Source organism: Megalops cyprinoides, chromosome 13 (assembly GCF_013368585.1).
Source record: "Megalops cyprinoides isolate fMegCyp1 chromosome 13, fMegCyp1.pri, whole genome shotgun sequence".
NCBI classification, from domain to species: domain Eukaryota; kingdom Metazoa; phylum Chordata; class Actinopteri; order Elopiformes; family Megalopidae; genus Megalops; species Megalops cyprinoides.
This window is the reverse complement of record NC_050595.1, coordinates 25,408,110-25,469,057: the sequence shown is the minus strand read 5'-3', so window position 1 is coordinate 25,469,057 and position 60,948 is coordinate 25,408,110. Positions and strand designations below refer to the sequence as shown.

Below are 60,948 nucleotides of genomic sequence, written 5' to 3'. Positions count from 1 at the left end.
CCCTGTTCTGTAGGAGGTGCCCACAATGTAGGTGGTGGCATTCATCTTTGGAGTCACTTCCAAATACAAGTCTAAAACACAAGCTCCACTGAGAAACATTTTTCTCAGAACAAAGTTTGCCTCCCCATTCTCATTCTTTCCTATGATTCAGGCTTTTACTTCTATTCATGCAGGATGTAAATGAAAATCAAATGAATGGATAGAATCAAAAGGATGATTTAAGATGAACTATTTACTGACAAAGTACTCTTGGGAATGAAATTTGCACACTTGCTGTTAAACCCCAAGACAATATAGTTTCTTTAGGCTAATGTATTTTGGTGTCAATATGTTAATGGTGAGACTTGTCATATGGTCCAATAAATCAGATTTTAAAAGCAGTCTACCAGTAAGTGTGTCAGGTTTACTCCTATTAGTATAGATACACATGTTGTAAGACAGCACTTTATGACAAGATTTTCTGTTATGTGTATGTGTATTGTCATTTGATGCCAGCTTGTTTTAGCGGACAACTTTGATTTTTTTTTTTTTTTTTTTACCTTGAAGCCTTTTGAAGTTTAAATCCCAACAGGGTAAACCGTTATGTAAAATGGGTCCTGTGTTTGTTTTTTTCTTGTTCCATTAAAATGATTAATTTAGTCAACGTCCACAGAACCGTCACTTTGCAGCTATTTAAATGTTTGCAAATTTTGTGATGTTCCAGTGTTATATGATATAGCTTTGTGTTGCTGCTTTTTGTTTGGCAATTTTGAAATATTGATGCGCTATGCTGAGATGATAATCCTCCACACAAACTACTCTTTTGAAATCCCAAAAACACACAGTATCATATCACTAAATGAATTCCTCCTTTCTGACTGCAGATATATAGTGGGAGTATCACTTTAATTTATATGTAATTGTAAAGAAATACTACATTTTAAACAATGCCTGACAAAACTCAGAAACTGTTTATTAATGTGTAAATGTGAAGATCCAAACCGTACCTTCTGTTATTCCTGGTAGTTGTAAGTAGTAACTGTGTTGACCATTGGAAAATATGCAATAAAGTACTAAACTTGTCAAAACTGTATAAATAAAGGATTCAGCACCATAAGTTTTTGTTGTGGTTTTTTTTCCCTTTGTTTCCCTAGATTATTCAATGAACATACCTTTGTATTATTCAGCTACAAAGAAGCCAACTATTATGATCACATGACTTGTGGGAATGTCTAAATCTGGAAGTGTAACTTAGGTTGGCGCTCCACGTTTTACATGAATGATATTTGCGCATGAAATGAATTAACTAGTCAACTACTTGAGGAAACAATATTAGTGTTTATTTAAAAAAAAAAAAAAAGAATGTAACAACGTAATTTTCAAGAATCGGCAGCATGGCCGTGCTCGGCAGCTTAACCTGACAGTAGCCTATCTCATGCATCCTGTTTGACGTGTCCTCAAGCACTGTGTAAATGAAACACACCCGGTCTGTAAAGCTCTTGTCACAAGACGGAATGGGCGGGAGGAGGGAGGGACAAAGTCCGCTGAACAGGTGAAGGAGTGGAGTTTGCGCGTCTGTTCAGCTTCCCAAATGAAGCACTGACACGATTCCAAAGGAAAAAAAAAAAAGTTCCGGTGCGATGCTTGTGAATCTGACATTCACTTAAAACGGTCACAAGGTGTTGCTGCTGGACGTAAACATTTTCCCCAGCAAGGGGTTTCGAAGTCTTCTGGTAATGCTTTTGTTGCCATTTTTCAAGAGACCGTTGCCATGGCTCTTTGTGAGTTGTACACCAAGGTAGGATTACTTTGGACCAAATAGAAAGTGAATAAAAGTTGTCGGATAGTGACGTGTGTCAAGCGGAAGTATATATCCGTGGTTGTGACTGTGTTCACTCCCTGTAACATGTTGGGAACGTTTATAAACTGAATTCTTAATGTTTGGAGTCCCGACGCTGCCCCTATGGAATGTTGTAACATACGGAGAACTTCAGGATGTGAACACAGCTGGCATTGAGCGACATCCACTGCAGTATAAACGTCAGTTGTTATTTGAGTCTCCTGGTAACGCTAACTCACTTTGTTATTCATTTGCATCGCAAATGAACGTATTCCATGCGGTTTTAGTAATCCGGGTACAAACTAAATGTACAATTACGGAACTATTTTAAGAACTTGCATCGTTATTATGTGTCCTATTAATATGGCCTGATTTGTCGACAGAACGTGACTTTTTAGCATGCCATCGGTTTCTTCATCTCCCATTTAGTACAACAGAGTGTGGATACCAGATTCACAGGAAGTATGGAAGTCCGCAGAAATCTTGAAAGACTACAGATCTGGGGACAGTGAATTAGAGCTGCAGCTTGAAGACGGTACTGTAAGTAGGTTCACATCACTGACGGCGTCTTTTTCCAATAAAACGTTTTTGAAATGTCCGCTCGTCTGTCTTAATATGAAACTAAGCTATTACTTTCTGGATGAGCTATGCGGTGCATATAAACACCTGAAACAAATGTGCCAAACCAAGTCCCCAATAAAGTTTAATAGCCCACTAAAAATGGCAGATGTACGCTTAGGACTGTGCTTGACCCAGTGCTGTTTAGATCTGTCCTCATTCAGTCCAATGCTTCTTCTGTAAAGGTGCTGAAATACCCCCTGGGTTCAGGGGACACGCAGCTTCCTCACCTGCGGAACCCTGACATCCTGGTGGGAGAGAATGACCTCACAGCGCTCAGCTACCTGCACGAGCCCGCCGTGCTCCACAACCTCAAAGTGCGCTTCGTGGAGTCCAAGATCATCTACACATATTGCGGTGCGAACCGAGTTAAAGCTGCACCTCTGAACGTTGTCAACCCCAAGTTTAAAACGCTCAAATGCTTACGCGCTGCAATGTCACAGGGCTTGTTTTTTTACTTTCCACTTTCAGGCATTATCCTCGTTGCAGTTAATCCTTACAAACAGCTGCCTATTTACGGAGATGCCGTTATCCACGCGTACTCTGGTCAGAACATGGGGGACATGGACCCCCATATATTTGCAGTTTCAGAGGAGGCATATAAACAAATGGCCAGGTATGAATTCAGACCGTTAGAAAACATCAGTGTTTCAGAATTCCACAGGATTTTACATGTGGTTAGCAAAAATAAGACCTGAGTATCTCAATAACAGCACAGAGCATCTAACAAGGATTTGTAGTGCAAACAGACACCCTTACAGTGCGCAATACCACGCTGGACACCTTGCTATAGACTAAAGACAGGATGATAAGCCTAGCTAGGATGAAAGGCCTGTTCTCCTCTATAAACTAATATATTCTTAATAATAGTGCCCTAACAGAACAGTATCTCCTGTATGGTTATTGACCCTGATCCATAGTATGTCATCTCCTTTGAATGGTATTTGATGTTTTGTTAGGATACATTCAATTTAAGAGTTATTATGTTTGTTGTTAACATTTTCCTCATTTCTAGCTAAATGTAAATTGATTCAACATGACAAAGTAATATGCAAACAATTATTGAATGAAGCATAAAATAATGTGAAATGCAGTGAGCTGTAGATATGGTAGATTGATTTAAAGAATTTAGCTCACAAGTCAGGCATCTTCAGTGAAAATCATGCCATTCATTTTCTAGGAACAACAAAAACCAGTCCATTATTGTCAGTGGAGAGTCTGGAGCAGGGAAGACTGTATCTGCCAGATATACCATGAGATATTTTGCAGTGGTCAGCAAGTCCAGCAGCAAAACATGTGTTGAAGACAAAGTCCTGGCCTCAAATCCAATTACAGAGGTATTTATGCATTTAAAACACTTTGTATGCCCTATTGAACTAAAAATGCAATCTTATCATGATTATTTCAAATTGCAAGCGTATCAAAGGTGGTGATTCGGTGGCGACTCGTCAGTAATCATATGTGAAAGTATAGTGATCATGTGCACATTGCTTCAGTGGTGCATTGTCCTTGGCAGGCAATTGGCAATGCAAAGACGACCAGAAATGATAACAGCAGTCGTTTTGGGAAGTACACAGAGATCAGCTTTGACAGAAGGTATCAAATCATTGGAGCAAACATGAGGACATACCTTCTGGAGAAATCCAGAGTCGTTTTCCAGGTAAGATGTTACAGTGGTCAAGTCGATTATTACTTGATTTTTTCTCTTGCCACTTCAGCTGTGAGAGTGTTGATAGTAGCCCTGAATGCCAGAGTTACTCACTCCATTAACAAAATATATTTCATGCATTAGCACCTTGTTCAAATGCCTTTATGTGAGACCAGTGTTTAATTGCTTGCCAGGTAATCTAAAAAAGAAGGGCAGCTTGTTTCCCTGTGCAATCTGTATTTTTCTTCAGTCAGAGAACGAGAGAAATTACCACATATTCTACCAGATGTGCGCTTCTGCAGACCAGCCAGAATTCAAGCACCTGAGACTAAGTAAGTAAGTTCTATACCCGTGGGTGAATAGGACCCAGTTTTAAAGACACCTCAGGAAACACTCTAAAGATGGAACAGGGAACACCTTATAGCCAGAACAAGAAACATCTTAAACACAGAGCAGGAAACACTGTGAACAGGAGCCTGCTTAAAGCACTGAGCTGCAGAAAGCACTTCAAAATGATAATTTCATTAACAGTGTAACACATCATTTTGCTAGCAGGGCTTCTGCACACAGAATTCTTCTGTAAAGCAAAATGTCAAATAATGCATACAATGCTATCTATGTCTGTAGTCTAATAGAAGCGTTTTATCCCTTGTTGCTAGGAGTATTGCCACTGTTTCCACAGGTTATGGGCTGTGATATTACCTCTCTAATGCTAATTTTTTCACTCTTTGCTTGTATGATTCTGTCAGTGCCTCTGTGTGAAACGTCTGGCTGTATCAGCTCACCTGAGCAGAGGCCTTGTGCACACCAGTTATCAATATTGCTGTCATCAGAAACCCATGAATCACTGCACTGTTTGTTATTAGTGTGTGCAGCGCTGATATTACTCCGTTTGTTCAGCTTGGCCATTTTAGCGTGTGCGTTGCCTTGTTCTGTAGCGCTGTAGCTCTGTGTGGTGGGGTGTTCCTGAGTCACTGTTGGCTTTGCAGTGAGTGCAAGTAAGTTCAGGTACACCTGCATGGGCGGCTGGACGGAGATCGAGGGCGTGGACGACCGGGCGGACATGGCAGAGACACGCCGGACCTTCTCCCTGCTGGGTAAGAGTGTGACTCGCTGAGTCTGTCACCTTAACATGCCACCCATAAGCTGGAGACACCATGCCAGGCATAGTGCTTTCGATCCATTTGTCCACACACGTACATCTGGGTGACACTGCGGACTTGTGTCTGCAGGGCTGAAGGAGGACTTTCAGATGGACGTCTTCAAGGTTTTGGCTGGGATTCTACACCTGGGCAATGTTGAGATCAAAGCTGTCGGGGGTGACAAATCATCCATCAGTGTGAGTTTCCTTTCACTCTGTTTAGGGGTGGGGATTGGGTTAGAGAGATGATTGGATAATTAAATGTATGACTGAGTTGGTCTAATTTCCCATATTGATGTGGTCCTAGATTGTACTACACCCACTAATATTGCATGCTCTGTGACTGCTAGCTGTGATGTAGCCCACACTCGCAACGGTTATGACACACACTTCTCGCTCCTCCTACAGTCCAGTGACCAGCACCTGGCTGCGTTCTGCGGCCTGCTGGGTGTGAGCGAGGAGGGCTTGTGCCGTTGGCTGTGCCACAGAAGAATCGTTCTGGTGGCCGAGACGGTGGTCAAACCAATGCCCAGGGAGCACGCCATCAACGCCCGCGACGCCTTGGCCAAGCAAATCTACGCCCATCTGTTCGACTACGTCATCTACAACATCAACGCTGCTCTGCAGGTCCCTGGCAAGCCGCACACCTTCATCGGAGTACTGGACATTTATGGGTAAACCATGGACTTAGCGCACCGTTTCATTGTTGCAAACAGCAATCCATTTTATATGCCCCATTTCTAAATTTCAATTGCATCCCTCTGATTTGGCTGTTTTTGTTCGTGTTCGCTTCAGCTTCGAGACCTTCGAAGTCAACAGTTTCGAACAGTTTTGCATCAACTACGCCAATGAAAAGCTTCAGCAGCAGTTTAACCTGGTGAGCCATTTCCGTGTCTTTACTGAAGTGAAGCCTTGATGCTTCAGTTTTTGCATCATCCTCTGTGCGGTCTGCAGCTGAATCACGTGTGATCATATCCCAATAGCATGTGTTCAAACTGGAGCAAGAGGAGTATATGAAAGAGGACATCCCTTGGACGCTGATTGATTTCTATGACAACCAGCCTGTCATAGACCTCATTGAAGCCAAGATGGGTATCTTGGACCTGCTGGATGAAGAGTGTTTGGTAGGGCCCCTCCATCTCTTGTTGTGAGAGCATATGTCTGGTGTTATACCACCATCTTTAGACATTTAAAACAATTTTATTCATGCAAGATTACAATATTTGTTGCATGTTATGTTATCTTTTTCCTGCGTCTTTGTACTCTTATTATCCCAATTTGTGTGTGTTTGTGTGTGTGTGTGTGTGTGTGTGTGTGTTAGACCTATTGCCTGGATTAAGGAAGTTCCCTTGTATTTCAGTTTCCACAGGGCACTGACCAGAACTGGCTGCAGAAACTATACAACAATTACCTGGACAAGAACACTTTGTTTGAAAAGCCCAGGATGTCAAACCAGGCTTTTGTAATTCAACACTTTGCTGATAAGGTGGGACATTTAATCAAGTCTTAAATCAGTGGCATTTCTGTCCTGTAGGTGGCACTCTAGCTTTGGAAAAACTCATTTGTTTCCTCTTCCACAGGTAGAATATCAGTGCAAGGGCTTCCTTGAGAAGAACAGGGATACAATGTACGAAGAGCTGGTTGACATAATGAGGGACAGTAAGGTACAGTCAGATGACGTTTGCTGTGAGAAGCTCGCTTGTTTTCTCACAAAATTAATGAATGCAATGCTTTACGGTCACCCTTAAAAAGTCAACATATCTATGGTATTACTGGCTGTCAAAAATGTACTGTAAATGTAATGTTAAATGTACTCACATTTTGTACTTCACTCTGGATACAAGCATCTGCAAAGTGACTATAAATGTAAATGTAATAAAAATGTATGTGCCGTATAATGCATCTCATTAAATTATCCTTATTCCTTCTCAGTTTCTGCTGCTTGCAAACTTTTTCCAAGAGGAAGAGTTGACGCCCTCCTTAACCAAAGGCATCAAAGTTAGGCCTGCTCGACCAGGCCCGAAGCCCACCAACAAGCAGCTGAAGACCACTGTGGGCAACAAGGTGCGAAGCACTCGACGTTTGGAAGCCCTGGCGAGAGATTGGGTTTGGCTGTTCTGTTCTACCAGCCTCACTGTTCTTCTGTGTGTGTGTCTTGTGTTGCAGTTTCGCAGCTCCCTGTATCTGCTGATGGAGACTCTTAATGCTACCACACCACACTATGTGCGCTGCATTAAACCCAACGAAGAGAAGCTCCCATTCGAGTAAGTCCACGTTCGGATATCTGTATTTGCTTTGAAGAGCTTCTTTCATGACAAGCACCCAAGAAAAGAACTGACAAATCTTTAGTGGACCACTTTAGTTGACCACTTATTTTCAATGCAAAAAGAAACAATGTCTCATTCCTTTATTTGCTTACCTGACATACTTACACAGACACTTAAATGGTAAGCATTTTTATATATCATCTAATTATTCATCTGGATATTTACTGAAGAATTTCAGGTAAAGTGTAAAGTGCCCTTTTCAGAAGCGCCCCTCCCAGTATTCAGTCCTGCAACTCTCTGGTTACAAGCCTAGTAACATCACTGCCCAGTGCATGGTGTGATTTCACTGGCAGTTCAGCGTGATACTAATTTCTCCCGTTCCATCAGGTATGACTCCAAGCGAGTGGTTCAGCAGCTGCGTGCCTGTGGCGTACTGGAGACGATTCATATCAGCGCCCAGAGCTACCCATCTAGGTGACCCCCGGGGCAGCTGCTTCCTGAGGAATCGGGGCTCTGACTTGCATGGCACATGCAATTCTTTCACTCTCTTCCATGTTACATTTGCATCCCAGTAAAAGGCCCACACTGTGTCAGCTCAGCCTAAATGAATACTTGTGAACAGACTGCCTTTCTCTGCTGAATTCTCTGAGTCTTGTTGCTGCAGTCCAGGAACTGATGAAAGGATATTTGCATTTTGATTGGCAGGTGGACCTACATCGAGTTTTACAGCCGTTACAGCATACTGATGACACAGCCGGAGCTGGAGCTCAACGATAAGAAACAGACGTGTAAGACGGTGCTGCAGAGGCTAATTCAAGTGAGAGCTTCTCCCACAGATACTCCCTCCCATTCTCTCACTCAGCCAGTCTGTGGAAAAGCTGGTTTTAAAGCTGAATAAGCAGAGATGTCTTTGAGGCTCAATGGATGTTCAGGCTGCTGTGTTGCTCAGATTCAGAGGGGGATGGGTACTTGTGGTCTTATCTGTCTTATTTTGCCTACTCAACACCCAGGACTCTAACCAGTACAAGTTTGGCCGGACGAAGATCTTCTTCCGCGCGGGCCAGGTGGCCTACCTGGAGAAGCTGCGGTCTGACCGGCTAAGGGGGGCCTGCATCACCATCCAGAAGCATGTCCGGGGGTGGAGCCAGCGCAGGAAGTACCTCCGCGTGCGGCACGCGGCCATCGTCATCCAGCAGTATGTGCGTGGGAAGAGGAAGATCCGGTGAGCATGATCAACATACACTCCACACAGTCTCTGTATAAAACACACACACAGAAGATCTGGGAAGCATGACCAATATACTGAGAAATGTACTGAGCCTCAGGTCTGTATGAAAATCACACACACACACACACACACACACACACACATACACACACACACAGGCCAGGGAATGGTTTCACAGGAGCCAGCAAAGAGAATCAGGCTGCATTCACACTTTAAGTGTTTGCATAGGACAGTTTTTCAGAGCTTGGCTCCCCACCTGGCCAAAGGTCAAATGGTTTATTTCTCCATTCTCCTAGACAAGCTGTCAGTGCGGCCACACTGAAGAGGGCCTGGGCTGCCCTGGTGATCCAGAAGTACTGCCGTGGCTTCCTTGTGCGGCGGATCTACCGGCTGGTCCAGGTTGCCACGGTGACCATCCAGGCCTTCACCAGAGGGTGGCTAGCCCGAAAGCACTACAAACAGGTGGTCTTTAAAGTGATGCTGCTGGGAATGTTTTGTCTGTCTTGTTGGTGTAGTGCTGTTAAAGATCCCTCAGTGAATGAGTTCTCTGTTTATTCACAAAAGTGTGAATATAATAGAAATTGTCATATGAAATTTAAACAGAGATCGACTCAGAGAGTTGGGTTACCTGTAAGCCTTCTTCCTTCTGAGGAACAGAGCCCCCTGTGTGTGTGTGTGTGTGTGTGCGTGTGTGTGTGTGTGTGTGATGCGCTTTCAGATGGTGGCGGAGCAGAAGGCCCTGGTCCTGCAGAAATACGCCCGGGCCTGGCTGGCCAGGCGCCGCTTCCAGACCATCCGTCGCATGGTGCTGAATGTGCAGCTGTCCTACAGGGTCCAGCAGCTGAGGAAGAAGCTGGAGGAGCAGGTACAAGCTTTATACTGCAGCCAGCAGGGACCATTCAACAGGAATGACCATACGCAGCATTGCGTGGAAGAATGATGAACAGCTCTGCAGCTCTCCCCATCAAAATGCCTATCTTTAACCTGATTGGCTTTTTCCTCTTGCTGTGAGATGATGAGGAACCTTGTGCAATGATGTATAGTAGCAGGTGATTGTGTTAGCGTGTTTGAGATGGAGTCGTCTCCCTGGCAGAGCAAAGAGAACCACGGCCTGTTGGAGAGGCTGACAGGCCTGGCCAGCGCACACGCCCAGGACATGGACAAGCTGCAGAGGCTGGAGGCAGACCTTAGCAAATCAGCCAATGAGAGGACATCCCTGGAGGAGCGGGAGAAGAAGGCCAAGGAGGATGCAAACCAGGTGCAGTGTTCTCCTCTGAATGATGGAATAATTTATTAAAATCCTTCCTTATCAAATATGGACAGCGTGCAACGAGTGACAAGTTATTCCTTTCTTCATATGTGTAGGTTGGTTGCAAATGCAAGAAAAGAAAAATGCTTGTTGTGTACAAAAAACTAATTAATAACACTATTGATTATTTATGTCTTTTTAAGGTAATTGTTCAGCTTCAAGCTCAGAATGACAGTCTTCTCCAGGAGAAGCAGGACATGGAGAAGAAGCTATCTGATTCAGCTCAGGAAATGAAAGGTAAGACAAGGAATTAAATGGGCTAAGTGGGTGTTCTGGTGGGAAAAAAGACTGACCAGCCTATTAAATACTTAAAACTTTTCCAGCCAACTTCGATGAGATGAAGAAAAAATTCCAAGAAGATCTGGAAAGAGAAGAAAGACAAAGAAAGTAAGACTCATCTTTTAAGTGGCTGTGCTGTCCAAAGAACTCTTAATGTCCATGAAAGACATATTGAGTCCATTTTGGGATCAATGGTCTAATAGCATCATTCTCATTGAGGAGCAATCCATGTATTTCACTTCCATTTGATTTAGACAAAGGATGTCAGCTGTGGTTGTAACAGCTAATCAAATTCCAAAAAAGCACAGTGTTCTGTACCATTTGCCACGTTAGGATTGTGGAAAACAACTTTGACATCCAGAAAGAAGACTATGATGCACAGATTGAGGCTCTGAAAGAGGAGAACAGGCGACTGAAAGAAGAGAAGATCGTTCTCCAGCAGCAGGTTGAGGAAGGAGTCCAGACCAGCGGGGACCTGCAGGAGCAGGTCTTGCAGCTCACAAAGCATGTTAAGGTAAGGCCATGAGGGTGGGGTGTCGGTTTTCTCTTCCTGTCTGTCACTAATGAACCAATCAGTGGAGACAAATAATGAAGAGGGGACTTTGCTGTAAAATGTTTCCGTTTCATTATAACTAAATTAATAAGTAAATGGTAAAAATGCAAACCAAAGATTTGAGGTAGTTATTTCGCATGCATTTCACCCCACTACATAATTGAAATGCAGGCCTGTTTCTCCTGCTATGTCACTATTCTGAATGGTGTAACTGGACAAAAAAAAACAGAAAACAAGTTAGCATTACCTGTAGTAATGTGAAACCCTGTTGGTAAGTATCTATAGAGACTGCTTTTATGCACAAATTATGGTGTGTGCCGCATCTCCAAAGGTTATACCAGAGCTTCGGAAAGAGGTCCACTCTCTCCAGCTACAGAGAGCTGACATGGACAGAAAGATGAAGGAACAAACTCAGGAAGTTAGAGGTACACACGGACACCGATGTGCACTTCACTCCTGCCAATGTCAGTACTGTTTGGAACTGCTGCCATACGCATATCCCAGTCAAATAAATACTCCCAAGTGCTGCAAGATTTCCCTTTTTGCTGTCCTCTCATTATGTGAAAGATCAGCGACTACAAGAGCAGAGGTTATATTTCTTATTGTAGTGTATAGTTGCTGTTTCTTCTGTTATAGTGTTCCCGCTGATTTTGTAACCACTGAAATTGTGCTTCCCTGTAGTGAAAATGACTGAGATCACAAGACAGCTGCTAGGTGGGGTGATGGAGGAGGATCTCATATCCAGGTATACCTCTGTTTCAAAAGGCACTGGGGCTAGGGAGTTTGGGGCTCTATGAGAAGGTGTAATTCATGGAAAGTGACTGGTTGGAAAGGCTTAGTGTCGCTGGGGTAGATCTGCTGTAGGTTTGGAACTATGGCTATCTGCAGGGTGCAGCAGAAGGTAAAGCTTGATGTCCCCTTTATATGTGATTTCTGACGGGGTGTAGTGGGCATTCTCATGCTCACTCATGATACTGAGCTCCACTGTGCAAGCAGTTATAATTGACATTGACTCCTGTATGCATTTAGCATGTTCAGGGAAACGCTTTCCCAGAGGTTCTTTTGACAGTTCTTTGATTCTTTGACAGATGACTCTGACGTTTCAGATTAATTTTAAGTTCTTGTTAGGTATGCACGTTAGGATCATTGTGAGGTTATCCAGTGGGGCATTTAAATGGTACTAAATCGATGTGCATAAATTGTACAGACCAACATACTAACTACTAAATTTCATTCATAGTTTGCCTGCAAAGGACCCTGAGCAGACAGATGAAAATGGAGAATTGCTGTTTGCTTATGAGAGTCTGCAGAAAGCTACAAGGTCTGTACCTTCAATCTCTTTGAATTCACAGACACCAGAGACATTAAGGCATTGTGTTCAAAGTCCCCCTGATTTGTGCAGCACTGGAAGCACAGAATCCATCGCTATGTTCCCTTCCTGCAGGATGGTGGCGAGCCGCTCCCAGACGCAGAAGGAGAGCCACACGAGTGAGGTCGAAAGCTTGACCTTCAAGGTGGAGCACCTGCAGAATGAGAACAGCCAGCTGCAGAAACTCTTTCAGGAGGAGAACAACGTCAAGGACACCATCCGCCAAGAGGTGGCGAGGCTGACCTCTGAAAACATGGTAGGGCTGTGGAGACACGAACAAAAGTGTACGGAAACCCTTTCTGTAAAGCCTGTCATGTTTTCCCTGCAGGAGGAAAATTCAGTTCGTTGAAAAGGACATAGAGGCCGGAAATCGACTGTGTTGATATCCGCTGTATCCACTGATTGCTGGTATAAGATGTGTAAAGGGAAATATTGCAGCACTTAAAGTCATTACCCCATTAGGATGCTATTATAATGGTGGCAATTACTGACTGTATTGACATGAACAGGGAGAGTGGAGTCCACATTGCTGGCTGTGCGTACCATGCTTCTCAAGCTGAATTAATAGAAGTTTATATCCTAAAAGGTTTAGAAGGCTTGGGACGGTGACTGCTGAATTTTGGAGGCCCAAAATTCCCCTCTTTGCTGCAATGTGCACACAGTGATGACACCGATTTCATCGACATGACTAGGGTCTGCAGATTTGTCACTGTTCGTCAGCATTTTTTTATTTTTACCCCCTGCCATCAGCGCTGATTGTGTGTGTGCGTGTGTGTGTGTGTGCGTGCCAATGTGCAGGTGCTACCCAAGCTCAGGCAGCAGGTGTCGGAACTGCAGAGGCAGAAGGAGGAGCTGGAGGCTCGTCTGCATGAGCAAGGCACAGAGATGAGAGGTACCTTACTGATGAGCAGGGAGGCACAGTGCCTCAGGCAGTGCCTCAGACGCTCTCTCTCCTGATCCTGGAGGACCCTTCCTTTCAGCCTGGCACTCCACCCCCTGATTCAACTAATCACCATCTTGAATAATCAATTTACCTTCCTCCTCAAATTGGAGAGCATTAGTGGCTTAATGAGAGCTGGAAAGCCCCCCCCCCCAGGACAAGAGTTGAGCAGCAGGCAGTGCACCATGTCTTTCAAAATCAGGTCCTGGCCCTCCATGTCAAATTCAGAATCTGAGAACTGAAATAATCTAGAGCAGGAGGCTGCAGTAAAGACCAGTTGAACAGGTTCATCAGGAACAGTGTGTTGTTCATTTTTTGTATGATTACTTGAGCCATAGGGTCTCATGTTGCAGATGCTTCACAAAGACAGTCAGTTTAAAACGTTGCCATTTTCTCTGCTGTCATAGAAAAAATGGATGAGATTTCCACCGAGCTGCAAAGCAATCTGAACGAGGAAGTGACCCAGCGCAGGTGAGGGTCCAGTGATCCTAACACTTGGGAAGGTCCCTACACAGCATTTCTAAGCTGCTTAAAGACATTTACAGGGAAAGTGTCCTAGAGTACGGCGAAATTATCTCTAAAAGCAACAACTGGAAAAAGGAAGCTGTTAAAAAATTAGCAATAGAAAGATATATTCTTAATAGAAATGTATTTTCCTCTTATTTAAGCCCATACATTTAATAAAGTATTTAGAATTGAGACTATCACTTCCAAGCATTTTTGCACACTGCCTTCATAACTGAGGTAATAAAGTAATGTATAAAATGGAGGTGTAGATTTATTGGCAACAAATTTAATTTAAAGTGTAAGGGACGTTATTTCCAGCTCTGAAAACTCATTCAAAAGTACACGCTCGTACTGAATTGTGTACATTTCTTTAGTCCTTTTGTGTACTTGGGAAGTTGCTCTGATGATAATTTTTATTTCTGCTGCTATATTGGCTTTTTAAAAATGATTAGAGAAATCATATCAAATCTAGTTACTCGAAACCACAATCTTGCTGTTTGCAACTGGCAGGTTGTTGGAGCTTCAGAAGGCAGAGAGTGAGAGGGAGAAGGAGGAGCTGGAGAGGAGGATAGAGGAGATAGTGGAAGAGAATCTCCAGCTGAAGAAACAGCACCAGGCGGAGAGCGAGGCCAAGAACCGGCTGAGGCAGGAGGCATCACGACTGATCGCCGAGAACATGGTTTGTGTGTGTGTGTGTGTGTGTGTGTGTGCACTTCTGCGTGCATGCCAAGAATCAGTGAACTTTCCAAGCATAATTCAACGATTCTGTTGAAATCCCTGGGGGTTTGCTGCTTTTTATATTCTTGTGTTTGATTCCAGGACTTTGAAGAACAGCTTGACCTGAAGGATAGGTTGATAAGGAAACTACAAAACCAGATCAAAGGCTTGAGGGCATCAGAGAATGGTAATGAACTGATACACAGCACTTAGTACGTCTGATGAATACTTTCCAGTAGACTTCTAGTCACAATGCTGAACCTCCCTGCCTTCATTTCTGTTACCTAGCCAATCAAATACCAGTACCCGCTGTTCCCAAAGAATACCTCGGAATGCTGGAATACAAGAGAGAGGACGAAACCAGGCTCATTCAAAACATTATTCTGGGTATGAGGACAGTGCCGTCAGCTTTGTCTTTGATATCAATATTGATGCTCTGTCATGATCTGTGTGTACTAGTCGTGGTTGCATAACCGTGTGATGAAGAGTCCTTGTGCGATGAGATGCAGTCCATGCACAACATGCTCAATGTCAGATCCGTAGCGGATCGGTTTGAGTCGTGCCTCTCTTGTGCTGAAGTGGACAGTGCTGAGTGTGGGTCTCTTCTGGTTGAGTGTGTGTGCAGATGTCCTGGTGGATGGCAGTCAATTTGAGGTAGTGTGGAGGGCCTGTTGATAGAGGTGAGGTGGCCCTGCATGCCTCTGCTGGTGCATTTGAGGTCTCTCCGTGTGCTCCTAACATCACCCTGTGTGCTACATGCAGACCTGAAGCCCCGGGGAGTGGTGGTCAACATGATCCCTGGCCTGACCGCCCATATCCTCTTCATGTGCATTCGTCACGCCGACTACCTCAACGATGACAAGAAGCTCAAGTCGCTTATGAACTCCATCATCGGTGGCATTAAACAGGTCGTTAAGGTAAGGCATAGTGTGATTTAACATTTCTGTCCAGACCTCCTTGGATTTAAACTGAAAACTCTACCAGTGATGACCCTTGGTCATTCCTGTTATAACTGTGTTTTAGTTAGTTCAGGACTGACTCCATCAGATCAGTTCAGTTTCTTCACGTTCTTTTCAGGTTTTTCCAAGAAAAAAATGTGTCTTGATGCCATTGAAATCCCAAAAAATGAAACTTCTCACAGAGCAGTACACATCTATATCACTGGAGTTATGTTTAAAATACATGTTGTCAGAATTCAGAATTGAGAACTGCTGTTCACATGACCGCTCTCCTCATTGCCCTCTCTCAGGACCACCAGGATGACTTTGAGATGCTGTCCTTCTGGCTGTCCAATACGTACCACATGCTCAACTGTCTGAAGCAGTACAGTGGAGAGGAGGTACAGCACTGAGCTGGAGTCAGGCCTAGACTCAGCTCCCTCACTCATACACTCAGCATGGGTACAAAGTGCCACATATCTCACTGCAGTCCATAAAGATGGAGGAAATTTATATAATGGTACTGTATGATTTTAAGGCACTATTCCTCCTGTGAAAGAATTTGCCTGAAATGTACCCGGGGTTCATTTTCAAATACAGTTCTCTCTTTATTCCCAGAAAACATTAAACTAATCCCAGGCTCCAAACAGATGCACCTGATTAATGAGAAGTGGGATGTAAATCCTCTCAGAGAATATCCCTAAGTGCTCTCTGATGAGGATGCACACACAGTGTGTGTGGGGGGTGTCCTTAGGCTGATTGTCGGTTCGTTTCCAAACAGGAGTTCATGAAGCACAACGCCCCCCGTCAGAACAAGAACTGCCTGCAGAATTTCGACCTGTCTGAACACAGGCAGATCTTCAGCGACCTCGCCATCCGCATCTACCAGCAGTTTGTGACCGTCATGGAGAAAACCCTCATTCCCATGATAGGTGCGAGAAGTGTTTAAAATTACATATGTATCTGGGTTGATGAGTGAAAGTTAAGATCCTGCCTTGTTAAACTGAACTTGTTAACAGTGCAAATGAATTGAGGTATAAGTGTGCAGGTTACTATGTTGCCTCAGAATACAGCGCAATGCAGTTATTTCTCTGGTTTCAGGGACTCCCTCCTGTGGTTGCAGCAGTAATCCTGATTTGTGGTTCCATAAATCTTTATACTTTTTATGCTTTTTTGTGTTTTCCAAATAAATTGCCTTGTAATGTTTAAGTATTATGGATGATATTGTTGTAATGGTTGAGAAATATTTGACAGACAGCAATTCATCAGCCCTTCCAGTCCTGCCTGATAAGATGATTCAGGGCACAGTCAGAAGTGTCCTTAGACACACATCATGGTCAAATGTCACATCTACTTTTCCACATACTCTAGTGTTAATAACGCCTTGATTTTTTTCCCTCCTCTGTTTACTTCTGGACACACACACACACACACACACACACACACACACACACACACACACACACACACACACACTCACTCACTCTTTTACTGTGCATGCAGTGCCGGGGATGCTGGAGCATGAGAGCCTCCAGGGCATCTCCAGCATGAAGCCCACAGGCCTGCGTAAGCGCTCGACTAGCTTCCTGGACGACGCAGAGACCTACACCATCTCCTCCATTCTGCAGCAGCTAAGCAGCTTCCACTCCACCATGAGCCAGCACGGCACGGACCCTGAGCTCATCAAGCAGGCCGTCAAGCAGCAGTTCTTCCTGGTGGGCGCGGCCACCCTCAACAACATCCTGCTCCGCAAAGACATGTGCTCCTGCAGGAAGGGCATGCAGATCAGGTACCCTATCATAACCCACCATGCTAGTGACACACTCACAATGGCCGCCCTTTCTGACCAGCAGCGGTTCATATATACTATCCCAGAATGCATTGCAGCACGCTACATTGCTTTACTGTATCATCTGAGGAACGGGTGGGAGTATGCTGCGATGATCCTCTGATGTGAATATTGATTCTAATACACTGCAAGAGATATGATACAAATGTGACTAGTCATTTTTAGGTATTGTTATTTATATATTGTATATAACAGTAAATATAGATTTGTATGGGAGTTTAGACTGATCTATAGCACCAGAAATGACACCATTCATTGCCATTTTCATTTGTAGTAATGTGGTAAACCAGGTTTGTGTGTGTGTGTGTGTGTGTGTGTGTGTGTATGTCCGTATGTGCGTGTATGCATGTGGCAGGTGTAACATCAGTTACCTGGAGGAGTGGCTGAAAGATAAGAACATGCAGCACTCCAATGCCATCGACACCATGGAGCCTCTGTCCCAGGCAGCCTGGCTTCTCCAGGTCAACAAGTCCACCGACGAGGACGCCAAGGAAATCGCTGAGAAATGCACCGAGCTCAGCACCGTGCAGGTATGGCCTGCCTCTCCATCTCAGGCAGTTTGGCTCATTAATCCTCTCATTATCCTCTCTTTTAGTAATGGGTAATTCTCTGTTCCAGATTGTCAAGATTCTTAACTCTTACACACCCATAGATGATTTTGAGAAAAGAGTTGCACCATCTTTTGTTCGGAAGGTTCAGGTGAGACATTCTACTTCACATGTAGGCAAAGTTTCATTCTTATACTTTGTAATACATTTGGGTACATTGGATACCACTACTGCACATATAATATGGAAAGAGGACAATGCTTTTCCATAAGATACTTTTTGGGAGGTTGTACGAATACTGTAAGTGATCTAGTAATCTTACATTATTGTTCATTGATCAATTTTTATTCATATATGCATTATGTGTTTTTGTTGCAGTCATTGTTACAGGATCGAGGAGGATCCACTCAACTAATGCTGGACACTCAGTATCGCTTCCAGGTCACGTTTCCTTTTAGCCCCTCCCCTCAAGCCCTGGAACTTATCCAGGTTCCCAGCAGCCTCAAACTGAGCTTCCTCACCAGGATATGACATCACTACCCTCCAAACGCAGTCACCAGTCCATCGTGTTCGATCCACAGAGTTATTTTAATGCTCAAAGTAGGCTTTTAAATGAAAGATTTGGCATTACATTTGTGAAGGAATGCAAGGAGCCGGGTACTTAGTATGTAGGATGTGTATTTAAATGGTAATTAAAATCGAGTATAAATCTTTTATAAATAATGTATTGGAGGATGGAACAAATATACTTAGCACTACTAAAGGAATTCAGTGTTAATTTCTTTAAATGATTTTATCCTTAAAAGGGATTAATATAAAATGGAACTTCATAGAGCAAGATCTTAACATCACTGTCATTCAATGTGACAAATGGACACATTTAGATTTCCAGGATTCTGATCTCTGATTCAGATTTTTTGAAAGTACTGTGCAAACTAACTGCGCAAACTAACTGCATTTTCTCATGTCTTCTCTAACTTCAAAAATGTTACCAGTCACTTTTATGAATAGTACTTTAAATCAAGTAAACCTCACTTGCGTGTTACAATATTGTCAAAACCGTCCATGTTACAGAACACACACACACACACGCACTTCACAAATACACGATCAAGCCTCATACGTTCCACAAAATTAAATGTTTTGTTAAACACACATTCAGAAGTGTGTGAATGTGTCTGAGGTGAACACATTTGCACAAAAACCATTTGGCTGACTAGGTTACATATCTTATTTTTTTCCAAATTTTTCCAAGGTAACACCCACCATACAGTAAAGCACATTGATGTAAATATTAGATGTACAGACTTATTAAAAAGTGATTAACATTTTTAATGTGATGTTTAAATAATCATTAATTATAACTTATAATTATAACTAAGTATTTCACACTACTAAATCATTCCAGTATGTCTCTATACCAAAGAATTAATTTATCTTTAAATGTATACAATTATTACATTTTGATTTTTTAAGAACTACCATTTGATGTACCAACAATTTTCTTGTGTGCCTTACACTGTATTTTATTTTCTGTAGCAATTAATAAAATAAAATTCCTGATTGATACTGTGTTGCCATAAATCTACTGTACTTCCAACATTAAATTCTGTAAGTTCACTGCAGCTGAATAAACTGTAATGGACAGTCTCTGTGGTAATACAATGGCTGTCATGGTATTTCAGCTGAAGTATTTGAAGGTGAATACGTAAGCAGCAGTACACCTGACATGCTTTCGCTCGTATGACAAGATGCTATTTCAGTGACCCTATTACCAGCAGGTAGAACCAAGTGGATGCAGAAACTTTAATGCCACTGTAAGAAGCTTACTGTTCAGTCCCAAAGGTTCAATCTTCTTTCCCTTAAGACACAACACAGTCTTCTGTGAGTGTAGACACACAAAAGCATCTCTTGTAAGGTATGGGATTCATTTTATTATTTATCTTTGAGTGTGTAGCTCTGTCTGATTTGAATTGGAGTACTGTTACTGAAGTTTTGGTTAATTTAACCCATATTGAATGTTTGACACTTGATAAGACTAGGGCTTTTAATCTGGCATGTTGAAATATATTATTGGGTCTTTCATACTGAATATTATTGAAAAATGTATGAGCAGTTTAGTGCATTTCCGTTCAATTTCAGATTGTTTTAGTTAAACGAAATGGTCTGTATTCACTGCATAGAGCTGTAGAAAGAAGATAACTGAACCTAGCATCTATTTTTAGATCGTTTTGATGTAGCGCCTAAAGTACAAAGGGCAACAAATGAAATGCCTGAAGAAAACAGTGGATCAAATTTAATACCTCCTTGTGTCAGTATGCTTGTACTCATTGCCCTTCATGAAGGAATTGTTTCATTTTTAGAGTTTCGATGACATTTGCCTCAGTCATCACATGCATCTAAGTATACCAGAAGAAAGGTGATGTCACTCATACAGAAGTGATTAAATAGTAGATGGCAGTAAAATATTGAATCATATTCTGGTGATCTGACATATGAACTGAGGGGTAAGAATTCATGATGTAAGTGGGATTCCCCAAAATAGGAGCTTGACTCTTTTGCTTGTGTTGTGAGGGCGTGATCCCAACCAGGCTGTGTGGGGAGATTACACACCACTTATCCTGTATGCAGCTGTCAGCTAACGGGCCACAGGGTGCTGACAGCGAAGTGGGTGGAGAGGGGGTAGCATACTGTAGTTGTTTGTGGGATGAGTGGGGTTTGTGCACAAATCTGTATTACAAACAGCACAAAATGACATTGAAATACCTTTCAAATACAATGGTTAGTGTCTGTTGATTGGTTCAAAACATTTGAATCGAAGTCACTGTTTGAAGGCCTTGAAGCCTTATGCTTTATATTTGCAGATCATATGCATTATATCTGCACCATTCTGGGTTCTACAAATGTTTTTGAACGCTGGAGTGGAGAGAGTGTCTATTCCACTGGGTTGGGGCTTTTGGTCTGCTTTATTCAGGGGGTCTTCTTCCCATTTCAGAACAAGGCGTGACCACCCCCCAAGATGTGTGACCAAACTTTCTTAGCCGTAACTTTCGGCTCATGTGACAACTGCTCCATAACCAAGCCTCTGATGAACATTTACCTGAAGAATGAACCTATCAACTATTGCTCCTTGTGTGTGGAGATGGTAAGTGCCTGCCTTGTCACCCCCTCCACAACACAGCATCACAACACTGAATAGCCTACTGTACTGTGAAAGGTCATGAAATGTTAAACAGCTAGCACTTCAAAATCAACTTTTCTCACAAGTGTTGTTATATATCAGTATCAACGGATAAATATACAATCAATATACAACAAGTTATCAATTGTTTATATTTCGCTAAAATACAAAACAATTCATCTATTTTTTTACAGGTAGCCAACTCATATATACAGTAAAGATCGTTTCAATCACTAGTTGCATTAGTATAGTTACAGTAACGTTCAACCATTTGTTAACGAAGATGCTGATTGGTAGCTAATTGCAACCATTTGGTCGCTACATCAATGTTAACGTCTTTATTACCAGGAAATTCGAGAGGATGTTGCACGATGGTAGGTACTATTGCCGCTGGCTAGCTCATGAAATAAACTGACTTGCAAACAGGTTGCTGGCTGGCTAGGCTATGTGTTCTGACAAGAAAGAAGTCTGCTCTAACTGGGTTGCTGAAAACATAGCTAGCTATTTACAAAGTGATAAAGGAGACAGGGTAGGCAAACATCCATATTTTGCATTAACTCCCATCATTGACACCATAACTCCCATCGAGTTACATTTTAACTCACTTTCACTTTATGCTGAGAGTGCGGGCCAGTGGCGCAATGGATAACGCGTCTGACTACGGATCAGAAGATTCTAGGTTCGACTCCTGGCTGGCTCGTAACTTTTACATCATCGTTTTCCCTTGCGTTCTCTAAGGACCATAGACTGCAATGGATAACACGCAAAAGTAATGTTACTGAGAAAAGCGCCCTTAAATAATGTGTATAAAGCTACAATCTATAGCAAGCCATTTAATATGTAATCGCCAGATGTCACTGATTAAGTAAACCAGGAACGAGGTACCTGCCATTTCAGTAGTGGTAATTATGTCCTCACTAGTGACGGTAGTGTTCTTCTTACGCATTATATTCAAACTTATTTCATCTATTTTCATACTAATAACGATTTTTCTTACACCTGCTGTTCATTTTCTTGCTAGTAACAGATGGTTTTCTTCTTAACGGTGTACATAATAGTGATACATATTTTCTTATATGTTAAAACAATAACTTTGTTTGAATATGGGGGGCTAAAATCAAGAAAACATATTAATATTATATTAACACCCATCCCATAATCCAAAGCAGGATGTACACGATGTTTTGCCTACCTTTGACTGAAGGTCTGTTTCCATTTTTGTCTGACTTGGTTGACGTTCAGTCAGACATTATCATTTTCTGTTAACGTTGTTAGTTAGCTAAGTAGCTTTGTGTAGATACGATCTAGCCACATGACATAATTTATTCTGTGCCCTGGAAACGTTAACGTGGTAGTTAACGACGTAACAAATGACGTTTGACGACTTGCTGTAACAGTGGCTCAAGTTAGCTAGTTAACTAATGACCACTGGGGCTAAATTGTTAAAACAACCTTGCTACAGAAATCTGTCAAACATCACGAAGCAATTGTTTCCATAGTTATATTCTCCATAAAACAGCACGAACTATTAATATTAATTAAAGACGTTTCCTGTAGTTAATATACGCCGTCAAGTTTTCTGATTGCTTATTTTGTTTTATGAGGCTATTGTGAAACCCTCGTATGTCGTTTTCCCACCGTGAACTAATTTTTATATAATGTTATTATGAACTAGGGCAGTGATAAACGCTGAAGTGCTTGACTGCTTTCAGGCTAACAACAGAATACAACCAGCTCTAATCTGACACGCCAGCAGTGCATTAGATGGCCCAGAAAGCTACTTCTTATCACACGCCTTTAGGAAGAGGTCCAGAGTGCTAGCGTTCTGACAGCCGACACATGCCTTCCCTAGCCGAATATACCCCTACACCAATAAGAGCTCTGGGTCAGGGGATGTTATTTTATGAATGCCATCACAGTACCACACAGCTCTCCCATTTATTTGCCTTCATATTTTCAAGAAGTTTCTCCAAACATCACTACGTCATATGGCAAATGCCGAATGCCCAGGGGAGGTGCATCTTCAGAATGTATACCAAGGATGCCTTCGCGAGCATGGAAGAATCTTCAACCAAGAAAACTATAGTCACTAGTAGATTTTCAATATAAACAACAAATTCATTTTGATTAGACCTGAATTTAATGCCCGACTACGCGGGGAATCAGGAAAGCATCATTTTAATTGCATTTTAAATACCTAATTCCCGAGCAGTACTCAGGCACTTGCCTTGAATGTTATTGAAAAGGAGCATCTTCTGTGTGACGTCACTGCAGCTGCATCAGCTGCGAGCTCAAGGCAGAGCCGTTTCACAGGCAGGCTAGAACTGACCGCGACAAAACGCCACATTCCTCTCGCCTCCCTTTTCTCCAAAAGATGGCTTGTCAGGCGCTAGCGCCAAACGAGACCCTGGCCACGCTGAAGACGGAGTCGGAGCTTCTGAAGACGAGGCTGGAGGAGGAGAGGGCCAAATTGCACGATGTGGAACGTGAGTACTGGGGATGGAAGGGGCCTCGCAAATCACATCCCTGCGAGCTGCTGGCGACTGTAATCATGGAGGCAGCAGGGATGAAAACATTAACCGACCTCGGTAATAGTGCATTCGACGATGTGTGTATGTGGCAGCTTTGACACGAACAAATGGTGTCGGATCATAACAATGCTGTGATTCACGAAGACCGGCAACTCGTCTTTTATTTTCAAAACGGGATGAACGCTTGTATTAGTGCCAAGAAAGCTGGTTGGATATATCGCTAGCTATATCGCTGCGATTAATTCGTGCATATTAAATTTAATCTGACTACTTCAAAGGGTAGAAAAGTGGGCAACAGTGACGGTTAAACCGGGTGAGTGGTATGGTTACCGAAAGGATTGTGTTTTTAGAATTCTTCGAATCTGTACTCTCTGTGGATAGTAAACACAAGAGGGATGGGCATTTAACCATTATTCAAATGAGCACACAGGGATCGTGTCCTTACGTGTCCTTACAGGAGACTCACCAGGGTGGGTGTACAGATAGCTTTTTAAATCTGTTACAACCTCAGTAAGAAATATATTGTACTGAAATGACCCTTCGATTTTATTTAAACTTCAGTAATACCAATATAAGTATAATAATGCAAACACTATAGGCCGAATGTGCTGTCTTTGAAACCGCATACAAACAGAATGAACATCTGTGTTGGTGCAGAGGTTCAGGTTGTCCTAATGTTGAACCATGTCCATACCCCTTACAGTGCATCAGGTGGCAGAGAAGGTGGAGGCGCTGGGGCAGTTTGTCATGAAGACAAGGCGAACGCTGAAAGGCCATGGAAATAAAGTTTTGTGCATGGACTGGTGCAAAGACAAGAGAAGGATCGTCAGCTCCTCTCAGGTAAGAGGAGGGGAATGGTTGCAGGGCTTACTGAGAGCGAGCAGTCCCGTCCCTCACGTGCTCACCAAAAATGGTCCATCAACAAGAACTGAGGCCCTTTTTAATTCAGTGGGACATCCTGTTTTATCTCACTTTAATCTCCTGGAGAACCTGTCCACATTGATTTAAGGTAAAAGTGTTGCCTTTGGACGGGCCAGTGGCGCAATGGATAACGCGTCTGACTACGGATCAGAAGATTCTAGGTTCGACTCCTGGCTGGCTCGTTGGTCGTTTTACTGACATCGGCATAATGGAATACAGAATTACACCTCTAAATTATAGTAAATTTAGCGTAGCTACCTATCACCTGAACGCATAGTTAGTCGGATGAAACATGCTATGTGAATCAAATACACCGTCAGGAAAACAGTATGATGTCATATCCATCCTTATATAGCTAGATATGACGTTAATTTAAGCATCGCTGTGAAATCATAAGTGTGCTTAGCTGTGTCTGGCGTTTGTTTCGCGTTTATTGTATACGCTTGTTACATTTAGGACCCTGAATGTGATCAATTTCAAATACGCTGTCCTTTGAAACGACCGAATTAAGTACTGGTGTGGATGGGTGTAAGGCGCAATGGCTGACGCGTATGACCAGGAAGCATAACCTTCCAGCTTCGCCTCGTGGCTGGTTCATTGCTTTTTCTGTTTTCATGACACTGAAATCAGCGTCAAGGAAACATCATTTGACTTCAACATGTCCCGATCATGAACTCAGCTAAACTGAAAATTAGGTTAATAGTTAAAAACCGAACTAGCCAGTTACAACGTCAATCTCGAATTTGAATCATTTTCATCCTCTCTTTCATAACATATTCACTGTGATATGCACAGTTAGATATACTTTAAAAATCCAAAGTCGACCATTAATGTGCTGTGACGCTATCTCAGTCTCGCGTTGCGTTTTACATTCATTCTTTAGGTAGGATACATCGTCTCTGTCCACGGTTCTGATTTCTGAATATATTTACGTAATCCCGTTTACGAAACGATTAACCTCGGTGTTGGTTTTCCCAGAGGGCCAGTGGCGCAATGGATAACGCGTCTGACTACGGATCAGAAGATTCTAGGTTCGACTCCTGGCTGGCTCGATGGTCGTTTTGTTGTTTTTTTTTTTAATCATAAAACATGAATATGATCTCACCTGTCCGCTGTCAGTAAATTTAGCCCAAAACATAATGAGTTAGAAAAAACATTACTTGGTAATTACAATCATTTTCACTTTCTCTTTCTCTTTTAATGATGTCAGAAAAATAAAAGCTTATCTCAGATAATTTGTGTACTTAATATAATACCCTGTATAAATAATGATCAGTGAAAAATTTTGATCTTACCTGCATTCCAATGTTGCTAGATATACTGATATACTCCAAAGTCCAAACTAAAACCAGAAACAGGTTTGATTTCTGTCTTCAGTACTGGTTATCAGAGAAGCTTGAGAGATTGTGAAATAAAAATGTCGCTATACTTGCTGTATGCACTTTTGTAAGTCGCTTTGGATAAAAGCGTCTGCTAAATAAATAAATGTAAATGTAAAACGTTAGCTCATGTAAAGATGTACGTTGAGGAAAAGCATACTCCATAGTATTTGATTTTCAGTCTTTCATTATTCAAATGTGTTGTGGTTTATTATGGAGAAAAAGGACCACAAGGCTTAAGTTCATTCTCACAGAGATAATGACCATCTAACATCTGGATCTTGTCTCTCTCCATTAGAAATTCAATTTTCCCAATAACAATATTTTTTCTTGCAGGATGGAAAAGTGATTGTGTGGGATGCATTCACAACTAATAAGGTAAACTGGTCAAACTAGTCAATGTCTATGAGTGGGAAATTATAATTTAACACTACAGCTATAAGCAGTTGTGTGTTGTTATTTTTCAGTATTCTTGATATTCAGCATTGACATTCATCATTTTAGCTAGATCTGCATAGTGTAACATCAGCATTGCCCTCGCAAACAAGTACAGAAATTATTAAAGTAAAAAAAATGTTCTTGTTGCTAATAAGTGTGGTTTTCAGTATTAAACCTGTCCATTGCATTTGCACAGAACTGTCTCTCACATGAGAAAATGCAGACCTAACCCACTGTGTGTATGTGTATGTGTGTGTGTGTATGATTTTGTGTTTTCCAGGAGCATGCGGTGACCATGCCCTGCACATGGGTGATGGCGTGCGCCTATGCCCCCTCTGGCTGTGCAGTGGCCTGTGGGTGAGTCCCCAACCAACCCCACACCAACCCCCCTGCCCCACCCAGTGCAGGGCCCCGCCAGCACAGGCCAGATTACCACCAGCTTTGCATAAAGAAGCCTCTCTAATGGCTAAACCTACTCAGCCCTCCCTCTGGACTCCTGATTTCAGGGAAAGCCTTGTTCCATTAGCAGGCTCTTAACAGACCGCCCTGTGCAGCTTTGATCAGGATCAAATGAATGCGGTACAAAAGAGGTTACTATTAAGTCACAGATTTTTGTATTTTAAACCCTTCTGACACCAACTGAAGTGTAAGGACTAGATATAAAGAGGAGAGAAATAATGAACCCCACTTTGTTGTCATCGGTCCTTTGCTCTCTCAGGGGTTTGGACAACAAGTGCTCAGTGTACCCCCTGTCCCTGGACAAGAATGAGAACCTGGCGGCCAAGAAGAAGTCTGTTGCCATGCACACCAACTACTTGTCTGCTTGCAGCTTCACCAACTCCGACATGCAGGTGAGGCTTGACGGAGACTGCCGAGCGGAACCACCCACCTTCCCCAAAGCACCTATTCAATGACTGTCTGTATTAAATAAAAGAAGAGGTGTTTTCCCAATGGTCATCAACAGTTCCAGGCGCTAGCTTGTATTTCTAATTTGTGATCCTGAATGTAGGTGTAGTGGCAGTACCTTGACATCTGATCGTGCTTTGTTTGAGACCTATTAAACAAATAAAAATCCCTCCAAGAAGGCAGTGATATTGAGTCTTCCCACAGAAAGCCCACATAAGCCTCCTAAAAGAAAGCAAACACTAATTTAAAAATGCCGGAGGAAGAGATCTCTGTGCTTTTAAATAATTCACAATCATCAAGCTGTCCCCATTTGAAGCTGCAGTGGAGTCGTGTGTGATGGCCTACCAGCGCGTGCCTATTTATAGACTCCAAGCAGCCGTTATCTGAAGGATGGCTGAAGTCTCTGTCATGACTGCGTGTGCAGATTGTAGCAGGAATTTTTGTCATCTCTTTGGCTTGGATTGTGAACCTCAACATTAAAAAACATCTCTTGTATTGTAAGTCAGGTCATGCATTGCATTGTTTTGAATGCAATTCATTAATTCAAGCATTACAAACAATATGTGGTTATAGTCCTGTTTGACTGTAATGTCAGCTTGTAGAAAGTACTGTGCATTTAAAGCCACAAACCAATTTTTGTGCCTTTTGAACACTTCCTTTTTCATCTTCCCATGTCACTAACTGTGTAGGCGTGGATTGGTGGGAATACTCACTCCAAACTAACCTAAAAGTGAAAGTGGTGGAAAAGACAAGGATCATTGAAAATACTATAGAGACATCTGCAAGAAAGAACTGAAGGATATTAGAAGGCCAAGCATGGCCAGAAAAATGCACTAGAGCTGCCAGTGCCCTGGATTTTTCTAATCCAATTAGCTGTTGTGGGCTGTGAGATACTCCCGTGTACACGGAGCCTTCCCCAGACCTTTCCCACTCTCAGCCGTTACATCCGCCTTGTGCTGATCTCTGAAGTTGCCATGACAATTCTGTATCCACTGGGATGTATCCGCAGGCTTCTGTGATGCTGAAGTGGGGGGCGTGCGTTTGGGGGTTGGGGCTTGATTTAATTAACTGTTCACAGGAAATCAGTCCTAATTGGCTGGAAGGAAAAGGTTGGGATATGGCCACACAGCGCTGAATCATACCCATAGCACTGCATGTTTTGTACTGTTGCTTGGGTCAGGGCACTGTGCTGGATCATCACCTGGCTAAACACCCAGAGATGAATTTCCCAAGGACAGTCATTTGCACCACACAGTCTAAAGCCCACAAACACCTGTTTCCATCTGTAGGTGTGTATTACTTGTGTTTCTTTGAGCAGCGGGGGACGAGGTGGAAAATCTCAGGGTGCTGGTTATTACCTTGTTCCACAACCTGTCATAGACCTATACAGTGTTGTGCGTCATGGTTGCGATCTCGTTTCTGTTTTGAAATCAAGAATCAACCCAAGGCAGTGGTTTATGGGGGGGGTGTGTGTACCGGAAGCAGACACTTCGCAGAGAACTTTCACTTCTTACTGTATAGCATCTGCCGTGGTTTTCCAGTAAATCTATAAATATCCAAATTTAGTGTTTGCGGTAATGTAAATTCACCTGTTTGGATTTTTTGTTATGTGAATCAGAACAAAACTGTTTACTTTCAATGCACATTGTTACTCATTGTGTATGAGGCAAGGGGAACTGAAACATTCCCCTCCCACTTACAGAGTATGGAACTTCTCCAGTCAACCACAAGAGGGCAATATAAGCACCAGACATGACTTTTAAAACAGGCCTATGTGCTAATCCTCATTGGGTGTGCTACAATTAGAGATGCTTATACGGTTTCAGTGTCATCCAGGGAAGAGGCAAAATACCAATCCAAGCTGGTGTTTCCCTACACGTGTGTGTGTGTGATAAAGCCCATTTCGTGTTATGTGTGTGTTCGCGTTTCAGATCCTGACGTCCAGCGGAGATGGGACGTGCGCCCTGTGGGACGTGGAGAGTGGGCAGCTGCTGCAGAGTTTCCACGGCCATGCCGCCGACGTCCTCTGCCTTGACCTGGCCCCCTCAGAGACAGGCAACACCTTTGTCTCAGGGGTAAGGACCTTCTCTTCTTTCTGTTCCAGTGATTATTCCATAAATCATAGGCTGCATCCGAATACTCAGTATGCACTAACTTAGGTTAAGAACGTACTACCCGACCGTTACTGTAGTATGTACTATTGAGTATGCGAGCGAATAGTAAGAACACAATTCGGACGTACTCTGCCGCCATCTTACTTGTCCTTTGACCCAGATGTTTAAATGTTTACATGTTTTAAAAATCAGTCTGCTTTACTTAGCTGACTGTCAACCTGAGGTAAAACGAAAAGCTAATGTTACGTAACAAGCCAATTGATTTGTTAGCTTAACCAAGTTGACTACACCACCACCTTCTTTATCTTTTCTCCTGGGGAATTCTTCTTCTTCAGTTATTCAGCTCCAGCTGACTTATGGGATAGCGTAGTGTAGTACGTTTTGCATACTTCGGATGTAGTAGGTCATCCGGGTACCGTACGACTACTATTAAATGCCTACTAAATATTCGGACACCCTACGGATTGTAACGTACTGCTTTTTGCGTACTATATAGTATGGAAGTATGAGTATTCGGATGCAGCCATAGTGTGACGTCTCATTTTCCTGCATCCAAATGCCCATGTACCCCTGGCTTTGCTGTGCTGCGTGTTGGTCGAAGAGATCGAGCGAACTCCCTTTATGTCCTGCAGGGCTGTGACAAGAAGGCCAACGTTTGGGACATGCGCTCCGGGCAGTGCATCCAGTCATTTGAAACTCACGAGTCAGACATTAACAGTGTCAGGTGAGTTTGCTGAATAGGCGGTGGAGCTTTGCCAGCATGAGGCAGGCCATAAAGTGTAGCCCAGCATAAACCGGTAAGAAAAGCAGCAGACTTGAGAAGTGCTCAGTCCAGGCTGAGGCAGGTTTGGTGTGTGATTATCTCTGTTTCCTTATGGCACTAGGTACTATCCCAGTGGAGATGCTTTTGCATCTGGCTCGGACGATGCGACTGTGAGTTAATTTCCTTCCTTATCTTAATGTTTAATGTGTTTGTCAACTAACAGTGGGTTTCCCCTACCGGACTGAGAAAAAAGGTGACGCCACCTTTTACCTTCTGTCCTGTAATGAGTGCGCTCATCAGAGAGAGGATTGATTTATTGTGTAGCTTTTCACACGTGACACAGTTATCTTATACTAGCGTCATCCTTAAAAGATCATTAACTTTATTAAGCATTTCTTGGTTGTTTACGGTTTCTGAACAGATTAGGAGACAGATCAATTAGCCATTTAGACCCTCATAGAAAGTGCCGTTCTTCAGCATCTTCAGACTCACTCACAAATGAAACAAGGTCATTTAAAAAAAAGAAGAATTGTGCTTCTAAATATATATCCGATCAGATGATCACCGATCAGAGGACCAGTACGTCATTTTTGTCATTTTTCAGTGCCTGCATCTGTTCCCTAAAAATGAAGTTCTCTTTTTTAGTGCCGTCTCTTTGACCTGAGAGCAGACAGAGAAGTGGCAATCTACTCCAAAGAGAGCATCATATTTGGAGTTTCCAGTGTGGACTTCTCTCTCAGTGGTAAGGGTTACACTGACAAAATTTTGAATCCTGATTATCCAGCGGAGACATCAAATCCACAAGATTTTGCAGGACCAGAAAAAGATTTCTTTTCATTCATTAGATGAACATAGATGGAGCTCTTTATGATTTGTTGAGCTAAAGGTTGAGAATCATATTGTGGCCACAGGATATGTTGTTGAGGCCCTGTGGAAATACAGTCGTGCTCCCAAATACAGTGACTGACTTCATGCCTGTCTAAAATTAGAGGAGGACATTAGAGGGTCTCAGGTTGAAACGGCGGCACCGTCTGTCCACGCCCTCCATGCAAGCGTGTCAGTCATCCGTCATGAGGGCGCAAGCATGCCTGAACATGCTTCCAGACACAAAACACCAAACCGGACCGAGGATGACTCTTCCAACGTAGCACTCAAAAACACATCGCTCAAAGTCCAGGCGTCAGCTGATTGTGCACTGATCCACGTCACCTGGCCTGCTCCAAAGCTACACGTCCTCCTCACCTGCTCCTAAAATAGTGCGTGTTCACTGACAAGTATTGTCACCCCTCAAACGCTGCCTCCGTTTGTTTACTAAGTCTAATTATTCGGCTGCACTACCAACAATGCAGCGATAACTGTCACCCAGCTCAACCTATTGAAGGATTATAGTGTAGCTGTAGAAGGAAATAATTGTGCACTAAATGTCCAAACCAAATTGATCACAATTTAAAATGTAAACAGAAGGATTCAAGAAGTGGAACGAGGGATGAAAATTGTCTTAAAACAGGTTGTGCTGCAGTTTGAGATCTTGTTACTGTCCCATGCATATTACCCTTAGAAGACAAATCAACTGAACCAGTTTAGGCTGCAGTTCTGGAATGAGGTGTGTCTCACTTCCCCCTCTCCTCTTTAATGTCTCTTAGTTTGACATTCTGATCAGCAGCACAGATTCCACGGCTGTATAATGAAAAGGTCATCCTTTAATTGCTGCTGATAGTGATGATGGAATATGTCTTTATCCTGCTCTGACAGGAATCATGGCCCCATTACTTAGTTGTCTGTGTGCCAAGCGCTTTTAAATGCATGGCTCTGTGTGTGCTGTTTCAAAGCAAAGCCTTTGGCAGAAGCAGCACTTCCTCCTGACAGTTTAACTTTGACTGCGTTCCCCATTACAGGCCATCAGAGTGACCTGAAAGATTGCGCGGGAGAAGGACCCATCGGCAACAATATGGTGGTCAGGAAGAGAGAACCGATTTTAATGGCCGTCTAACTTTCATTTCCCCTCGTTAAAAAAATGAATGAGCACAATTCCAGCTGGCACTCTTGAGTTTATGCTGCACTCATTTTTTTCATTCTTGCTGTCCTTCATCTCCAAACAGAATAGGTTAACGTAAAAACCTCCAAGAGAGTAGGTGAGTAGGTAGGTGAGAGTAGGTGTTGAAATGCACCGTAACTTTCACTTACCGTGTGTGAGCTAAGATAAAGTGCTTGCTGTGCAAAGCTTTTCAAAAGAATAATGAATGTGATTGAAGCCCAGCTAGAGTGACTGAGATTTATGAGGGTGTCATATAAAACTCAAAGGCTGTGATAAGGAAGATCAAATGGAAGCTGGAAGGGGAATTCAAAACATATAATTTTGGAAATTACCAGCAGCGCCTGGAATTTTATAAAATTTTTCAATCTTCTTATGGGACCTGCTAACATAGAATTTTGTCATATATTTAGGACAGGAAAAAAGACAAAAGGGAAAATAAAATGAAAGCACTGTGATTTTGTCCATAGAATTTATGGCCTTTTTAAGTTAATAGCTGTGTATTATGCGTGTGTGGTGAAACATCTGTTCTGTCTGTTTTTTTTTTTTTTTTCACTCAGGCCGCCTTCTGTTCGGTGGGTACAACGACTACACCATCAACGTGTGGGACGTGCTGAAGGGGACCAGGGTGTCCATCCTTTTTGGCCACGAGAACCGCGTCAGCACCCTGCGCGTCTCACCGGACGGGACGGCCTTCTGCTCCGGATCCTGGGACCACACTCTGAGGGTAAGGGAACGGTAATGGGATTTGCCGGCCTCAAGGCCGCCGGCTGTGGGCGGGGGGTTTTGCCGGTGGTTCTCTCGGGAAATCCTGCACGGTGCCAGCGGCGATGATGAATGGGGGTGAACGCGTATTCATTGCAGAACCGTTGTGTTGTTGTGGTTGCAGCCATGCCCATGTAGGAACATTCAGGGGGTGGGGGGAAGCAAGACTAGAGCCCTTCCTTTCTCTGTTTTCATTTCGCTCTGAATTTGGAGCTTTTTTTATTTGGTTTTCCTTCAGAATATTTTCTCACTTAACAGTGTGCTGTTCTGTGTCCTTCCAGATCTGGGCCTGAGCAGCTTTATTGCGGACAGGGATCTGGACCGGATGGATTCCATATCAGTCATCCAGGATGTGTATCACTGTACAGGCATAGCACAGATCATTGGAGCATCACTGTACGTGCAGAAGAGTTCCACCTTATAGAAGAGACAGGCTGTCATTTAATCATACATGCACACGCACCAATCCCAGGACTGAACACACACTGGTCGACATCGTAAAAGTACACTCCTTTCTGTGTGTTAATTCTGTCGCTTCACAACAATAGTGCTCTGTGTCTCTCACCTATGTACAGGTATTTATGTCTGTGTACAGGAGCTTCTCTCTGTATTCTCACTGATTGGAGTAAGATCACATGTAATATGGCTGTATAAATCATATGTATCTATTTTTAATTCGTGCTGTTAATTTATCAACGTAGGATGGTTATTACTTTTATCGTGTTTTTAAAGGCCAGAAGCAATCATTGACTGACGATTACTGCATTTATAGGGGTCTGAAGTAAAGAGCAGTTGTAGAATACCAGTAGTTGCTGTACAAAATTGTAAATTATTATGTTTGGTTAGGGTTTTATGGCAAGAGGGAAACAACAATAACATAAAGGAAGCTTTTCTCTCTTATTGGAGATTTCAGTTATAATGAAGACAAAAAGAAAGACATGCATGTTTCTAGTATCGTTGTCAGGCACCAGGTCTGTCATGAGAAGCATTAATAACAAAGGGACCGCCAACACACTGTATGTGCAGTTAGTCATAGGAGACCCATTCTGGATCTGCTGTGTGGATAAACGTTTTGGCAGCGTGTATGCAGTGTGTAGGCATTCTGTCTAGTCATTTGGCTGAAATACCTGATGAAAAATCTTTCCAACAGGTATTACTATGGTTATTATTTATTGAGATACCGGTAGCATGTACACTAGCAGAAGGATTCCGTAATACGACCTCGTCCTGAGGTGGATGAATGTAGGAGATACACGTTCCTAAAAATGATCCAGTGCATGAGTTTAGCACTCCCCTGTTTAATTTCAACAACCATTGTGCTAGGCCCAACTGATTCTTTTCAGAATTGGACTGTTGTAGAATTCAGATTGCTTGTTTGAATGATTAGATTTGCCTAGAACAATGGAGACTTTATGCCTGTTACTCTAAATTGGTTCAATGTGCAATACTCTGTCACCACACAATAGAAACTATTGCCTGTAGCTGTCCTTCAAAACGTTTGCAGTATTGTTCAGTTATTGCAATTTGTCCTTGTTAGGGGTTTAGATATAATCAGTTATAATAGTGGAACTACTGTATTCTCACTTTACATCACCTATGTCAAATAAATGGTATTTTAAATTATTGTTTTCATGTTTTTGTTCATTGAATAACATTTTATCATCTTGTATATCATATTTTTAACAGTTTTATTTATTGTCTCCAACAGCAACTAAAATGGGTTTAAAAGTAAATGCATAAAGACAAGCTGGTCAGGTTAAAAGTGAAATCAAACAAATGGATGGTTACTGTACCTGCCTATGTATTATGCATTCTGTTTTAAAAGTTCGTTTGTTTAGCCTATATACAGTTATTTTCTGAGTGAATTTTACCACCTCGTTGCCGCAAAGGCACTGGGCAGACTTCTCCAGAAAAGCTAAAAAGCCCAGAGCTGACGGAGGGAAAACCAGGAATTAATTCATTGACCTCCGGGAGGATTGAGTACACATTTTGGATGATCACAGGAAAGGTAAATGTATTAAAGCGGCACGGCTGGAGTGGTTTTTAAATCCGGATTACCGGTTTAATATTTCGGTATTTGCTAAAATACAATTGTAAATGGGCTGCGTTTCGTTTTAAGCGTGTACCCTTTGTTATCCCACACGCTTACCAGCGTCATTTGCAGTTTATATAAAGCTTACGTTTAATATATGTTAAAACAAGTTGATGTAGCCTAAATTTTCTCCGAAAGAGGACAAGAGACGAGCCTTTCCTTGGGTTCAAGTCGGCAAATTCTGGCGGCAGTCCTCATTCTCTAGTGGCGAAGGCACGCTGTTTAAGGTACTTAACTCAGGTTTTATCCATCAGACATGAAGCTAACTTTATTTCACAAGTAAAGGGTAAAGTGTATAAATACCTTTTGTGAGTAAAGCATGACAAATAATTATTCGATTATGTAGGAGCTAGTTTTATGTCAGCCCATAACTTGGAAAAGAAAGAACTTGTGATTTTGTCTTTCACTGGCTCTGCATTCATTGTATTCAGTATGAATCTTAAATTATTCAGTTTTCCTGCAATAATAGTGGTTACAATGAAAGCCGAACAGTTGACTTCGTTTGGGCTGGGGAATGCCAAAACAGACACGGTGGACTTTTATTACCCTGCGTACATAGGCGCTCAGTTGCATTAACATAAAGGAAACTGAAGGGCAAGGGCTGGGCTACGTCAGGGAGCGCTGGGGGAAGCACCATGAACATTCTGTGACGTATTGGAGGGGCTGGGAGCAGTCCGGAAGAACACAGGAAGTGGATTTTGTTAAAAACGTCTCTTTTCCCAAATCCGTAGGAAGAGAGAGGGCTGACATCGCTGGGAGGGTAAGCGTTTCGTTTATTGCAAAAGCGTTCGTCTTTAATGTGCAGTTTAGCGGAGGAAAAATCAGTTAGCTATATCTATGCCATGTAACTTACTGCATACAGATCTATGAAGACAAATGTTATATTCAAACTACTAACGTTAGCTGGCTGGCTGGGCTACTTTGTGACAAGGTCTTTTGTGCCATGCCATGTTAGCCAAGCCAATCCGTTCTTTGTGTCTCAGTTCATTGACAGATGAAACCGTACTAGTTCCTACCTGGCTGTATCGAATATCACACGGATGTAAATTCACCGTGAACATAATTTTCCGGTGTTTTATCACACATTGGTTCACTATTTTATTTTGTATGTTCCGCTTTTCGTGATATTTCGGGACCATACCTAGCTAAGATGATAGCTGGCTGCTCCCATTGGGCTGGAAATAGGAATCCGCATGTCTTTTCAATTAGTCATTACGTTAGCCTGCATATTTGTGGTTTCTAGGGTAGCTAGCCAACCAGGTAACAAAAGTCTGCAATGGTAGCTAGACACAGAAATATTTTTGCTTTTAGCGAGTTAATGCTGATATTTAAATGGCTTCCCATTGTCTGGTATCTGAATTTTTAAGGAGAGTGTGCGTGAATTAAAAAATGCAGACATATTGTGTCTGGTTATCTAGCATCTGTGTAAATGATTCATTACCTAAATAAATATGAAGATATGTCTAATGAGCAAAATATATTGGCTCTCTAGAAAGTCATAACAATGAACTTTTCAAATGGAAATCTATAGCTAGCAAGATTGGCTGGCAGTGGGAGGGTAAAGTTTTCTTTCAGATGCGAGAAATGGTTAGGGCTGTGCATAGATTTGTGGAAAACAGCTAACCAAATAATTTAAAACTGCATCACAGACAAAATGGTAATTTAAGCATTGTTCATCGCTCTAAATTTGAGCAGATTACGTTTCTGAGTAGATTTTTGCGACAGGCTCTGTAACTAATATTGTAACCATTGACATAATTGGAGTAATTCTGAATAATTGTGTCGCATTTCTAGAAGATATAGGCACATTGGGCTAAGATCCCGCTTTGAGCGCTTTATGACATTGCGGCGTTCAACGACTGCGACTACTTTTCGTGACTATTTCCCTCTAGCGGTAAGCCGTTGTTATTGCGGGAGACATTCAGAGGGTGAGCCAGTGGATGCGGGGGCGATGTAACACGTCAGGTGAAGGGCAGTGGCATTTCTAGGACACCAGCCGCTGCCCGCAATTGAACATATTTTTTTTTCTGTTGCTTCACAGAAAATGCACTGTTGGTTGTGGCAAGAGACCTTGAGGGTGGCAGAAGATTACACGGCCTTCTGCGTTGGAAACCAACAGGCGCCTCCCAGCGAGCAGGCCGAAGCGATGCGACACCTCGGCAAGGAAATGGAGCAGCGGTATCAGTCCAGATTCGAATCTCTCATACAAATGTTCCTGACCTCCTGCGGGTCCGACCCCAGCGCGAGCTTGAAGAAGGTGATGGAGGAGATGGTAGGAGATGGAACATTAAACTGGGGAAGGGTCGTGTCCGTCTTCAGTTTCACCGGAGTGTTGGCGAGAGAACTGTATTCCCAAGGAACGGATAAGGACTGCTGCAAAAGACTAGCGGAGACTATAGCTGACTACCTTGCAGGCGAACAGCGAGAGTGGCTTGTGCAAAATGAGGGCTGGGTAGGTGTGAATGAATTCATTTAATCTTGAAGTGTGATCATTCTACAAATAGTAGTGCAATTACAAGTGTACATTGCAAGTGTTGTATCTCAGGAGGCTGAAGGTTGTGATGTGGTTGTGCTCCACTTAGTACATTAAAAATGCACACTTTATAGTACTGCACAATTCAATTAGTCACAAATTATGGGCATTTCCTCTAGATGGTAACTTATTCAATGACCTTATCTCAGAAATAAGAAAGTCTGTGTTATTTCTCTCTTCAAATCTGCCACAGTTCCACTGTGGAAGAAAGCCTTGTGTCATAAATGGAACCATTCATTTGGAGTTCTTTTTTTGTGGTAATGTTGCCTATTTTAAAATTACAGGGAGGTACAAAGTAATTTTAGGAATGTGTTTGGTGTAGTCAAACTGATGTTCAGGGAAAAGCCTTTCCACTGTGAGTCATTGTGAAAGAAAATGGTAACATAATTCTAAAGCAGTTTAACTGATATACTACATTCATTAGTTAAAAGTGTTTTCCCAGTAAATGTGCAAATTTCCCCTGTTGTTTTTTAAAGTTCGTTTCAAGAAGAATGACTAGAATATGCCTCACTGTTGAAAACTGTTCTCAGAAGTACACATCATGTTTGCACCCCTGAGGTTGGCTTGATTTAAAAAGCTTTGGAAAGTACCTCTGTTTACAAAATGATATCGTAAAAAGCAGGCCCGTAATATCCTTCCTGTCCATAGTTCCAAATACAGGGCTGCAGCCATATTCATGATAAACTGACACTAATAATACCATGCTCAGCCGGGAGTGCAAGTTGCTCATTCTCTCAGCTTGCACTATTAGTTATGGCTGAAATAAAAGGAACGGGTAAAGCAGTGCACACAAATGTCCAGATAACGTGATGAAGTGCAGTCTGGTGCTTTTTTATCTTTGCAACTTGTGCAAAATCCGTGTCCTTGCTGGTGAGTGATCACAGGAGCACCCCCCAGCAGCTGTGGGTCACAGTCTTCCACAGAGGGCATTGTGCTCAGAACAAAAGCGTCATTGCAGCCGTAGGTGCCTTTATTCTTGGCCGCGGCGGCTCAAGTGCATTACCCCTGTGACGAAGGAAGGGGCTAGGGTCCCGGAAGGGGAGGGTGAACGCTCTCCACCTGGCTCATTTCAGCCCGCACAGAACCTCTCAGCTGCGTCACACAGAAACGTGGTGGAGCATGATTTCACTTCAGCTTTCGTTTCAGTTTTGGTGTGTACACAGAAATGTCCATACAGCACAGGAGTCAAGAAAGCTGGTTTTAGTCCTGAAACAATACGGTAACCTAATGCATGAATATGGCGCAGCATACTGAGGGTCAGATTTTACATTTCATATCAACACAATTCAAAAGAAATATGCACATTCAGGCTGCTTGTGTGGCTGCAGATTCATTCTTCATATAGAAAAGTGTTACTAGTTATTAATGATGCAGTTTCCCTTGCTTTTGCTGTGGAGTCTCTTTGTCATTTAAAATGTGAGCAGCTCAAATAAGTGCACTGTTTTACTGCTGAGATCTACTGAGAACTACCCCAGCCCTTTAACATAGTCATATGAAACAACTAGACCACTGAATGCCCTGAAGAAACGCTACACAAACCACGATGATTTTATCCACTGTGTGTAATCCTGACACCACAGTCACCGCCACCCCCATCCCACCCTCCTCGTCCAAACATGTTTTCTGTTTTTTTTTTTTTTTTTCTTCCCTGGAAAATAGTTTGCATCCTTTCTCTCAGGGTTTGAATTCAGCCTGACGTCACCAAGTGGCTGATTTAAAGACTGGTGTTGAAGAGTCGGGCGAAGGAGCTTTAATTACAGTAGCTCTTAAGTATGAAGCGTTGATGGATATATTGATATCAATTTCCACAACACAAGCTGGATGGAAGGATGCACAACACAGGCATTGCTCCGAGATGTAATTGAGATGGCTGCGTGGCTTTTTATTTTTTTTTCCCCCTTTGGTCCTGTTTTAGGTTTGGATCGAGGGGGGATCTTTTTCCTCTCCCAAGCTGCTGTCTGTAATCACTGTCTCTGCTTTGTCTCCTGTGTAGGAGGGATTCTGCAAGTTTTTCCGCAGCTCGAGGGATGTGAGCCAGGAGTCGTCCATGAAGGCGGCTCTGTTTGCGGCAGCTGGAGTGGGCATCGCGGGCCTCACCTTCCTCTTCGTCCGCTAGTGCACTGCAACCTTTCTTCATGTCCTACATTATGTTCTATCCTTTTTCAAAAAAAAAACAGTTTCTGTCATGTTTCCAGACCTTTTTTTTTTATTTTGAAGTGAGGATTGCGGTTTTTAATTGCAAGCGAATGTTCCCACGATATTTGATCTGGTGCACAGGACACTGACAGACTGACCCGATTGGACGTGAGGCTTGTAGCTGCGCTGACAGATAACTGAAGAGCGAGGCAAACCTGCTATGACAAATTATAGTCATTTTATCTTTTCAATTTTGGAATTGACACATTTCTGAAAATCTGTTTGAAAATTTGATCTTTTATTTTACATATTTGAAAGCACTGGGTCCTAAAATTTTCATGCAGTCAATGCACTATTTAACAAGATAGACTGTGCAAATTCAGTTTGTTTTGGCTCTTGCCCTGACAAATACTAGGTTTTAACATCTAAATAGACAGACCTTCTTCATAACTGTTTCTTTTGACTGCCCTCACAATTGGTAAAATCAATGAGTGATAGGCAGACATTGTAAATGGATTAGAAACTTTTTTAGTGTAATAAAATGATAAATTAATATAAATTATATTTATATTGAATAAAAGAATGCAAACAAACCCATTTGTTGTTTACATGTTACATTTTTTACTTTTTCAAAATCTTGGGCAGTTTAACACTGATATCAGAGGTGCTAGATTATTCAAAATCATTTTTTGTTTGTTTTTTCCAATAAAACACTCAAGTTTATCACAATGGAATTAAACTTGTAAAATAATTAGATCAAACCGATGCTCAGGCAGTTCCAACATTTTATAAGCATTATATTTTTGCATCACTTAATTTATTTATTAAACACTGTTTTTCTTAATAAAAATTATTAATGCTACTGTAAATAGATTGTTGGTGTCAGTCTTTCCACCTACCTGGCTATGGCTACAGAAGATGTAAGGGCGTGATTTTGTATGTTTTCCTGCCTCTCTAAGAATCCATCTGGTTGATTACATAACTAAGATCAGAGTGACATCATCTCTACCTAAGGGCACTGCCCTCTAGTAACCCGTAGCTGGACAACAGTCTGTGATGGCAGTAGAACGAGGACAGCCAGTACCCACAAGTTGACATGGCACGTCTTGGTGGTCATGCTGCTCTTGGCATGTGATCGTTGAGTCATAATTGCTGCTTCAAGCTGTTGTGGGTCTGTTTAAAGGCCTCAGCCTTTTTTGACTATAAGAAGCTCTGTAAACCATACTAGGACTGCATGGTTTTGTTGAGCCTGGCACATGATACTGTGTTCCTTTTGAATATGCATATGCATGTTTTGTAGTGGGATGTTCATTCAGCCCAATGCTTTACAGCTCGCAGATACTGCCTCGGTTTGACATTGCCTTGCTGTGTGTCAGGTTAAACGTGGACAGACTTGCTGCAGCAGGAGGTGTGGAGAGATCCTGTGAACCGAGTGTAAATTACGTCTATTTTCCCTTCTGTCATGCGGAGACGGGCGGTCACGTGATGTTTCAGCGGCAGAGCCAGCGTTATTGTAGGTGGTTTCAGTCCCGCTGTGGTGTAAAATAACTCGGCCGCCTGCTTGCTTTTATGGTGGTTTGTTTCACGTTCAGCGGGCTCCTTTTGAATTTGGCACATGCCAGTGATATTCTTTGACTTTTGTCTTTATTTATTGATACTGCAAGGTAATGCTAACTGGTCCACACACACACACACACTCACGCTCACAAATATCAGAAATGATGATTGTATTTGTGGGGCAGGACCTGTGATAACTGAATGCTCATAGCTTCTGAAGAAGTACTGAGAATATGAGAGCCTTCATACAGAAATGGTAATAATTGGTTCAGATGACACAACATTGGTTGATATGAACACTACACTAATAAAAGTCCTTAAGTATCACAGAGGAGACATGAATTTGGCTGGCTGTAAAGTTTTGTTGGCTATGTTACTTGCCTGCTCTTTCAGGTTAACTTGAAAGGTTACCTGGCATTTTATCCTCTTCTTGACAAACTCTTCTCGATGAACTCTGTGCCCTCTTTTCAGGCGTTAGCAGACCGTTGAGCACTTTTGACAACAAGAATTCCAGCCATTCACAGAGCTGTGGCTCAGCCGGGGGCTTGCTCACTTGCTCTTAATTGTACTGTATTGTCCGGGCATGAGGGAGGCCTCTTCTTGGCCAGGGTGATAAATATTGGCAGGGTCATCGAGGGTCAGACAGTTTCTGGTGCGTGATGAATGTTCTGTGTGGCCTAGTGACTGCTCCACAGACACGGGATCGGCTGAGGTAATGTGATCTAAAATACCCTCTCTTGGTCTGGATGTGAAGTGGGCCACTGTAGCTCCAGTGATGTCATTTAAATGGGGGGCCTGTGTATGCATCCACGGCTTTGTTCAGAGCCCAGAGCTCGAGGCACAGCATCACTAATCACATTAACCACATACAAGCCCCACTCAAATGGCAGTGCAAAGTGCTCGAGATTCTCTGAAAAATGCTGCATGAAAACCACTTGGGCAAAGGGTAATTTTTTTGTTCATTGCGGCATGCATTTTCATTTCAAAAAGCTAAATATCTAATAGCGTACACATCCTTCCAGGGTATTGTTTGGAGTTTTGGGAGACCTCCAAGGCTTTTTCGTGCATCTTCAAAAAGGCTTTTGAATGGCTTTTCGTATCGCTGCAGAACGCGGACATGTTTCTGCCTGCGTGTCTCAAGAGCAGCATAACTGCCCTTTGTTCTGCTGCGTCCTCACTTCCCTCTCTTGTTTATGGGTCTGCTCTCTCTCCTGGCGTCTGCAGTCTGTGATGGGAAGCCGGTGCGGTAAAACAAAAGCAAAGAGGGGCGACGCTGTCTCGCTAGCTACGCCTCTTCCACAGCTCACCGGCCCTGCTAATTTGCTCTGTCCCCTCATGCTCAAATTTCAAGTGTGCACTTCTTGACCCGCGTTATATAAACATGCTTTTGTAGCTCTTTGTGTGACACACCGCTGCGTGTCCATAAGCCAAAGTGTTGGGTGACACCTTAGCGGTCGTGAGAATGCCCACGTATGTTATGCAGCCGGCCTCAATAACCTACTGACACACTTGAACATTGAACAAAGGGATGAAAAATAGACAGCTACTGAGCTAGTAATTGCAGGTTCTGTTGCACGGGATAGGAGACATTCTATGCCGCTCAGTGCTCAGGTTAACTAAACCCCTCAGAGTTTATAACGTCTTCAGGGACATTGGGTGTGGGCGACCTGCACACCCACTGATGAGTCAACAGGATCTGTGCTGTGAAACAAATCAGATGTGTTCCACCTGCGTATACTGACACCCCCTCAAATCTCCATTTTGAATTCTGCGGTCCTGAAAGGCCGAAAAACATAGCCCGGGCAAGTCATCTGCATTCACTGGAATCATGGTGTGTCTTGAGGCTGCGTGTTGTGTTATCACCAGTCTTGCCTGTACCCTCTCCCGTCAGGTGTATGCCATCCATCTCCCAAAGGAATATACATCTCCCATTCACATTCTAGGAAAAGCTGCTGTTCCTGTCACTACAGTAGCGGTTACCTGGAGTTTGAATTGAATGGCAGCATTCACTGCAGTGCGTTTGTGTGGTCCCATTCTGACGCGCCAGAGATAGTGGGAGCCGGGTCTTCTGCACAATGCGCTCCTTTGAGCCCGCATCAGAAATGCGATCGGTCTGCGCCCGTGCGCCGCCCTGGCCTACGCAGTTGCGCTCGGCCGATCCGATGCAGGCGACGCGGACCGCACGGCGCATAGCCCCCATCGCTCGCCCCCCGCAGACGCTGCGGTCCTGGCCTCAGCTCCTGCCGCCGCCCTCTCGAGCGCGCAGGCAGTGTGGTCTGTAATGGCGGAGTAATGTGTCAAGGCAGGCCTCGAGCAGGCTGAGGATTTCCTCTTGGTTTTCGCGTTTCTCAGAAACCCCATTAACGAAAGTGCTGAGTTGCATCCTGTTTGAGCGCAGCAGTAACAACTGTTTTCACGAAGCCAGTCCGGGCTCCTTCGACAGAGAAACTGAGTAATATTAGGATGATTATCCTCCAGGGTACTGGACCAGTAACTGTGTCATTATGTTTCACTGTAGCCAAACTTGTACGCAGGTTTAAAATGGAGCCCACATAAACTGACTTCGAAACCATTCATTTAAGCTGATAATGAATGGTATTGTGGCGGACGAATAATGACACTAAAGGCAATATGCTGTGATCATTTTCACACTGCTTTGGAGGCCATTGACGTTTATGCTGAACACTGATGTTCACACAGGAACACAACAGTCCTTTGACCATCTTTCACATTCCAGAAGGCTTTCATGTGATGAACTGCCTCATTCTTTGAATTTTGTGCATCACATAAAAGGGACCCTTTGATCTAAATCATACCATCTCATTGGGTCCAATGCTGAATATGTGTGCTTTAGAGCTGTGACAGAGCTGGCCGAGGTGGTGAAGGCTCTCCTTCACAAGAGCACTGTGGATAAGTGTATTCACATGCCGCTGTCCTGTTGTCACTTTTTTTTCTATAAAATGCACAAATACAATAGTTGTATACAAAATGGCTCACATTTTATGATGCTTTTCATTGATCTCAAAGTATTTTACATTAAAGGAGGAAAACCTTCAACCAGCACCAATGACGTATGCTAGCTATTTTGCGATGGAATGCTCAAAACGGGGGGGTTTCCAGGAGTGAGGGATTTATTCTGTTGATTATATTGATGATTAGATGGACAGCCTGGGAACTTGACCAGATTACTATGGGGACCCCTGTCTCTTTGCAATAAATGCCACCTCTAATGACTACAGTGCTTTAGTAACCTTCCATCTGAAAGGTAGGGTCTCCTACAGCACAGGATCAACTAACTGGGGTATTGGTTTTCTGCTCGGTCCAGATGAAAGACCACCCCCTACTGGCCAACAAGCAGCATTTCTCATAACAGCCCAGGTTTGTCATTAGGTGACCAGTCCAATTACTGTCCAAACCCTGTCTTGCTTAGCTTCAGCCATCGGGCAGGAGAATTTCAGATGCTGGTGTGGCTGCTGGGTATGCTGTAATGTGTTACACAACAGCTAAGAAGGGGCCTTTCTTTCTTTCTGCGTGCACAGGAACTGGTGGGTCTTTGGCCAAGGTCAGGTCTTTCTGCACAGTGTTTCCTGAAATTACTTGAAAACGACGTGACGCAAAGGCCTTCCCCTGGACAGAGAGCCTCTTGTGGAGCTGAATTTTTCTTTCCGCTCTATTCAAGTTGAAGCAGAGCCCCTTGGTTTTCTTTCTCCGTCAAAACATCAATTAATTTGCCTCACGGTGGGTGTGTGTCTGTGTGTGTGTGTGTGTGTGTGTGCAAAAGCCCAGACCTCCACAGGGATATAATTTAGACATATTTGGGGGAGAGCTTTCAGACTCATCACTTAATAATAACTGTGTGCCTCCCGTAAGCTGTTGTTTTGATACTCAGCTTAGACACCACAGAATGTCATCACAAGACGTAAATTAAAAAATCCTCCCGCACCCCGGGTGATCGACACGAGACGTCAGTACATTTGTGAGAACTGAAAAGCCATAATGATTTGTTGCTTTCCTTTCTGATAATTGAGGGCAGTTCGTTTTTTGGACGAGGACCCCGGCTACAGATGCAGCTCCCCTCGTGAGGCTGAGTCATCTGGCTGACCGTTGCACAGCGTAGTCTCTCTTTTTCCTGGTGTGTAGAGTTTTGCTCTGTGCATTTACATAGGAACCCTGCCACCCATCATGCACGCCGGTGACAGATGTTTGTCAGATCGACCGTGGAGGGCTCATTGTAAGGATACGTTTTAGCCATGCTGTTGATAAGGTCCAAGGCGATGCTTATTGTAGAAGTGTCCTATAAATACACATCCTGGACAGGGGGGCTTTGAGAGTTTGTTGAGGCGAGTGCTGAGAACCATGTGCTGCCCTTGTTGATGTTGTTGTCTCCCTGTGTCTCGGGGCTAATAATAGGAGCGCGGTGGGTGGGAGGGTTTGACGCGTGTCCACACCCATGCCACGGGACCCCCGCTCTCGCTGCCCCTCATACTGCCATTGTTGAAAGCTGGGTGGGACTCCCTCCAGACGGACATTCCAGATTTATTTCTGAAAGCGTTCCCAGGCTGTTCCCAGGACGCCCTTTGGCCCATTCAGGGCCGCTTTCGTCATCGGCCTAAAAGCAGAGCCAGGTCTGGGAACAGCGGGAACAATGATGCCGCTCATAATGGGATATACGCATGTACGGAACAGACGTCCGCGGAGTATTGAATTTTGCTGTTCTTTCTTTAAAGAGCCAATATTTGTTTCTTACACGAGTATACACTCAAAAGCACTAAAACCATAACAAATGATTCTGGCTCCAGTATTTCCCTGGAAGTACATGCTCACAAATTAAACAAACAAAACATTTCATTCACTTCAATCAACTTCAATCAACTCAACAACCTCAAAAAACCTAACCTGATTACCTGTGTATTTGTGTTTATGTCACAAGCTTTGCTAACAGGAAGGGGAGGACATGTGTGATAGTGAGCTGCTTTATTGAAAAAATGCGTCCCCTTGGTGTAACAGCCCCAATCTGATAATAACTAGGTCTGAACACCAGTTTGTTAAGTGGCCCATTATTACGAGCCGACCATCAGCCTAAGATGGAAAAAAATCTGTATTTTGTTCTTGTTTAATAATAATCGGAGCTGAAATCCAAATCTGTTTCTAATCTGATTTCTGCCTTTATATTTTGATTGATTAACACATCAATAGGAGTGTCTGAAAAGGAAAAATACATAGTGTACTGTGTGGCCAGTATATCTCAGGTACTTTTTACCTGGCATTGCTTTTGAACCAACATCCGTTATGCTAAAAGGTTCTATATATGTCTTCCAGGTCCTGGCCTCCTTTGAACTCTGTATTGAACAAAAGCTCTAACCTTGCCAAGGCCTCTACAGAGATAGCAACATGGAAAGATTAATCCTTTCAGATTCTAATCTTCACTCATCAATCACAGTGCCAGATAGCACCTACTAATGTTAACTCGGTCATTTGAATCCCAGCATGCTCTCCTCATTCTGCCTGCTCCTGCAGTGTCTCTAGGTCACATACTGCGACTATCACGGACTCACCTGCATTGTTCAGGGAAGAACCGTGTAACAAGTTTGTAAGACCTCTAAGCAACCCGGCATTCATTATTCGTTCGACACACATGAGTAAAACATTCACCAAAGACAATACCTTAACCCCCCCACGCCAGCAACCCATGATATTAGCACAATGTTATTGTCATGTATACCATTGTTGGAATGTTACCACAACATTGTGACAATGTTTAGAGAATGACATGTGCAGGCTGGTTTGAATGTCACTAAGGCACAATCTGCTTCAAGACCTGTGAAGAGAACTCCTCTTCCTCTTAATGTTATTATTCTGAATTAAAAATTCTGATAACAAAGGGTGTGTCTTGGCTCATTGGTGAGGAATTGGTCTGGCTGTTCTTCTCCCTGGTGGTCAGAACAGTGGCTACTGCTGAGACAGGCATTCAGAATGCCTGCTACGGCAGAACAGGTTTAGAGACTCCCTCCCTATGGGGGATGACGATTGCTTTTTTGAGGGCATAAGAACTTGAGACCCAGAAGCCTAGTACTCCTGCCACAAGTATCTACACAACCTAGATAGTCAACCGTATGGCTGCCTGTATGTACCCTACAATGAAGAAATCTAACCTGTGCTTATCAACACAGGAAAACAACATATCAGAGCCAGAGGATAACAGGGTCGCCCCACATGCGGACCCTCCAGACTCGCGGAAAAACACTGAAGCTAATCAGACCGCAAACAGTCTGGTTCATGACACGGTCTCAGAGGCCTGATCTTAGAGTCAACATGAACACTTTTAAAAAGATCAAGTCATCAGGGGATCATGTGACTTCTGTCTGTGTTGTCTGTGCTCCCTCAACATTTCCCATTGAGCGATTGCGTTGGAATTTGCCTCTTTGTCAGACCTAATTTATCTTGTTTGGCAGCCTGTCCCTGTCTATCAGCAGTAAACCTATTGTTCTCCCCCGTCCGAAACAAGCAGCAGAAAATAACGCTGTATGCAGTTTTATTCACAAACCGGTCATAACGTATGATACCATAAAGCTCTTACAGACTTCTTCTCATGTCTGTTGCAACATAATCAACTGTGATGTACCGATGTAGAGACAACATCCTTGCCTTTGTGAAAGATATACCTCATTTCTTTGTCTACAGTAAAGATTATCAGGCACATTTGAAGATAGGTCTGACTGACTGTGGAACGAGACTTGCTCAGTTTGGAGGATTTTGTACATTCCTCACAATGATTCCTTTGTCTGTGTCATGACATCACGGTGTTGCGGGGGGGGGACACCGGATTACTCCGTTGCATTGTTTGCAAGCGTTGTCTTTGTCCATAAACAGAGCCCATGTGTTACATTTGCTAGACCAAATGCGCTGAATGAGCGTGACCTAATTTCCTGATGTGGTGTGCACACACTCAGATGGACAAACGCATTCATTGTTGCCAGCTACACGGGTGTACACCTTTTGTTTATTTGTTATGGTGCCAAAGTACACTTCCTGTTTATCTCCCAGGGGAATAACACAGAAAAAATCGGATGCGCCACGTATTGACCATGGTCTTCTTCATTACCATTTGTTTTTCATATGGATTACAGAGATTATGACAAAAAGGGGAATTTAGCATTTAGCGCCAGATCCCAAAAGCCACACAAGGCAAGATTGCGGTCTTATTGCAGATGAGGGCTTGTGTACATACAGGGCTTTATGGCAGAAGCCTTAAATCTGTCTTTTTTTTCTAAGCCGATTGACATGTTGGAAGCGAAACAGCATGTTTGTTAAAAAAAAAAGATGGAGTCAGCTGTTCTTTGTGAAGGGGGGGGGGGGGGGGGGGGGTTACTACAGGTCAAAACGTGAGTGGGTATGTTTGACGGGAAAACGTAACTGCGGTGGGGTTCCAGATGGATAACGCAGCCCAGCATTAGCGAGCAAGCCCGTTCAGGACGAGGCCCCGCTTACATCATTAATTCCCTTATTTTTTTTTTTTTTTTTTTTCATGAGGTCACAGCTACAGCTGATCCTGTTTTCCACCCATCAGCACCTGGCTGAAAGCTGCCTGGCAACACCCCAGGCAAAACCTACAGATGAGTTCACCGAGTTTAAGTAAGAAACCATTACCTTCCTGCACAAAGACAACAGGCTGAATGGCACACACACTGCAGCGTTACAGGAATAGCTGAGGGGCCCTTGGGGTAAATGATTGTCACCCAGGAGCAGCCACTCATGGTTTCATTGTGTGCAGATTGTTGTCAAGCCTTCGTACAACAGCAAAAAGTATTATATATTACATTATCATCATTTAGCTGAAGCTCTTATCCAGACCAACTTACACAGGTTAGTTTCACATATTATCCATTCATACAGCTGGATATTTACTGAGGCAATTCTGGGTTAAGCACCTTGCCTAAGGGTACAGCAGCAGCGCCCCAGTGAGGGATTGAACTGACAACCTTTCAGTTACAAGTCCTGCTCCTTTACAACTACGCAACACTGTTGCCAACATTATCATGTGTTGCTGCCAACTAATCAGAAGCATGATAATGATGATATTGACTCCTGGCTAAATATGCATACAATGCCAAACTATAGTTGCTATCACAGCCCACAACAAACACAGCATTTTTTTTGTTTGTTTCAAGTGGTGTGCCTGTGATCATCATCATCATCATCATCATCATCATCATCATCATCATCATCATTCATCAGTCAATTTGCAAATGTTAGGACATTTTACCTTTTCAGTTAAAATATTATGTACAAAACAGACAAATGGGAAACTGTTTTTCAGTAAGAAAATAGGAAGATAGAATGGAGTTGTATTCTGTGGTTGTAAGAATGTGGGCTAGTTTTTTTTTCTCAATATCTGAACATCTCAGTATCTTACTCTATTTCATAAGGATCAAAAGCTGAAATGTATACATATTCACTGCAAGCTTTAGCAAACAACCTTTTTTATCTTGTGGAGGGAAAAACTGTTCATCTGCTTTTTAAATAATGGAACACTTAAATAATGGAAAACACTTCATGTCAGATTGAAGTTGTATTCAATTTGCTGTAAAATGTGCAAATGTGTATTTTTTTAGCTAAGTGACTTAACAGGGAGACTTGAATGAATGTTGTATATTAAAATTATGGCATTGTGTAACTCCATTACTAGAGTAAATCCAGCTTCAAGAGCTCTTGAACAAAGTAAAGAAATATGTAAATCCTCAACAAAGAGTACTCTTGTCAGATAAGTGCAGACAGTTTAAATGTAGATGAATGAGCATTGGTTGGAATCCGTTTTGTTGCCAGAGATGGGCTAGTACGATAAAGCCTTGGATACACTTATCTATGTAAGCGTTTTCATTCTGATTGGTTGCTGCGACAAGACGGGATATATTTATTCAGGATGCCGAAGACTGATAATCAGGAGAGGAAGTGTTTGATTGATCCGGTGCTCAGATTGCGTGCCTTATCAAAGACTATATCCGATGATCACGAACCTCACCTGCTCTTTCAGGCAGCCTCCAGATGTTCGTGATGCTCCCGGTGGTGGAGATGTTGCCTAGTAACGCACACAGCTTATCAGGTTGGAGCGAGCGTGTGTGTGTGTGTGTGTGTGTGTATCTGTGTGCCTGTCTGTCTCTCTCGTCTGCGCGCGCGCGTGCACGCTAAGGAAGAAGGAATCCTGCCTGAATATATCCCGTCCATGTGTTTGTGTAAATATGGCAAAGAAGAATTACACACGCATTCACACAAAACTGATTTATGAGACTGACCATTTATGAGAACACTAGCAGCTGTCTAATGGTATAGACATATCATTATGTATTGCATTTACACAAATGAAAAAGATAATTTTCCAAAATGTAATTAATGCTATTAACATTCAGTGAGCGATCGTGCGTTAGCGCACATCGCTCAGTTCACATCTAATACCGCAGTATGGTCATTTCGAATGAACGTTAAATTCTACTTTAGTCCACTAGGAGGCGAAATAGTTCATAAAGGAGGCGAGTGTTGTACCCTATCAGGCCGTACCAATCGCTGAAGTTTAATCTGGCATTCGCTGAGAACACTTCTAGAGATCAAAGTCATAAAAATGAGCTTTAACGTCATCTGAGCGACCTCTGTCAGTTTTTATTTGTAATAACACTGGTGAATCCTTACACCAAGTGAATATCATACAAATGATAACGTACTACTGCAAAAAATAATGAAGAAAAAACCAACAGTGCACAGTTCAAAGGAAATTTACGTCACTGCGTAAATGGCTGAGTGTTATTTTGGTATGGTGACATCTACGTGCCAATTCGGAAGTGCCACAATTAAATAGCATATTGCTCTATATGTGTAAGCACGGGTCGCATTTGGTACAGAATGCAGTGTATGTGGCTTTTTGATTAATTGTGCATACATAATTTGTTTTTACAGCGTATTGTGCTGCGCATTGCACGGGCAAAATGAAGCTCTCATTTTCTGCTAAGTATTCAATGTTTATTTAGCTGCAGGTGCTGCAGAGCAAAAAGTATTCAAGCGGAATACGAGCTACAGGGAGGACTGTAGTGTAAATAAAGGAAAAGGGTACAGGTTATGACACTGGTAACCTGTGCGAGCAAATATGTCACAGAGCCAATGCAAATAGACCACTCTGGCGATCTGAGTTCTTTGCCTTCTATAATGTAGCCAGACAACGCGCTATTAACACGTGGAGTCTGATTGATCGCAGCCCAGAAAATATGTCGCAGCTTCCGAATATTAACCTGGAAGACAATGTTGCATGTATTATTGTGACACTTGGCTGTGCGTTTGGCTAGGTGGAGCTCGGATTTCAGCGACGGCGACATCATAAATTTGATGCAGTGGACCCGTGACAAATCACAACATGCACGTACCTTGTGTCGCTGCAGCTACACGAGGCAGCATTGTTATATAAACCACAATAACTTTATGCTTATACCTCAGATAAACGAGTCTGTGAAGCCCTCCCAACAGCAATGAAGAAAGTGATATGTAAGTGTGGGCCACTGTAAACTCGAACAGAGACTCCTATTAAACGCAATAATAATTGATTAGTTTATTGGTATGTTCTTTGGAAGGTGATTATATATGCTCTGACATTTCTCTATTAAGCAGCTCTTAATAAAACTGATTATATAAAACATAAAGTATATCACATCTTTTATCTCCATGATATCCACATCTAAAATAATCCTTGCCAAAGATATCAACCTAAAACAATGTATAAAGAGAAGTATCATTGCATGGGTCATTGACACTTACACTGTATAGCAGTTGCCTGTTAAATGATGCAGAATGATAAGTCATTATTTTCTTGATTTCTGATGCCGCTTGGTCCTATTTGGGTGTCATTTGAAATCTCCAGACAGAAATGAGAATTTAGGCAATGTTCTGAAACAGATCTACAAACTAAAGATTCCACCTCAAAGCTAAAGTGTGAATGCAGGAAATCCAAGCCTCCTTTCCCAAACAATGTGTGCGTTCAATCACTTGGAAAGATGTACAACACATTATTTATTTGCTGACACCCTCACCTACAGAGATGTATGTGTGTTTTTCGTATCATTAATTTATACTGCTGGATGTTTGACTGAGGCAATTCAGGAAAGCATCGTGGTTAAGGTTACAACAGCAGTTTGTTGCTCTGGACCAAAACCTGCAACCCTCTGGTCTATAGTCCTGAACCTTAACTGCCACTCTTCAGTGCTGTTGAAAAGAAAAGCTCAGAGCACCTGGTATTCATACATGCTGACTGGGACTAGATCTTAAGTTCAGGGCTATGGCTATAAACTCTTATGTATGTCTTGGCTAGGTTACTTGTATCTAGCAAAGGAGGATAAGGGCCTGATTTCAACAGTCTTAGCAAGTATTGGCTTGCTCTCTCTCAGGCATGTTTTTGGCTCAGAGGTGTATATAACCTACCTTCTAATGGTGTGAGACCTCCTGCAGTGCTGGTGGTGGGTGTCTGTTAGTGATATTTTCATATGCCCAGGTGCCAGGCTGTTTACATTGTCTCTAGTGTGATCATTAGGTTGTTGATGTGGGATGTAAAAAAAAAAAAAAGAAGGCAGACAGTGTTGAAATACAAATGGCCACATGCATCCCTCACATCGGATTACACCAGGTCAGGAAATAAACAGCGCAGTCATGGCAGGGAAGTGAGAGGGCAGTTTTCAGTGGCGCAGGGGTGGGGGGGTGTGAAAGAACCGGATGGACCAAGAGGCACAGCAGCCAACTGTGCGGCCGAGTTTATCCATTTAAACAGCCCATCTGCTGTCTGGCTCATGCTAGAGGTTTTCAGGTGGGCAGAGCAGGACTGAATGGCATGGAGAATCCATGGCTGCTGAGTTTGAATAACCAGCCCTTGCGGTGGTTATCCTTGTGTACCAGGCATAGCACAGAATGCACGACATACCCTCTGGAGGCTTTAGATGGCTTTTACAATATGCCAAGGGCTATTCAAGGTGCCCTCATCCATCCGGCCCAGTGCTGGCCTAACAGACGTAACCAGCGTGCTCAGGGCTTCGCATAATTAGCCGGACAGCAACAAGCTTTGCAGACAAAGGCCCGCAATGGGAAAGGGCTATTAAAAGCTCATCCTCTCGGTGTTCCATCTATTTGTGGTTTATGTCCGTTGATCCACAGATGGGCAGGCATGTGCCATTGCAGGGTCTCCCCTTACAATGCGGCTCATCGGAAAATAGGAAAGATAAGAGCCCCCCAAACAGGTGTAAATCACACAGGCTGAAAGAAATAACACATGGGCCTGGTAGAGTTTGTCATCTTGGGCCTCTGTTTCAGTGCGGGCTCTGCACAGCTCTGAAGACTGATCATTTTAGACACTTTGGGCCCAAACTCGAGACCTTTCAGTGCCCCCAAGGTTAGCGCAGTCTCTAAAGTGTGCCGCCTCCAGCCGTAAATGCCACACGCCGTGCTGTGGAAGATGCAGCTAAACTTAGCCGCTGCCCACTTGAGCAGGGACAGGAAGCATGCAGGGGACGGGCATGCAGTGCCCCATAAATGGGTCATTCTGGCGTGCTCCGGGGCGCCGTTTTCACGGGGGCTTAATGTCTCGTTAAACGAAGCACTGCTCAGCACCTGCCCCGGGGGGTTGGCGTGAAAATTTGGCATTTCGTTTCTGATGACTCACAAATGCCTGTGTGAATTCGCTAAAAATACCAGCGTGCCTAACAGGCTGGCTCCTCAAGAGATGGCCTACTCAGTCATAATAGCAGATAGTAGGTGGGAAGTGCCTGACGCGTTTTTCCAGGACTGAACCGAGCGGAGTCTGTGGCATGTGTTTAATCCGCTTAGCTCTGCACAGTCTCCGCTGCAAATTTAAACGGGGTGAGGATAGCGAGAGAAGGGACTCGGGCATGTGGTCCTGAGGGTTTGAAGAACGCACTCAGAGACCTCGCTGGATGCCACAATCAGCACACTCTCAGTAGAACACACACTGTGACCCACCTCATGCAATGTCTGCAGCACGTAGCTTCCAGCTGTCCCCTTTCTAGCTCTTCACTCAGAGACGCGTGTGCCTCTCTATGCAGGGTATTCATATCTGGAAGCTCATGTGGTCAGATTGTATCAAAATGTTAAAGTGGCCAGATGCACAGCACACTTTGTCTCAGCTGAATGAAAGAAACGGAGTCAGTTTTATGGCCATGACACCCATGAAGGTCCATGCTTGTCAATGTGTTTTGATGGATGTCAGTTAAGGTGAGAAGGGCTGAGTGTTCCATGTTAAGGCCCATGTGCTGTTATTGAACTCTCCTTCGTTGTTGTATCGATTTCTGTGATTAGCTCAGGTGGCTTCTTGAGTCTACTCCCAGTCAGTGCCCTGTGTTTTGTATCATTTGGAGTCAGTTCAGGTCATGGTTATTTAAATTTCCACACCAGGCCTTCATACTTTAAGGCTTTCAGAATTGGGGATTGTTCTTGGAAAACACTGTGCTATACTCTGTACTCCTAATGAAAATGGTGACTTTTCATCATTTCTGAAAGCATTCCTAATGAAATGAGAGTGAATAGCGAGCTTGAAAGAGCAGAAGTGCACTGCCGTGGAAATACAGAAAGCACTCCCCAGATGGTTTTCAGACTCGCTCAATGCCTACATGCGAAAGCATTGGCAATTGATGAGTCAGTAATTCGAGGGCAGCTTGGGGCATAGAAGAGATCTGTTTATAGTAGCATCTGCTAGAACATAAAACATGGCTAAATGGGAACTCGTCGTTCTACTGTAACATGCACAGGGCTGTCAGAGCTTAATAGTATGAAGTGAAATATTTCCAGAACGTTCTGCCTAGATATTGAAATTGCAAATGACATTTACTGAGGAACATTTTTCCTTGTTCACAATAAAACATGGTCACCGTGTCCAAACCATGCTGCAGCCCTCTCTAGTATACATGCTTTAATGTTTTTTGTACAGTTACCCGGTAGTAAAGTATTACATTTGATTGCATTTGCGTCATGCTAACATGTTTTGCCCTCATTTGTTACACCCCTTGTTGGGCCAAGCACCATTGATGCGTAGGCCCCGTATTTTTCGTGTTCATATTTTTTCCTCTCAGTTTTGAAAAACCACTATAAAATTAAGATGGTTTCTCAAAAAAATTCCCCCCAATCAAATTTTGCTCACATATTCCCAATACCGCAATGTGTACTGTTTAGATATGCACATTAGCAAAAACCACATCTCATAAATCCAATCCAATTCGCAGGAAACTTTGGACTCTGAGACACAAAGGCCATAAATCTTACAAAGTTTCACTGAATTCCATGACACTTAACAGCAGGGGGCTAAGGAAAATACCTGCTCAACACGTAATGTGTTTGTAAGTCACATGGTTTGGCTTCCATCTTGGTTTATGCTTGATTAAAAAATATCTCAAAAACTTGTGATACTTATGACAAGGAACATATCTGAAATGTAAACTAATGATTTCTGCCAATTTGATTTTTGTAAACATTAAACTTAAACTGATGAACTGAAGTGCTGATGTGCAAAGTTTATATTAGCCTTATATTAGCCTTCTTTCAAATCTAGTTTAGATTTGAAAGAAGGCTAATATTGAACACTTCAGAACTGAATGAACAACATGTATGAATAAGCTGTGTTTGATAATTATATTCCTTGTTCTCATCATATTTGATTTGGTCTATTTGGTTGTCAGCTAGAGTACAGCTTGTTAGCAGCAGATTCTTGGACATAATTGACTCTACACTCTAGTTTTTGATGCACATCCAGTTTAGTTGATTTGGTTGTGCAGTTGGTAAGACCTTTGCTTTGCAATTCCAAGGCCACCAGCTGAGAAAGGATGTCTTAAAATGTGGCACAAAGCCACTGAACTTTATATATTTTTAGAGAAATATGTCCTCAATGTTTGTGTTGTGCCTGACCCACATAATTGCTTTTTGCAGCTCTCTTTATTATTATGCTCTTCAGCATGCCAAACAACATTACAAAATATATTCATCAAGAATAACCACCTTCACATTCCCCTCATATTTTAAAGTAGATATTTACTTCACCTGAATTGGTAGCCACCCTTCCACTCTGTTATTAGGAGTGGGATGGAGTGATAGACATGAAAATACCTGTCAGACTAGCCTTACAGTCCACAAGAAGCCTCAAAAATGCTGAGAGGGCACATTGCTGGTGAGACGTGGTTTCGGTCCTAGTTATCCCTTAATTACAGTGTCATTATGTAAATGTATTTGGTACACTCCGTGGGTGCCATTTTCTATTTGGCCAAGGCCAGGATGTGGTGGTGCTGGGGTGGTATTCTCTGAGGTGTTACTGCCTTTGGGCAGTCTTAGTCTTCCCAAACAGAAGTAGAAGTGTTCGTGTCCTATCCAAAAGTGCTGAGGAGTCTGGCTTCTGTTGCATTTGTGAGTTTCACACTTAAAAGGCCCCCTTGTTGTGCCCCTGGCCTAACCTGCTGTCTGATCAACTCCACAAATGATAGTCTGTAAATATTGAAAAAGAGATTGTTATTGCACCCCCAAGAGGAAACTGAATGTTTTATAATACCAGAACGTACCTGCACACTCTCAAATACCTATGCACTCTAACTGAGCTGGCTAAAACAGAAAACAAGTGCTTATCAAAGTGATAAAATTCAGTTGGCAAATGTGTTTTTTTTATTATCTGGAGGGTGATAACAGACAAAAACTGTGTCGGGAAGTGTTCAAGCTGTTCAAAGTGGATATGAGCGAGGTCAGGCGATTCGATGTGAAGGCCATCACCGAGCTCACAGTGGAAATTACCATGACCTGTGAAAAACAGCCAGGTTTGTTTTGGAAACAGGTTTAATTGTTATTGCTGTCGAAATAGGTGCTGGCTGCATTGCGATAAGGGGATGTTGGGATATATGTCAGGAAAAAATATAGATTTTTAATGGGATGACCAGTTAACTCTTTTCATAATTAATATTTTGGAAAGTTGAAGCAAAGTTGTGATAATTATACCCTGGTGGCATATTTGCAGTGAAATATGTACGGATGTGTCTTTGCATAAGCAGCATCTACATTTGCACTTCTATGGCGACCCCAGTTTTCATTTATGTGTTTATTTAACAGGCTGCACCCGAATTTAATTGCATTGTGTTTGTATCTGAGTGTACTGACACAGTGGAAAAACACCCCACAGTACCCAGAAGCATTCCCAAAATAAACCGCACCGCTCGGAAGCGTATTTGTGAATGCACGGTGCAAGGCTATATTGTGCTGATAAATCTAATTAAGGAGTTATTGTGCTTTAACCCACGATTGACCTTGTCGCCCTTCCTCCATTCATACTGCTATGTTGCAGTGTGACGGTTGGCTAAACATGGCATAGTGGAAAGGCTCATCGGTAATTAGGAAAACAGCATTCTCCGGCAATCTACATCTCTACATCTCCCTGAACTCTGTTATTGTAAACCATTGCTTTGATGCCTGACTCACGACCCTCCATGTAATCAGTGGAGATTTCACAAGGGAACAAGGTTGTTTCTGGGTACCGCTGGCCATTGATTGCAGAGCTTATTCAAATGGAACCTGTAAACATTTGTTCAGTTTAGGTTTCACTTTGGAAACCTAACCGACCATAGAATGGCCATTGCTGGACAGTGTGTACGCAGCACAAGCAACTGTGACTATGAATGTCAAAAAGGTCTCCATATGCATATGTATATGCATGTACACGCACATTCAACTGCCGGAAGTCATCATCAGGTCTCTGGTTCTGTTGACTGGGCCTTTTCAAGGTCTTGGAGGAGAAATGGTCTAGTACAGGTCTAATGTCATTTCATTTTCAGACTCATAAACGTAGTTAGCCTTTTTCTGCTCACGATAGATGGATTTCCATGTGATCGGAAATTTCCTTTGCACATTGTCTTTATGATGCGTTTATCTCAGTTTGATCTTTTGCATTTTAGTGTCATGCCTTGTATGATGGAAAAATCCTATTCTTCATTCGCACCAATGAAAACTTAGATCATTATGGCGGTCATAAAGACGAAATATTAACCATGACTTTGACCGCCATTCTGTACATTCTGTGATTTTGGCAGGCCACGGAGTAATCAAAGTTCACGTCGCAAGGAGCACGTCTATTTATAAGTAGTACTTTGTGACATTCTCAGTCTGGCTTTCATCTAAACCGTTGTGGTGATTTATATTGACTGCACGGGCAGGCCTTGCAAAGTCTACTGAAAGTAGCAGCTGAGGTTAGCGACACCCCTCGTACATCTATTTGAAGACCCAGGAAAAGTACAAAATGTGATTTTGCCAAATTAGATGGTTTAGATTTGATTAGATACAAATTAGGTTAGATACATCTGGCTTATACCTTACATATGCATACATCTTGGCTCCATTTAAGTTCTTGATGCTACAATGATACTGTTGCACCATTCATGTTTATCCACAATCAGCATTTAACACTAAACTGTAAAATTGACCCTATATTCTGGTTTAGCCTCATACGTAACACACCTGATCTTGGGACGAGCTTGGTATTGGTTGTTTTCCGAGTTGTGCAATCAGCCTCTCCACGTCTGCGGCCAGGAGAAAGGCTATCTCTGCCCGCTGGCCCCCTCGTCGGGTTTTTAATTAGTGTTCTCAGAAAAGAGAACATTTCTGACCTTGAATTAGCAAGTGGTCTGTTAAGCTGCTATCAGCTGACTGCCCTCAGAAGCAGCTTATCCTTTGTTCCCCGCTGTAGCCTCTATTATTTTTAACCTGATCCACCTGATTGTTTTACAGCGAGTGGCCTGCGCTTGTGACACATCGCGGTGCGGGGAAACGGGCACGACCCAGTCGTTTTCAGTAGTGCGAGAGTAGTGCTCTGGGAGGGGTGGGGGTGGGGGCGCTTGCGTTTTGTTTAGGGTTTGCTGTCGACCCGGTAACAACGCGGTATTCTGACTCTGGCGAGAGAGTCCCCGGCGGAGCACCCAGGGGCCGATCGATGTTGCCTCGACTGCATGTCATGAGCGGGCGGCCTGTGTGACGACATTCCGGCGAGTGTTTCCAAAACAGCGAGGCCAAACAATACAATGTGAGAAGGAAAAAATAAATGGTGTGTTCTTCTCTCTCTCTCTGGGCTAGAATGGAAGGTCTGCCGGAGCGGCCCTTTTGATGTGGTGCTCCTTGCTGATTTCGAGACAATTTGCTTTGCTTTTTCCGCCCCCCTTCCCACCTCTGCTGTACCTGAGCGAACTGATGAGCTGAACAAAGCTGGAACAGAATGGTGCGCTGAAAAGGTCACTCAGCTTCTCTTTCACGACTCCTCAAAATACACCAAGGAGAAGCTGCCACTATGGCCGACTCAGCATTCGGGGCCCACAGCCGCCAATTGGGCCATGTTGCAGGCCGCTCAGAAGCGACTGGTCGTGACAGGTGGAAATCGTAAATACTGCCCCGGAAACCAGCCAGGGATGCTGCCACCAAACCGGGGTGGTCATTGTGCCCAGCATCTTTACTGTGGCCTTACCACGCCTCAAAAGTACTGGGCATGTCCTCATATTTAAAGTTTGAATCATGAGCAAGGGCTAGTCTGATGTATCCTCAGTGTTACTTTATGAGGTGAATCTCATGAGCTGCTCCTCACCAATCTGTTCTTCCAGTTTTTTTTTCCCATGAATGGTGAAACTGCGGCCTGCATCTATTGAATAACAGTAACTGCTGCTGCCACAGGATATTGCGGCTGTGCGGCTGTTTACAAACACCTCTTCACGGGCCCATCCACATTAGACAGAAAATCAATTCCTCCCTCTCCCAGAGTCTGGTGCTTTCAGATGCTTAGAATTTCATTTTCAACGCTGTGTGGGTTTGGAATCAATCGCTACCACTGTCTTACCATGACAAAAAACAACACACAAACTGGAAGGAACTGTGAGAACGTCACTGCTACAGCACCTTCCACCGTTTTCATACAGATGGGTTCTTTTTTTATTGTCTCGAAACCATCCTTTCCTTCCATCTGTTTCCTTGCTGTTGTGTCCGGTCCTGCCTCTGCCGGCGCTTGGCACTGCCGGTAAAGAAGCCAATGAGATGCTACTTCTCTCAGGGCTATCTCCTTTCATCCGCGGGTCCCCTGAGCGGATTGTTTGCTTTCTGACCTTGCGGTCATGCTGGCATGAGTTCAGGTATTTAGGGGCATCACAACATCAGCCACATGACTAACCTCCACCCCCGCCGCCCCCCTGACACACACACACACACACACTTCTCATCTCAGCCGATTGACTGAAAACTGTTTATCTCGAAACGCAGCAGTCTTTTTTTTTTTCAGACATTGGACTGTCACATTTATGACAGCAGCGCATGTGCACTGCTATCACTGCTACGGCATGTGATTATGGAGAAAACAGGAAATATAACTGGCTGAAAACGGCAACAGCCAGGATAAACATGTCAACTGTTTTTAGGGTGTTTTTATGTTATGGTTGAAGACACGCTTTGTGCAACAGCTGAAGAAAGACGATCATACTGTGAGGAGCACGGCATCTTAGCATGTTCGGCACTGCCCTTAAACATGTCACAATTTGCGAGCGCTAAAAGGATCCCCACTGAATGCACAGCGTGTCTGGGTCTGTGGAAGGTGGTGTGTTTATGGCAACAGATCACAGCTGAGTGGTATGTCTGCATTATATGGGTGTCCATGTACTGAAGCGGTGTCAATTCCCCTGCCTGGTGCATGGTGCAGCTTTACCCTGACAGATGAGAACCCGTGTCCTGGCTACAAACAGTGGCATTGTACTGTATCTAAAACAAACTGAAAGTTTACTCTCCGCTGTGGGAGCCGCAGACAGGAACAACTTGTATGCCATAAATGTCTCCCCGGGGTACC

General features: G+C 43.1%; 3 protein-coding genes and 3 non-coding genes across 7 annotated transcripts; all 6 read left to right on the top strand.

Moving 5' to 3' along the window:
• The first annotated feature begins 1,663 nt into the window (after window positions 1–1,663).
• myo5c (myosin VC) lies at window positions 1,664–18,478 on the top strand. 2 transcript variants are annotated; one of them, XM_036543734.1, is made up of 41 exons: window positions 1,664–1,777; window positions 2,249–2,359; window positions 2,623–2,794; window positions 2,909–3,053; window positions 3,618–3,774; window positions 3,954–4,097; window positions 4,336–4,417; window positions 5,075–5,182; window positions 5,318–5,424; window positions 5,635–5,900; window positions 6,022–6,103; window positions 6,210–6,350; window positions 6,587–6,712; window positions 6,807–6,890; window positions 7,159–7,290; window positions 7,393–7,490; window positions 7,881–7,967; window positions 8,199–8,310; window positions 8,504–8,715; window positions 9,018–9,183; window positions 9,440–9,586; window positions 9,815–9,979; window positions 10,174–10,267; window positions 10,354–10,417; window positions 10,643–10,823; window positions 11,194–11,287; window positions 11,544–11,607; window positions 12,103–12,183; window positions 12,307–12,487; window positions 13,030–13,123; window positions 13,579–13,642; window positions 14,189–14,357; window positions 14,498–14,582; window positions 14,684–14,782; window positions 15,158–15,312; window positions 15,645–15,734; window positions 16,115–16,265; window positions 16,837–17,122; window positions 17,538–17,712; window positions 17,801–17,881; window positions 18,109–18,478. In XM_036543734.1, the coding sequence occupies exons 1-41, from the start codon at window positions 1,751–1,753 to the stop codon at window positions 18,259–18,261; spliced, it is 5,232 nt and encodes a 1,743-aa protein (XP_036399627.1). In that variant the 5' UTR covers window positions 1,664–1,750; the 3' UTR covers window positions 18,262–18,478. The 2 variants fall into 2 exon arrangements, with proteins under 2 accessions (XP_036399627.1, XP_036399626.1); XM_036543733.1 differs by lacking the exons at window positions 1,664–1,777; window positions 2,249–2,359; window positions 2,623–2,794; ... (3 more) ...; window positions 12,103–12,183; window positions 12,307–12,487 and having other exon boundaries at window positions 3,630–3,774.
• A 3,060-nt stretch (window positions 18,479–21,538) lies between these two features.
• On the top strand, window positions 21,539–21,611 carry trnar-acg. Its single transcript has one exon. It is a non-coding gene; the product is annotated as a tRNA-Arg (tRNA).
• Window positions 21,612–22,944: 1,333 nt separating this feature from the next.
• Window positions 22,945–34,383, top strand: LOC118788050 (guanine nucleotide-binding protein subunit beta-5a-like). Its single transcript, XM_036543887.1, has 11 exons — window positions 22,945–23,397; window positions 24,146–24,282; window positions 26,079–26,120; window positions 26,461–26,537; window positions 26,899–27,031; window positions 29,018–29,161; window positions 29,833–29,924; window positions 30,085–30,133; window positions 30,609–30,705; window positions 32,556–32,722; window positions 33,042–34,383. Exons 1-11 carry the CDS (start codon window positions 23,286–23,288, stop codon window positions 33,051–33,053), a joined length of 1,062 nt encoding a protein of 353 aa, XP_036399780.1. The 5' UTR covers window positions 22,945–23,285; the 3' UTR covers window positions 33,054–34,383.
• trnar-acg lies at window positions 24,473–24,545 on the top strand. The gene has a single exon. It is a non-coding gene; the product is annotated as a tRNA-Arg (tRNA).
• On the top strand, window positions 25,343–25,415 carry trnar-acg. Its single transcript has one exon. It is a non-coding gene; the product is annotated as a tRNA-Arg (tRNA).
• Window positions 34,384–35,492: 1,109 nt separating the features above from the next.
• LOC118788037 (anti-apoptotic protein NR13-like) lies at window positions 35,493–40,156 on the top strand. The gene is made up of 3 exons (XM_036543870.1): window positions 35,493–35,612; window positions 36,894–37,304; window positions 39,379–40,156. Exons 2-3 carry the CDS (start codon window positions 36,897–36,899, stop codon window positions 39,499–39,501), a joined length of 531 nt encoding a protein of 176 aa, XP_036399763.1. The 5' UTR covers window positions 35,493–35,612; window positions 36,894–36,896; the 3' UTR covers window positions 39,502–40,156.
• Window positions 40,157–60,948: the final 20,792 nt, after the last annotated feature.

Excerpts from the sequence above, each read along its gene's own strand:
- myo5c (XM_036543734.1), top strand. The coding sequence starts at position 1,751 with ATGGCTCTTTGTGAGTTGTACACCAAG. Across the intron at positions 3,775-3,953 it reads CCTCAAATCCAATTACAGAG|GCAATTGGCAATGCAAAGAC; the intron begins GTATTTATGCAT and ends TGTCCTTGGCAG. Across the intron at positions 16,266-16,836 it reads AACCCTCATTCCCATGATAG|TGCCGGGGATGCTGGAGCAT; the intron begins GTGCGAGAAGTG and ends CTGTGCATGCAG.
- LOC118788050 (XM_036543887.1), top strand. The coding sequence starts at position 23,286 with ATGGCTTGTCAGGCGCTAGCGCCAAACGAGACCCTGGCCACGCTGAAG. Across the intron at positions 23,398-24,145 it reads CAAATTGCACGATGTGGAAC|TGCATCAGGTGGCAGAGAAG; the intron begins GTGAGTACTGGG and ends TACCCCTTACAG. Across the intron at positions 26,121-26,460 it reads ATGCATTCACAACTAATAAG|GAGCATGCGGTGACCATGCC; the intron begins GTAAACTGGTCA and ends TGTGTTTTCCAG.
- LOC118788037 (XM_036543870.1), top strand. The coding sequence starts at position 36,897 with ATGCACTGTTGGTTGTGGCAAGAGACCTTGAGGGTGGCAGAAGATTAC. Across the intron at positions 37,305-39,378 it reads TTGTGCAAAATGAGGGCTGG|GAGGGATTCTGCAAGTTTTT; the intron begins GTAGGTGTGAAT and ends TCTCCTGTGTAG.